Source organism: Xenopus laevis, chromosome 2L, assembly GCF_017654675.1.
Source record: "Xenopus laevis strain J_2021 chromosome 2L, Xenopus_laevis_v10.1, whole genome shotgun sequence".
In the NCBI taxonomy this organism is placed as follows: Eukaryota; Metazoa; Chordata; class Amphibia; order Anura; family Pipidae; genus Xenopus; species Xenopus laevis.
This window is the reverse complement of record NC_054373.1, coordinates 47,842,069-47,906,271: the sequence shown is the minus strand read 5'-3', so window position 1 is coordinate 47,906,271 and position 64,203 is coordinate 47,842,069. Positions and strand designations below refer to the sequence as shown.

The window sequence follows — 64,203 nt, the reverse complement described above, 5'->3', positions numbered from 1 at the left end:
TTTGACCCCCTTAAAAATAGTTTCTGGTGATAAAATACACCTTTTTCCTTCATGTTTCCTTGTTGATCTTGTTCATTTAATGTGTAAAGCTTTGCATTATTTTGGAACCCTTTTACATAATATTCAAAGCTATCTTTAGCCATAAATGTAACAAACTATACTACAAATTGCTGCGGGCAGGCTCTTTATACATCTGAAAGGGGGAATATTTCAAATACCTCCTAACTAATGAGAAACGTGATGAATTAGAACAGCAGATTGGAAATCCTGTTTCTCTGATCTCGCCAGACGGCTGCATATTTGCACCTGGGCCCATACACCTGTAACTTGCTGGAATTACTTTTTTTTTTATAAGATAGTTGAAAGCTAGTTTTGTGCTTCTGCCTTTTCAGGATTCTCTGTGCTCTAACTTCAGACGTTTGTCTGTTATGAGTTCATGACTGCACTCCAAGAATGCTGGCTTTAATAGGAATTTAGTGCACTGAAAAAAATGAATTAATGAACTTTTGCTTCAGTGCCTCCAGTTTGCATTTCACTTTTGGAAATATGAAGCTTTGGGATGTCTATGTGCTTTTCTACCCCAAGGTAAAACAATTGCTTGTATAAAATCATTGAAAAATGCATACTGGATCTTTAGCCCATTAAGTACGAGTGTCTTCTCTGGTGAACTCTATGGTTGAATGGATTCAGTGTCCACAAACTCTCAGGAAAAAATATTAATTGCATAAAGGGTTAAGCGACTGGTTTTGTTCTAAATACACTTTCTTCATACTCTGGTATAAAGTCCAAAAGATCATGTTGCAATCCCTATTGCCTTACTTGACTATATAGCATACAGAGCATGGCCTAAATAGCTAATGACATTCCTCACAGTTATACTATATCTATCTATCTATCTATCTATCTATCTATCTATCTATCTATCTATCTATCTATCTATCTATATATATATATATACGTTACAGGGAACACATTTCCCTAAACTGTATGCCTGGTGACTTCTTTAGCATAGTCATGCCTTGGACTATGTAAGCCAAGAGCAAATCAACCAATGTATTTAAATCTGTTATCCAGAAACTTCAAAGTTACGGAAAGGCCATCTCCATGTCTCACATTTTTAAGCAAAGAATTCTAATTTTTTTTTTTGTGGCTAAACAATCCTATTGGGTTTATTTCATGATTATTAGCAGCCTTAGAGCTCTTACAGATGAGCGTTTTTAGCTACGCTCCCCTGCGTTCCGGTTTCATGCGTTCAGCCACAGAGAAGCGCAAGAGTAGATGCACTGAATTTTTTTCAATGGGGCCATACTCACACAGACGCATGTAAGTGCCGAATGCAGGTTTGGGATGCAGCATGTTGCATTTTTCCTGCGTTAGGCGCTTACATGCGTCTGTGTGAGTACAGCCCCATTGAAAAGAATTCAGTGCGTTTACTCCTGCGCTCCCCTGCGTCTCAACGCATGAAACCGGAATGCAGGGGGGCACAGCTAGAAATGCTCGTCTGTAATAGCCCTTAAGATTCCTTATGCAAAAAAACCCAGGTCCCAATCATTGTGCATAACAGATCCTGTACTGGTCTTGAGAAATATCGTAAGCCCTTCCAAAAAAAGTTTTGCATTTTTTTTTTTTTTTCATTGTTATCATAATGTTGATTATGTCATCTAGTAATGATTAACTACAGGCAAAGAGAAATCAATGCTGTGTCCCGCCTTATTACGTCTTGACTATGTTTTAACAACATTCTTGTAGATCTCAATCACAGATGCTGTCTGTCGAGGTCATGTAGAAGTCAATGGCAGAGGTCCCTTGAACCATTTGAAGATGTCTATAGCCTTCATGATATTCGAGTTTCTTTCGGAGGATTTCGCTTGAAAACTCGATCAATTCAAGAGATTCAAATTTTCCTCCGTGGAAAACTGGATTAATTTGAGTTTTTTGGATTGTTAACCCAGAACTTGCTGATTTGTGTTTTTTCCTTGAGTTCTTTCTTAAATTAGAAACCATTCCAGTTGAGTTCATTCGAGGTCTAAAAAAGCTCACGTAACTCTAAAATTCGACCTTTAATAAATAACCCCCTAAATATCACACACTTGAAAAGTCATGTGAATATAGATCACTCATGATTCCTCCAATTTTTGTCATTAACACTAACAAATTTAATAATTCCTTACATTATTCCACCTTTAGCTGATCCACCCCAATGTTTAACTGCAACATTTAATTTAAAGAATTACATTCTTATAATGATACAGTTACAAATGCTGTAGTTTATATAGTGAACACACTGTAGCAGCCCAGAGGTTCAGCATCCCTATAATAGTAAGCATATTGGCACACACATGCTTTCACCCCCATACCAAAATAATTTTAATCCCCTTGTTGCCTGCTGGAGAATAGATTTCCCACAAAACCTATTCAAAGCACTGCATGTACTGTACCACTAATGACCCAGGCAAAGTTATGTACAGGAGCTCCCCATCTTGTATCAATGAAGCTGCACATTAGCAGTGTGCTCTGAACTGCTGTCGATAAAATAAGCTCAGTTTAATGACAGTAACACAAAACATGAGCAGTGAATCAATGAATCAATGTGGCACAGATCTTCACTGCTAAAGGGCCGTGGCAAACTTGTTGGTACATGACTTGAAAATAGAATGTGTAGCACTTCTGGTGTAGCTTTAGTTCTCATTTTATGTCCTTGATGTTGATAATCAATTCTGTAAGCAATTATATTAACTTATATGTGTAATAAAGACCAACAGCATACATCAAAGGATATGTTCTCTTATTCACACAATAAAAAGGGTGGTTCACCTTTACGTTAACTTTTAGTATGTTATAGAATTGGATTTTCAATTGGTCTTCATTATCTATTTTGTAAAGTTTTTGAATTATTTGCCTTTTTCTTTCCAGCTTTCAAAAGGGGGTAACTGACCCCCCTATAAAAAATATGCTCTGTAAGGCTACAAATGTATTTTTATTGCTAATTATTACTCCTATTTATATTCAGGTCCTCTCTTATTCATATTCCAGTTTGTTATTCAAATCAGTGCATGGTTGCTAGAGTAATTTGGACCCTACCAAATAGAATGCTGAAATTACAAACTGGAGAGCTGCTAAATAAAGAGCTTAATAGCTCAAAAACCACCACAAATAATAAAAAAAGGAAACCCAATTGCAAGTTGTCTCAGAAAATCACTCTCTACGTCATACTAAAAGTTAACTCAAAGGCAAACAACCAATTTAATACATCTTAAAAAGGCACAGCATACCCGATAGGGGTTTGTTTCACCAGTGGTGATTATAAGCCAGGCCTGACAGCAGACCACAAATGGAAGGCAGCCACTGGCTGAGCAGAGAAACAAATGGAACATTCATATACCATTCTAATATTCAACTGTTATTTCAGTAACTGATCAAAAGGTGCAACATTCTAATCCCAGATTTGTACACCAGGGGGTTATTGAAGAACAAACATAAGCATTCTATATGAAACAACAGTTGTCCTTTATACATATAGAGCTACAGATTAGTCTTTCTATCAAATTCTCTTGAATGCTCTATATTTTGATTTACAAAAATAAATATTTATTTAAAAATTCTGGTTTTTAACATCTTTTATGTTATAATGGACATTTCCTCCCGGTCTCTGCTCTCTGACAACAAACTGACTATATCTCGAAGGTATTTCATTAACTCCGTTTTTACATCCTCAGGGTCATCTTCCAGATTGGAATATATAAGGGTTAATTTAGCAAGGGCAGGAGCTGTAAAACAAGAATTTCCTAAATTATGTTCATGTATAGTAACAAAGTTATAGCAAACAACATTTGTGTAATAAAATATCAACACATTTATCAGTTTAACAAGCTCTTAGTGATTACACAGAAAGGGGCAGATTTACTAAAGGGCAAAATGATTAAAGCTGGTGAAACTTCACCAGCGTTACGTCTTTCAGGCACTTCGCGGATTTAGATGCAAATTTTACTGAATGTTGCCTCTTTTGCCAGACTTGCCTTCGCCAGCTCAGACTAGGCAATGGAGTGCATAGGACTTCTTAAATTTTTAGTGTCTTTTCCTTTTTTCAGAGTGATAGTCTGCAAAAATATTTTTGGGTAACTGGGTTCAACCATACAGTTTCTAACATATGGAACATAAACTATACAGTGGGCTCATGTGTAGGGCATTATAACAACTCTATTTTATTTATTAAGGTTCCCTGTACTTGTGTAATGTTATTTGATGCAACATATATGTCCATTCAACTTTATAATTTACTGCCGTATGCAAATTAGCCAATGCTATTGCATCTTCGGTTTGATTACCGAAGTAACGCTAGTGAAACTTCGCCAATGTACGGCGCCCTGGACGCAACTTTGCATTTTAGTAAATTAACGTTGTCCTAGCGAATTTTCACCAGTTAGTTAATTTGAAGAGCCAGATCTCCAGATCACAGATACATTTTTTTTGTCATTTGAAGTACTAGTTTTTTATAATACTAAGAAAAGATGTTGTTCTGCAGTCACATAATGAAAGAACTGACAGAGTAACTCCATAAAGAAAGATCTCAGTAAGAACTGGAGGTATTACATATAACACATTGAGAAATCAAGAAGCATAGACATTGGGGTATATTTATCAAAGAGTGAAATTAGAGATGGATCAGTCTGCTAGAGTGAAATTCCTCCACTCTCCATTTATTTCTATGGGATTTTGAAATGGGTGAATTTTCACTTTCACCCACTGATAAATACTCTAAAACTTTAAAAATGAATGGAGAGTGGAGGAATTTCACTCTAACAAGCTGTAGCCATCTCTAACTGCACTCTTTGATAAACATACCCCATTGTATCTGACAAATGTGCTTAATTTGGATTGTTGCTCTCTGCTACCATCTAGTGGCACTAAAGAAGAGAACTTATTTAATTTTATTATTCTAGGTCCTAGGACATACTTCATTAACAAATACATCTTAATTATGGTGAGGGTATTTTTTTCCAATTTGGAAAGGCACATTCCAACTACTATGCTTAAGTTTAAGTATTTTCTTCATGTTTTCTACATTATTAAAAAAATGCAATTTCTCACTCACATAAATGTAGACGTTCTCTTTCATCTCCTGACCCAGGCTTCAGGGACGGATTTACATAGCGGGCGCCCCTAGGCCCACTTCCAGTTCATCACCCGTGTCCCCCCCCCCTTTGTTCATGCAAATTTTCATAATCGGGACCTGAGCAATGTGGATTGGGCACGGAAAATTTACAAAATTATTGTATCTTCTGCGAATCCCCAGTGTTTTTGAACCAATGTGGGTGTGGTTGGGCAGCATGCCGCCCCCTAAAATCCTGCCGCCCTAGGCCCGGGCCTTGGTGGCCTCTCCACAAATCCGGGCCTGCCAGGCTTCTTATGTGCAATTAGAACACAGCGACTTTCCTGCAGTCGCTGCTGCTGGATAAAGTTCGAGTGCCACATTTCAATCTCTTTGAGATGACTAGGAATGTCAGCATTGAAAACAATGATCACTCCATGTGAGTATTTCATGATTGCTGGCCAACAACTCTCAAACCTGTTAATAAGGAATAAGAGATGGTTGATTAAAAATGTTCTGCAATTTAAATTGATTATTACATTATATCCATAAAGTCACTGCCTTCAGTTTTTGTCTTTAAAATATAAAAGCATATAATCGGTAAACAACACAGTAGACAGCAGACCTGCACCTGCCACGGAAACCAACCTGTATCGACCTGCACCCACTGCCTATAGTAGTCATGAATGTCAATGTAACTCAGAAGTGACATTACTTCAGGGACAAACAAAAAAACTTAAACAAACAAAAAAGCCAATTTTCGAAAGTATCTTAACCCGTCCCCATGAATGTTGCTTGCAGATTACTAGCACTACAGTTAACCCTACTCCAAATCAGGCCGATTTGCAGTTATTCATCCCACTATGTACAAAACCAATGATAGTTTATGACAGCAAGCACCTGTTACAGCAAATAACCTAGTAAATATTTCCAAAGGCAAGGTACTTCCTTTTAATCTGACAAGTACATTATCTATGTAATTATGTTTTAGACATTTAGGGGGTTATTGATCAAAATCTGAATTTCTCTCATTATTATCTTAAATATACTCTGACCATATCCGCATCCGGGGAAAAAACTCGAAAGAATCGTGAAAATCGTCTGAAAATTCAAACCATACAAATTTTTCAGATTTTCCGGCTGAAAAGTAAGTTTGTTCGAATTTTCGCCCGAAAACCATGAAGTCTTCAGATTTTTGCACGAAACCCAGCACAGATCAGGACATCTTCAGGACTTCTACCATTGACTTATATACAACCTCGGATGGCCTGAGATGCCAGATTTTCGGATTCAGAATTTTTCCATCCTTGGGGTATAATATTCATGAAAAATTCAAGATTTTTTTTTACATATAAAAATTCAGATTTTATAGTAAAACAAAAACAATTTTTTTGAGTTTTTGCCATTCAGACTACTACCACAGTTTATATATAGTCTATTGCCATGTACAAGGTAACATCCTTATTAATCTAACAAGTACATTTCCTACAAAATGTCTTAAACATTTAGACTAATGCATCATATCTCTTGCCTTTGCCGTTATTATAGTTGGATATTAGCATCCCCCTGTGGTGCCAAGAGCATTTAGGAGAGCAAATTGGCATTTTATAAAAATATGAACTTACCAGTACCTCAGGCTTTGCACCTCAACCACTGCTCTGGGCCTGCATAGGGGCCAACATTACAGTTTGGGAACAACTGCACCATAACACTCATTTTAAATGTAGTCACCCCTTTAAGTATAGAGCTTGTGTGTGCTGCAGGGCACTGTGTTTGAGACGGATGTGTTATAAAAACCACAACTAGCAACAAGAAATATTTGAATGGTGCCCATCTGTTTGCTTTAAATGTAATACACATTAAAGGGCAGATATACCCCCTGTTTCAACATGAGGTCAATGAATAGGGCCTGTGCTGAACATATAATTGCTTGTTGTTTTAATCAATTAAAAAAAACAAAGGATTTTTCGAGAGCTAAACAGGGCAAACATGGAAAATGAAGATAGAGGGCTATCTATCTACTCACAAGGACCAAACATGGTGTAGTTTTTTCCCTATTTGCCCTGTGTATCTCAATAAATATAAAAACTTAATTCTGTTCAAGCCCTATTCATTGTATGTTGAACCAGGCGGTATACAGTCTGTTTAAATATCCACAACATGTTCACTCATGTTTTTATAATATTAATAATGATATAAATTTCCCTTTTACTATTACTTTTTATTGATATGCATCCAAGTCTTGCTGAAATCATGATGGTGAGATTGTTGTCAACCTTTCTATCTGAGGTCCTATTAGTTTAACACTTACTTTGGATCTCCCCCACAATCCCAAAATTCCACTTCGCATGAAGAGCCTTTATTTCTATCTGGACATTCAAATTCTAGAATTCTAAAAAAAAATTAAAAGGGACAACAATATAATTCCAAATGAAAGAAGCTATAATACAGCTAGCTATTGATTCCCTATTATAAATATGTAAACTTAAGGACCTACAACCTAGATCAGAAATGAGAATTGGACCAGTGACAGAGAAACTGAACTGTTTACCTTACACCTTGAGTGGGGTGGTATTCGCCGCCTATTGTTTATGTTGCATCTGATACAAAATTGGCCAAAACTGTTTTACCACTCTGCAAATTAAAAACAATTGTATCAATTCCAAATACAACAAACCCCAATTAAATCATATATTTCAGATGTCTAGCTTATGCACTATTTTATGCAGTATCTACTGTAACTGAAATAGAAAGAGGTGTCAAAGCAGATGCCCAATTAATTGTTGTGTTATATTTCTGGGCTCTATAGTCACACAGTTAACGAGTTATATTCATGTTCTGATTCTACTCTGGGCTGCTCTTTGGTTGATCAGTTGTGATACAAAGATGGCAAGGTTTGAAGGCCAAATCACTCATACAGGTATCCCCCCCTCCCCTCTTGGGGACACAGATGCCCCTCAAATAAAAATGACTGGGAAATAATCAATATTTTCTGCTTGCTACAGACATCAAGGTGCCTATAATGTGCTAAAGTAAAGCCCATGAATTGCTTTTCCTCTGATATCACATAAGTAAAGCACTGATGCCCTACAATTCCTCTTCTCCCATTAGAATTAGTGTAGTGCTTGACTCACAATAAAGCCCCCCACAAAGACACAGATAAGTAAAGACACACCATGTCAACTGGCAGGTACATGTGAAAAACGATGCAAGTAATTAGGTGAGGGGAAATACCCAAATGGCAGAACACATTCCAGCTATTGTGGAACTACATGAGGACACCAGTGACCCAGTAATGTATTTAGAGGTGATTCTCTAGAACCCACTTTGTACAAAGGTTCACATGAAACAGATGACAATGCTGCAGTACTTCCGGTTCTGATCTGTACCTCTGTGGGCCCAATAACAAGCACTTTCACCTTAAACATGTTATTCACTTGCTGGTGTCACAGGGAATATGCGCAGTGTTATCTGTAACAAAATAAGGGAAAGTTAGTGCATAGGGACGAGGGGGCAACAAGTGAGGGCACCAATGGCAATTCCTGTATATTGAAGCAAAGCAGGCGATGCCCCTCGGATCTGACAACAGAGACCCCCCAACAGGCTGTGTTTTGGCTCGTGAGTCACAGCAGAAGGAATTCTGGGAAGGAACAGCTGGGTAAGAAAGGGAGGAGCCAGAGGGTGTGAGCGAGTTTATAACAGCAGAATTACCCGTGTAACATGAAAGCACTTCCTCCGGTGGGAGTGGTGGATAGGGGGGTCGGTACACCGGGAGGCAACACAACACCAGCGGAACACACACAACTCAAGGCCTAGCGTCTTGTTGTTTCCATGGCCACGGCTCTCCCATTGGCTGAACAAAATCCTATAGACATAATCTGCTGATTGGCTACAGCCGTTTCCTTAGAAACGTGAAGTAAAACTGCGCTTTGTGTCACTTCAACGTAGGATCACCGCTCGTTTTCATGTGCGCTGGCACCGCATACTACTGACTGCAGAGGGAGCGTGATTTCTGTCATGTGTTCACGTGATAGGAGTTTACAAATGTTGTTCAAGCGTATGTTACAGGCAGTGCTGGCTCTGGGCGCCCCAGGCAACCCGGGCAGCTACGTCGCGCAATTTCGCGTGGCCGTGCATAAATGAGGACGTGCGTGCTCTACCATGCGTATACAAGGACGCCCGTGCGCTGCCGTGTGTAAACAAGGTCGCGCTTGCGCCACCGTGCGCAAATGAGGACGCGCGTGGCCGCGTCAACACACTTTGAGGTCAGAGAGTGGCTCCCTCTTAATCTTTCTCAGTGTTGGACTAGGGGTAGTCTGCTTGTGAGTCACGTGCCTCTCCCAGCCCTAATTACACGTGTGTGTTACTTTGTTGTGGACGGGCCCCTTATGGATAGAAAAGGGATAAAAATGCTCAGTATCTACATAGAGGGGCTGGTGTCCATAGTATCTATCAGCGATCATTTATAAAGAAAAAGGCAGGGCGCCAATTGCAAAAAAGGTGCAAACTGATTGTAGTGTCCCCCCCCCAGAATACTGCAGAAATAACAGCTCTGCCCCCAGATGTAAGTCATTTGCCCCTGAATCCTAATCCCCCATTAGAATGCACAGAAGGGTCACGTGGGGGTGCCTATCATTTTGGCACCACCAAATAAATAGGGTGGGTAGAAAACTGCATGCTGCCAAAGGTCACTGCTAATGAATGGGATGTCTTGTAACTGAGCACAAATGTTTTAATCCTGTAATACAGTTTACACTGGCCATACTTAAAGTGGACTGCTGATATGATCTGGTTATTGCCAGGTAAATTATATTATTGGACAGTGTGTTAGGGGTCCAAATAAGCATTTAAAAAAATGGAATTCTATCAGAGTTCATGCCCAAAGAAAAAATAATCTGGTATACAACCACCAATCGAGAGTGTATGGGGTTACTCTCAACACCAAAACATGATGTGATGTGATTCGATCAATTGGGCCAACATAAATGTGCAACTAGAGCTCACTCTGCATTCAGTTTGATCAGGGCAGAGTTCAAGGTGGATGCTTGGCGGCCTCCTGTCTTCTGTTTAGTTTCCAAATGGTTAGAAGCATTGTTCTGTTTTGTCCCTGTGTCCAGTCCTTTTAACCTAGATGTATGATGTGGCGTTTTAGAGAAATCCTGGGCCTGCTCATCTGCAGATGCTTCTAAAATACTACAAAGCTTAATAGCAATAAAAAAGTCAAATCATCCTTGAGTGTCCATATAAAAAGTCCATAATCATCTCTTATATTTGTGTATCTCGATCAGAGAAAGTCCATATATATTTATACAACAATAGAACTTTTCTACAAAAAACACTTCAAAATACTATAACAGACATAAGCATGGTTTATAATTATTAATTACTCACTGACTAGGATAAGTAATTAATCTTGACCTATGACTAAGGGATAACTCCCGAAACGCGTAAGGTTTCTGCAGGAACACGAATAAAACCCTATTTTCAGAAGTGCCGTCTCTTTTGAGCTTTCGTTTTAAGTAATTAATCTCGCTTGCATAATGAAGAACTTCCTCCTTCTCCGCAGCTGTAAAAATAAAATAGATAGATTAAGGATAAAGTATCCATTTTATAGAAAACAATTTATTCCCAAATTACATTAAGGCCTTTTGGAGACAGTGTATCTAATCTCCAAATCCAGTAGGACTCCCTTTGAAGAAGCTTCTTGTCATTATCAGTACACCCCAATTTCAACTCTTCCAGCACCTGCCAACGTAACTGACATGCTATGTTTACAATCTACCTAATGTTGGCTGATAGATGTCACTTTCGTTTATGAATTGCGGATTGAACTCCGCCATCTATTTAAATGTGTTAAATTGAAAATCTATAAGAATATTAAAAGTGTTGTCTATCCTTTTCATTGGCTCTTGTCCTTACTTGTTGAAGACACCCTGGGCTGCCATAAGGGGGGAAAGATAGGACTCTGGTCATTATTTCCTGTAGGGAGGCCTGGGATTGGTTTGCTCTGGGATTGGCTGGGCAGCAGGGAGGGTCCTGGAAAAGGCTTTAAAAATACAGCTAAAAGCCCCCATTTGTCACCCTCCTCTGGAGGAAGCAGCAAGGGGGCCAGCGGAGGTTGGCAAATAGAGGCTTTTAGCTGTAAGGGGGGTTAGTTTTCCTTTAAGGTTGTACCTCTCATATTAAACTTACCCCAATAATAAGAGTTTCATTGAATAAACAGCAGGACATTATTTCCACTTCATAGAGTAAAGACAGGTGTAATGACAGCCCTATACATACAGCTTATTTGCACCGGCAGCAGTATCTTCATAATCTTGTCACTTTCAGATATCTGGATCTGTACATGTCCTTGCACTGTACAGGTATGGGATCCCTTATCCAAAAAGCACCAAATTACAGGAAGATTATCTCCATATAGTCTATTTGAATCAAATAATGCTAATCTGATTTCTTTTTCCATGTCATAATAAAGCAGTACCTTGTACTAAGCTACATGAATATTGGGGGGGCAAGGCAATCCTATTGGATTTATTTAATGATTTTTAGTAGACATAAGTTATTGAGATCCAAATTACAGAAAGATCCCTTACGCTGAAAACCCTAAATCCCAAGCATTCCACCGAATAGGTGGGACAACAGGTTGGAGCACAAATATAAAGCAATAAATCTTACACTAATGTCAATATCACATATTTGGACATTGATACTTTTTCACTATATTAACGGTTTACCTTTGGAATCTCCTACCTACAAATGCAGGAGCATGTGATATATCTGGGATTCAATGTGATACCAATTATTATTATTAGTGATGGGCGAATTTGCGCTGTTTCGCTTCGCCGGAAAATGTGCGAATCTCCCACGAAATTTGAAAAACTGCGTAAATTTTGTAAAACCGCGCCGGTGTCTCATTTTTTACACTGGCGTCCGTCTTTTGGACGCTGGCGCACATTGGCCGAGAGAATTTTCACGGCCGTTTCACGAATTTATTCGCCGGCGGCGAATCGCGCAAATTCGCATAGAATTTCTGCCTGGCGAATAAATTCGACCATCACTAATTATGATTCCTATAGGGATGTATCAGTATCACTATAAAAGCCTTCCTGGCACAAATGTAACTTTTTATAACTAAACCTATGCCTAGCTGCTGCAGCTCTGACACCTGGGGGAACTCTGAGATGAACAGCATATTCAACCAATCAGGGGCCTTGTCCCGCCCCTGTCTGCTCCAGCTCAAGGTGATTGGCCACAGCTTGTCAGATGTTTAGCATCTTTGCTAGAGATCACAGCCTGTTACCTGCTCTCTCTGTAAGTACATTTATTTTCCAGCTAAATATTACAACCTTTTTATGTTTATCATTAATAGATAGGGAGGAATTGCATATCTTATAGCATTTTTATTTAGCATTTATATAGCATTATTTATTTAGCAGCAGCAACAGAACACATTTATGCACAGTGTCTGATGAGCAAGGTTGGCAGTTAATGGCAGTTGGACAGCAGCTCAATGGATGGAAATAGTAAAACATATCAACACAAATGTGCAGGGATGCATCAGTATCACTTGTAAATGATTTGTCTGTGCGTTGGTCACTGTGAAATAGTAGTTGCCAGAATTTGTAGTCATTTGGGGATGTCCAGCCAACAACCAAAGTCAGTTGGGGGGTGCTGTGAGTTGCAGTTCAGTAACAGCTGCAGGGCTATAGATGCTGCTGATAATGTGTACTTTCTCATTCACCTGCACTAAGTCAACCAATTCCCTTTCTGGTCCCCAAGCTTAATAGACATTGGACTGGTCTGTCAAAGTATAAGAGGAGTTCCTAGTGGGCTCCAGCCATGAACAACTCCCATCAGTTATTTCTTATTTCCCCATATAATTCTAGCATTTAGCAGTATCTATAGATAATGTTTGTGAATTTGAGCCCTCCTAGGATGTCCAACCAACACTGGCTAAACACACAGTAGCTTGTGATAGATTTAGAATTTAGAGAAATTAAAGGGGTCTCTCTGGTCCTGTCATATCCATGTTCTGCAGCTTTTATGTTGTCTTCACATTAGCTGTAAATTTACCAATATCTTTTATTTTACAGGAGAAACGGTCATGGGTTGTACTGTGTGTAAAGGCGAGGTAAGTCTGTGCTCATGTTTCCTTTTGTCTACAGGGTCTACAGTAAAGATGCTGGCAATGTAGGGTGTGCGAGTTAAGGGCAAAGCGAATGGTTGGCCAGGACTTAATCAAACCCCTTCAACCATGGGGCTCTACTTACATATCAGATAATTACACACACATTGTACTGATACCACATAGCAACACATTTGGCTGTTCTTCTCTCTTTCAGTTATCACTCACAAAATACATTTTCTCATAACCTGGATTTTGCTGTATAACAGTAGAATATTAATCACAATCAATATATGAGAAACAATTATATTAATAGGTGGTGGCGGGGGTTATTAATTCCTATAACTTTGTTCATTTCTACAGAGATCGATTGATCAAATTCATGAAAATGAATATAATTATGTGGAGATAGTGGAGATCACTGATATTTGTGACTCACCGGTGGAGCATATTGTCACCCTAGAGCTGCCTGACCACCCGGCACAGCCACCTTCATTTGGTAAGTGTGATCATTACTAATAAAAAGCACTTATTATTTTGTCCTTATCATAACTTATATTAGTTGTCCAATTATGTAACCCTTAGTATTAGTATTATGACATCTATTGTGTTTTTATTGTTGTAGAATCTCCACTGCCAGCTGGGAATGAAGAGGACCCTGGCTCTTCCCATAACACCGGAGCAGCCATTCCTCTTCCTGAGCCTCAGAGCTCTGATCCAGCAGAGACTGCGACCAGGGATGCTGCCAGCCCCACCAATTTCAATTGGCTTTCTTTCGTAAGTACATTGTATAGGTGTGAATTATATATATATATATATATATATATATATATATATATATATATATATATATATATATATATATATATATATATACACACACTTATTTTCTAACGGTATGCTTAATGTTCTTCTCTTCATTTTTCATCATGCTTATGCTAATTTCTTAATATGTCTTTTAGGATGCCATGGTGGAGGTCCCTGGAATGATTAATTTTTCAGAGGCCCTGGTGAGCATTTGCGTTAAAGCAAATGAATACAAACCACCAGCGATGCCGATTTTTTCAGGTAAGTAGGACCATCTTACCGTTTATGAAGTATAGTTCAAATAATGTTCTTAAGATAATTAACTGTGTATCATCATGTTAAGACTATTCTGTTTCATTATTGCAGATTTAGAAGCTCCTAGAATTGATGCTGGCATGTCCAATAACAGCGGACACATAGACCCCATTCAGGAGCAAGGATCTGAGCCAGAGGAGGCCACAAAGGATGATGGGAATTCCACCTCTTCCAGTTATCCTTTAGTAGTAAGTAAATTCTACAGATGTGATTCTTCAACAGACATTGAAGCTTGTCTGTAAGTTATTAAAAGCTAATGAATATAATTTGGCAAGAACTTACTTTACTTTAAGTATTCATTATAAATAATGCAAATATCAAATTGTCATTTTCCCTCTGCATACCGCTCACTGTTCTTTTTTGCTTTTAGCTTGACATCCCTCAGTTTGGCTCAGATTCATGTGATGAAACACAGGGCATAGAAGGACCATCTAACAGGTATCTGATTTGGAACATATTCTCATGTATTGACTCAGAATTATATGATATATATAAATATAATTTTAGTATTTGCCTAATTTACACCTTATGTAAAGTTTATTCTTCATATTTCCCTTCTTATTAGAGGGTATTTAGAATAACTGTCCAATACCCTCTGCTGATTGTATGCTACAGAAAAGTCTCCAAGTAGTCTAGTTCCTAAGTTTAATCTTGTCTGTAAACATGAACAAAACACATTTACATTTTTTCTTTCTATTATTTTTCAGCCTTGTTGAGCCCAGATCCCCCACCACACTCGAAAATTTCAACCTGGGACAAGTGTTGGGAGAAGGTGGATTTGGAAGGGTGAGTGACATATTCCATAATTAGGTTTTAGTTACTACTAATGTATCCAGAGTAATTCAACTTGCCTTCCTCTTCCAGGTGTTCCTGGCCCAGAACAAAAACACCAAACAACTATGTGCCATCAAGGCCTTGGCGAAGGCACAGATTTTGGAAAAGGGCAACTTGAACAGGTCAGTAAAAGGGGAGTTGCTTTGCCCATTTCTGTGAGGTCATATTTTTTTTAACTTCATATAGTATGTAGGACAATTTTCTCTTTTTACATTTTGAATCTGTCTCACATTCTTTTGATTTGCATTTGGTTATAATTTGCTGTATTGCGCTGTGTCTGACCATAAGGATAAGTGTAATGTTCCCTTGTATGGGTCTGACATGGTGATAATGTGATGATTTACCCCATAGTGTCTTCAAAGAGAAGGAGATTCTTCAGAGGCTAAGTCATGCCGCACACCCGTTCCTGATAACATTGCACGGAACATTCCAAACGGATTCTCACCTCTTCTACGCGATGGAATATCTACCTGGAGGTGACATGTGTGATTTCCTCAATCATGTAGAACTACAAGAACCTGATGTGATGTGAGTAAAATGGGATTGGGGGGTGGGGTGATTCTCAAGGGTGTACTTTCAGGGTAGGATCACAGCAGAATATATCACTACAACCGGATTTTATTTTTTCTCTTTTCAGGTTTTACACCGCATGTGTAGTGCTTGGCCTGGAGGCATTACACCAGATCGGCATTGTACATAGGTAAGTATTAATATCAATAAAACTGTCTTTAGTTACAGAAGGTGCTGATAACACTACTAATGTATTTATATATATACTTCTTAACCATTTATTTGTTTTTAATGCAGAGATCTAAAGCTGGAGAATTTGCTGTTGGACCAGGACGGATATCTAAAAATCGTTGATTTCGGCCTCAGCAAAGACAGTAAGTGTTGTTTCTAATTCTGGAGCATACAGGCTTTCCTGATTGTCTCATGTTTTCTACCTCGGAGTATAGCATTTTTATTTAACCTTATTCTCCAGTTGGAGATTTTCTGGGATTATTGTTTAGGCTGGGATATATGGGAACTGGTTGCCATGGGTAAAGGTGAGTGGGACCCAGTCTCTGTGTATGCACACTGACCAAGGTAAACAGAAATTCTCTCTGTAGGCCTTTCTAGTACAATCTAATCATATTGTTATCAGGATCAAACACTACTATTATAGTATAATATAATAGTGTTTGTTTTTTAAATATAATGTTACCTGCAACTGGTATAAACAGATGTGAGTGGGTGTGTAGTTTGGAAGCAGCAGTTGAGGAAAGTCTTTCATTACATTACATTATATTCGGGCTCCAGATCTGGTTTTCTTACAGTGTTTCTCGTGTTTCAGAATTTGGATACAATGACCGTACGAACAGCATGTGCGGCACAAGAACCTACATGGCCCCAGAGATCTACATGAAAATAGGATACGGCATGGCCGCTGACTGGTGGGCCTTAGGAGTCACTGTATACATTATGCTCATGTATGAGGTAAAGACAGTTTCAACCTACATTTTGGTATTATTGCCATTGTCATAATGTGACGAAATATAGTGTAATATAAGTATAATATATAATCTCCATATTTGCAAGCATAACTTCCCAGACCCTGAGATTAGCATTTGGCTTCCCTTTATCATATTTAAGAAATACCGTATAGCCATTGCTGCTGAACTGAGTGATAGTATCTGTATGACCAAAAAAATAGTTTCACTAAAGAAATGATTTTCTTTTTCAGTTACCATTCAAAGACGAAGATCAGATTGAGCTAATGAAGAGCATCCGTTATGATGAAATCGAGTTGCCAGAGGACCTTTCAGAGGATGTCTCTAATTTAACATATCAAGTAAGTTGGCCCCAGAACATCAGTATCATGTGTCTTTAGTGACTTGTTATATTAAGGTCATACACATAATAATATTATTATTTTCACAATATGACACAAGTGTATTACACAAGCAGTGAGTAATTTAGTAAGGGGGGTGTTAACTTAATATCTGTTTTTTTTTTGCAGCTCTTAGAAAAAGATCCAGATTATCGGCTTGGATCTGGCGAGGCTGGTGCTGAAATGATCAAAGAGCACCCCTTCTTCAGAGTAAGTTTCTATTCTCGTAATTTTGATTTACAGGCAGAAATGCACAAATGAATATTGATAAATACTTACTGTTATATTTAAATTCATCTTTACTTTTTTGTAAATTCCTAACGCATTACAGTTTCTTGTTCCAGCCATTCTAGTTTTTGGAATGTTTAGTCATTGTGAAATATCACTTGTTTTTCAGGATATGGACTGGGAACAACTTTTACACCGAAAAATAAGGCCTCCATTTGTGCTAAACCACCAAGGCCATCTGGAGAGCTTGAACGACCCTGAATGCCAAGCTCCAGCACTGACACCACTTGCTGAAAAGATTCCATCAGAGCTGCAAGAGGCATTCAGAGGATTCGATTATACACCTGAATAAACATCAAAACATCAAATAATGGTCGGTATGGACGGGGTAGGTGGAGGGCCAGTCCATATTCTCTTAAGAAGTGCCAGCCATATAAACCAAACTCCAGCACTGACACCACTTGCTGTAAGGATTCCATCAGAGCTGCAAGAGCCATTCAGAAGATATGACACCTGAATAAACATCAAATAAGGCCCAAACTCCACGGCGCAATGTCTTCTGATCCGCCGCGCTGAGATGAAATGCAGGTGACCAGTCTGAGGTTCTGAATATAATGTAAGTTATAGAAAAATCGCATCTCCAAACTACACACAACACGACTGTCGCATGAAGATGCGGCGTTTGCATCCGACAGTTTGTCATTTCGGATGCATGTAGTTTGCAGGTGTGATGTTTCTATAAATTACATTATATTCGGTTCCTCCGACTGGTCGCCCGCGTTTCCTCTCAACACGTCGGATTGGAAGACATCGCACCATGGAGTTCAGGGCCTAATGGTCGGTATGGACGGGGTAGGTGGAGGGCCAGTCCATATCCATATGGACAAAAGACCTTGGGGGCATGTTTACTAACATTAGAGATAAATATTTGTAGAGATTTCTGGACATGTTGCCCATGGCAACCAATCAGCAATTAGATTGAAACAGCCACATATAAGTTAGAAAACAAAAGCAAAGACCTGATTAGACGCTATGGGCAACATCTACAGAAATCTCTCCAGATATTTATCTCCATTGTTAGTAAACATACCCCCAGGTCATATAAAGTGAACATCAGGTGTCCGATCTCAAGTTCTGACAGAAATGGCTCATGTTGGAATCCTTACACGATTTTTCCAAAAGCATGATCTTTATAACAAAGACACTGGATACAATTCTCAATACAACAGTAAAGCCTCAGTTTGAGCCAAACAACCAAGGCCATATGGAGAGCTACAAGAACCTTAAGGATCCCATCAGAGCTGCATGAGCCATTCAGAGGATTTGATTATACACCCGAATGAGATCAGAATCGGATAAGTATCTTTCCATATGATTTATATCCTTATAAGAAGGAATGTCAGGTATGTCATGTCAACAAGTTTCTGACTGAGAAGACTTTTGTAGGGTTATCCTTCTCACATCTTCACATCTGGTTCAGTTAAGGGTTTTCCTAATTCAGGTGCTCCTGGGAATTTTCTAGATACAGCTGTTGTTTCTAAAATGTCTGTCTCTTCTATTTCTCTTTCCATCATCTCATCTCAGAGTGCTGTCCATATATATTACATTAATTACATGAATTACTCCTAAACTTGAAATGTCTGTGACAGGCACATATTCCAAAGGGATTGCTTGCCAATTATCCACTATACATCCACACTGGTGTTAGACCTACCCTGATTAAGTTTATATAACCCACATATTGTTTAGAGTACCGGTAAGTTATTGGAATGGGGTCCTGGCTGTAAGTCTGCCTGAAGTAAATGTCCTTTACACATTGCTGAAGTTCACGTTATAAGCATTTATCTGGATTCTTGTGTAGTAAGACCTGGTAGCACATGTGTAGTTGAGGGCCAGGCCCAACCTCAAAGAACAAACGTAGACTGCCTGGGGTTTGTAGTTATGTGAAAAACAGGCAAGTAAGATCTGGCACCAAAGTAAGAAACCAACAGTATATTTTCACATCAACAGTCTGCGCTACCTTGTATTGCTTTTATTTGCTTCCTGGCTAGGTAGCGGTTGCCCACGTTGGGAGATCTAAAGAAGAAGATATTGAAGATGGTTTATATCTATATCCAGCCCAAAAGAAAAGTGAAAAGTAAGTTTAATTCATCCATTGCCAGGTGCAATGTTTCACTGATAATGGCAGACAATGGTATCCCTTTAACTGAGAGTGCAGAACACTTAACGACGCAAAACATTAATTTATTTGTAAATTCAATATAAAATTGTGTAAATATGTGTTAAAAACTACTAAGTGAAAGTTATAACAGGGGGATTTGTAATGTGTTTGTGATACTAAATATGGGCCTTTCCTTTAATAATAGATGGGATCTTTGCACACCATGTGTACCCCTGTGTCAGTAACTGATTCATTTGCTGTATTGAATTTAAAGTTTATCATAAAGTCACCTACAAAGTGGAATAACTCGTCATGCTGCTTATTCATTTATAATCAGCTCATAAGTTTAGTTGAGATATAATTCCTTCTGTGATTCTGTTTTTCAGAGATGGCATGGAGCGGCGACTGTCAGGAAATCTTAACGATGAATACTGTGGATCGTGTTTCATACATAACTTGCTTTTCATGCCATTTATATATATAATAATACAAATAAAAAAATATTTTTTCTCAAGGATATGCTCTGTATATTTATTAAGAATTTTGGGTGGATACATTAGCACCAGTTATTGGCCAATGGAAGCTCACAGTGGTTTAAAAAGTTCTCAGGATCCCTGTTGTCCTCTCCTTTGGGCGGTTCTCCTCCAGGTGTACCTTATCAGAAAATCTCAAATAGAATGGATCAGCGCTCCAAGGAGCTCAGGAGTAGATAGCAAGAAAGAAATTGATTTCTGTAGTACACTAAACTTTGGGTCCTACAATTCATCCATTTGTGATGGCATACTAGGGATGGTTAGAAATGTTTTTCACCGCCACCCAACAAAGTTAGATTGTGTTTTTGCAGTGTGTTATTTCCTGGGTGCACTTGGTTGATATCACAAACCTAACCTTAACCTGGGTTGATTATTAATGATATTTTATTTCTAAAGTGCATCTCCCAATAACAGGGAAACACAGAGGTATCATTATAGTTGCACACAGTGACACAGAGTGGAGAGGCCCAGATGCTACACTGCATCTTAGAGTCCAAGGAAAAGTGCAAGAAAAGAGGTTTGAGGTGTAGGCAACGTGATTTTCAGCAATTTGTATGTATATTTGCCAAGAAAAAATATAACATAGGACATAGAGAAAATGTGTGACATTCACTAGTTGCTCAGGGTTGAGGTTGAGCTCTCATTTCCAATGTTAGCCTATGGCCAGTGCTGTATGGCACTGTGATTCTTGGTGGTGCAGCCTGTTGTCGTGGATTTCTCCTTGTCTGACCCCCCAGAAGTCAAACCTGCTTATTAAACTATTGTATCCAGATTCTAATCACCGATATTGGCATCAAATATGGCCATATTGGATGATCTATTTTCCTATTATTTTTGTGTGATTGGTTATTTGCAGGTCAGAAGATTGGCACGGACGATCACTCATCTGACATAGGCTATAATCTGCACATCTATGGCCATCTTAAGTGTTGTATCCAGGAGTCCCAGTGACTACCAATGATTACTATTAAGCATCAAAAGACTGAAAGGGTGGGAATGGAAAGAAAAAGTGATTAAATTAGCAAACGGTGAGGATTAAATTAGGACTGGGGTTAGTATAGTGAGAATGGGAAAAGGGGAATAAGAGAAGGAGAGATAAAATATCAGAGGGATATGGAAAACAGAATAAGGAAAGAAAATGGGGAAGGAGGAGAGTAGAGGTGAAATTGGGGAGAGGAAGTATGGATAAGAAGATAAAAGAATATATAGAATAGAAAGATATAGAAAGATTTAATAAAAAGGAAGAGGTGAGAGGAGTAGGTTGCTTAGGTGTCCTGAGTGTTTTCTCTAGGTGGAAAAGCACGAGTGTTTATGTACAATTATATAATATAAAGAACACATATAAAGTTAAAATATAGATACACCAAGAGGGATGAAGCTAGTGCATAAGAAAAAGGTAGGTAAGTTGATGTCTGTACCAACTGCATTTCACTACCGACCTATACCTTGGTTGTCCCTATCTTGTTACTGTATATTATGTTCTTGGGATGTAGGTAACCACTGCTTCCCACTGTACTTGCTGTTTAGGGTGTTTCTAGTTACCTGTAGCAATTGAGCTTGGCCTAATCAATTTGCTACAGTGGGATTTGAATGGAGGACTGTTAGTCTTGTAAGACAAAAAAGCCTCCCAGGGTAAAGCAAATGTACAGTCCACAGATAACTCCTCTGTAGAACGACTTGCTTCTGTTCCTTAAAATATAACAAAGGCTGCAGCTAAGAAAGGGGGAGTGTCTCCATAAACATACAGACAGGTTTATGGGCTTCTGATTAAGTTGACCCCACTGTGTGTGAATGTGATAGGGACCTTAGCTTGTAAACTCCACTGAGGCTTCAACTGATGTGAATGATGTATAATCTCTGTTAATCACTGCGTAAATATATCTGTGCTATATAAAATAATAACCTCAGCAGTGCTACCCTTTTACAGCAAGAAACTCCATTGGAAGAATTCCCATCAGCACCATAATGAGAACCATGTACCTGGGTTATGTGTATATGTAGGGAAGTTGGGAGGTGCATCGACAAGCCAACCTGTGGCCCTCCAGCTCCAGCAGAATTGCCACTTTGTGCATCTTTTTACTATTAGGCACTACTGTGACTGTTAGTTCATAAGAAGCTGGAGGTTCCACATGTTTTCAATAAAGAGACAATCCTTAAATATACGTATGCAAGTTACACATAATAACCAAGGTGCTGTGGAAAAGAAGATGGGGGGGGCTACTGGGGAGCACCATCAGAGGCACAGATCTTCACTGCTAAAGGGCCGTGGCCAACTTGAGTTGGTACAAGAGCTGAAAATAGAATGTTTAACACTTCTGGTGTAGCTTTAGTTCTACTTGATGTCGATAATCAATTCTGTAAGCAATTATATTAACTTATATGTGTAATAAAGACCAACAGCAGAGGATATGTTCTCTTATTCACACATACACATGTAAAATAAAATACAACACTTATAAATGGTAACAGCTTTGTAAGGTTCGTATTTTGCAATTAAAGGGGCGGTTCACCTTTACATTAACTTTTAGTATTTTATAGAATTGGCTTTTCAATTGGTCTTTATTATTTATTTTGTAAAGTTTTTGAATTATTTGCCTTTTTCTTTCTAGCTTTCAAAAGGGGGGTAACTGCCCCCCTCTAAAAACAAATGCTCTGTAAGGCGACATTGCTAATTATTACTGCTCTTTCTATTCAGGTCTTCTCCTATTCATATTCCAGTTTCTCATTCAAATCAATGCATGGTTGCTAGAGTAATTTGGACCCTAGCAACCAGACTGCTGAAATTACAAACTGGAGAGCTGCTAAATAAAAAGCTTAATAGCTCAAAAACCACCACAAATATAAAAAGGAAAACCAACTGCAAGTTGTCTCAGAATATCATTCTCTACGTCATACTAAAAGTTAACTCAAAGGTGAACAAACTCTTTAATACGTCTATAAAAGGCACCTCATACCCGATAGGGGTTTGTTTGTGGTGATTATAAGCCAGGCCTGACAGCAGACCACAAATGGAAGGCAGCCACTGGCTGAGCAGAGAAACAAATGGAATGTTCATATACCATTCTAATATTCAACTGTTATTTCAGTAACTGATCAAAGGTGGAACATTCTAATCCCAGATTTGTACACCAGGGGGTTATTGAAGAAGAAGGAACATAAGCATTCTATATGAAACAACAGTTGTCCTTTATACATATAGATCTACAGATAAGTCTTTCTATTGAACCCCAGTAATTTTCCTCAACAAAAATTACGAGATGCCACACAAAATGCTGTCCTTGGTTCCTCCTCTTGAATGCTCTATATTTTGATCATAACAACTTACAAAAATAAATATTTATTTAAAAATGCAGGTTTTTAACATCTTTTATGTTATAATGGACATTTCCTCCCAGTCTCTGCTCTCCGACAACAAACTGACTATATCTCGAAGGTATTTCAGGGTCATCTTCCAGATTGGAATATATAAGGGTTAATTAAGCAAGGTAGATAGCAAAGAAGCACGCACTCCATGGACCAACAGATATAATAAAAGATCTTTATTGGAACAGCTAAAACAATGATCCTTACGCGTTTCGTATCCAAAGATACTTAGTCATAGGCAAGACTAGTGTCTCTTTTAACATCTTTTATGTTATAATGGACATTTCCTCCCAGTCTCTGCTCTCCGACAACAAACTGACTATATCTCGAAGGTAATTCATTAACTCCGTTCTTACATCCTCAGGGTCATCTTCCAGATTGGAATATATAAGGGTTAATTAAGCAAGGGCAGGAGCTGTAAAACAAGAATTTCCTAAATTACGGGCATGTATAGTAACATAAAGTTATTACAAACAACATTTGTGTAATAAAATATCTACACATTTATCTGTATAACAAGCTCTTAGTGATTACACAGAAAGAATCCCAATGCAATGAAAAGCCAGATCTCCAGATCACAGATACATTTTTTTTTTAAATTGAAGTACTAGCTTTTTATAATACTGAGAAAAGATGTTGCTCTGCAGTCACATAATGAAGGAACTGACAGAGTAAATCCATAAAGAAAGATCTCTGTAAGAACTGGAGGTATTACATATAACACATTGAGAAATCAAGAAGCATAGAGTTAAGTTAGAGATGGATGCAGTCTGCTAGAGTGAAATTCCGCAACTCTCCATTTATTTCTATGGGATTTTGAAAGGAGTATTTATCAAAGGGTGAATTTTCACTGTCACTCATTGATAAATAATCTTAAAAATCCCATAGAAATGAATGGAGAGTGGAGGAATTTCACTCTAACTGTAGCCATCTCTAACTTCACTGTTTGATAAATATATCCCATTGTATCTGACAAATGTGCTTAATTTGGATTGTTGTTCTCTGCTACCATCTAGTGGCACTAAAGAGGAGAAAACATTTTATCAATCTACATCATACTTCATTAACAAATACATCTTCATTATGGTGAGGGTATTTTTTTCCAATTTGGAAAGGCACATTCCAACTACTATGCTTTAGCTTAAGTATTTTCTACATGTTTTCTACATTATTAAAAAAACTGCAATTTCTCACTCACATAAATTTAGACATTCTCTTTCATCCCCTGACCCAGGCTTCTTATGCGCAATTAGAACACAGCGACTTTCCTGCAATCGCTGCTGCTGGATAAAGTTCGAGTGCCACATTTCAATCTCTTTGAGATGACTAGGAATGTCAGCATTGAAAACAATGATCCCTCCATGTGAGTCTTTCATGATTGCTGCCCAACAACTCTCAAACCTGTTAATAAGGAATAAGAGATGGTTGATTTATAATTTCTGCAAATTAAATTGATTATTACATTATATACATGAAGTCACTGCTTTCAGTCTTTGCCTTTACAATATAAAAGTATATAATCGGTAAACAACACAGTAGACAGCAGACCTGCACCTGGCACAGAAACCAACCTGTATCGACCTGCACCCACTGCCTATAGTAGTCATGAATGTCAATGTGAGTCACAGCAGGACTTATGGGAAGGAACAGCTGGGTAAGAAAGGGAGGAGCCAGAGGGTGTGAGCGAGAATTACCCGTGTAACATGAAAGCACTTCCTCCGGTGGGAGTGGTGGATAGGGGGGTCGGTACACCGGGAGGCAACACAACACCAGCGGAACACACACAACTCAAGGCCCAGCTTCCACGGCCACGGCTCTCCCATTGACTGAAACCTTGGACATAAACTGCTGATTGGCTACAGCCGTTTTCTTAGAAACAAGCACATAAAATGCGCGCGCTGCCGTGCAAATGGATGCGCATGCGATATTGTGCGCAAACGAGGACGCGCGCTACTGTGCGTAATTGAGGACGCATGTGCGCTATCGTGGACGCGCGTGCGTAATTGAGGACGCACGTGCGCTATCGTGCGCAAACAAGGACGCTCGTGCGCTACCGTGCGTAAGCGAGGACGCGCGTGCGCCATCGTGCGTAAACAAAGACGCGCGTGCGTAGGGCCATGTCAACACGAATTGAGATCATAGGGGTAGGCTGCTTATGAGGTATGTGCGTGGCCCCTCCAAGCTTTTCCCCTTAGTTACTTGCCTCCTCCTTCCCCCTAGTTCCGGCTCTGGTTACAGGTGTGTGTTACTTTGTTGTGGACGGGCCCCTTTTGGATAAAAAAGAATAGAAATGCTCAGTATCAGCATCGAGGGGCTGGGTCCATAGTATCTATGGTGCAAAAATGGCTGCAGCAACCCCCCCCCCCCCCCAGAATACTGCAGAAATAACAGCTCTGCCCCCAGATGTAAATCATTTGCCCCTGAATCCTAATCCCCCCATTAGAATGCACAGAAAGGTCATCTGATTAACACTCAATGGGGCCAGGGGGCGAGTGATCTGCAGACAGGTCTGATACTCGCCGGCCTTGCGGGTTTAGGCTGATTACATTGCTCCTCAACCTCAGACCTCTGTCTTCCTGTTTTATAGACTCGTGCCTGTCCCACCCTTTTTGTGACATCATCAGTGGGGCAGGCGGCACTGCTCTATAAATGGAGGGGGAAGGCAGGCGGGTACTTCGATCCCTAACGCCTGGTGAATTTGTGCTCTGGCGAATGGCCGTAACTACGCAAATTCATTAAGATGCGGATTTCACTGAACGTTACCTCTTGCGCCAGATTTGCCTTTGTCACCTCAGACCAGGCGCAGTGCAATAGATTAGATAGGGCTTGCTCAAAAACATTTTTCTAAGTCCCAAAAAACGCTGGCGACTTTTAATTTTTCAGGGTGATAGGCTGCAAAAGAGCGTACATTTTTCCTGGGGAACCCGGCTTCCCCCCTACATTTCCTAACATATAGCACATAAACTATACACTGGGCTCATGTGTAGGGCATTATAACAACTTTATTTTATTTTATTAAGGTTTCCCGGGCTTGTGTAGTTTAATGTATTCACTGCAACATATACGTCCATTTAACTTCCCCTCCGTATGCAAGTTAGGCAACGCTAGCGCAACTTTGCTTCACTTGCCGCAGTAACGCTAGCGCTACTTCGCCAGTGTTCGGCGCCCTGGAGGCAACTTAGAATTTTACTGAATTAGCGTCCTGGTGAATTTACACCTGGCGAAGTGTTGCGCTGTGAGCGAAGCCGTCGCTGGTGAATTTTCGGAGGTTAGTGAATTTGCCCCAAAGGGTTGCCACCTTTGCTGATGGCTAAACCCGAACACGGGGTGCGGGGCAGATAACATTGGGGGTGGGACAGTGATGTAGGAACAGGCATGATGACATCAGAGGTGGGCACAATGATGTTGGTGGAATTATGACACCAGGGCAAGGTTATTGCATCACTTAGATGCAACTGACTGTATTTCTATCCAGTATTCTCAATGTTTTAAAGTGTTTATGCCCAGTTCAAAACCACTCAGATGGCAACCCTAACTATATTCTGCTTGATTAAGCCCAATCCTTTAATTACAGGAGTGAGATCTATTATACAGAAATCAGTTATCCAGAAAGCTCTGAAATACAGCAATACTAATTTAGAAAAAAAACACTTATTTTTGATTGATTTGCTTTTTTTGTATTTGTAATAAGAAATTAACTGTCATGTTGAGGTGAGTATCTTAATATTTAAATGCTTTTCATGTATTGGCTAGAATATTTTTATTTGGGCTTTATAAGGCTGAAACCCGAACAGAAAGTTCAGACCCAAATAACAAAAACCGAACTGTTCGGGTCAAAACCGAACAGGTGGCAACCCTACCCGCACATCACTATCAGGGATGTATTTATATCTGAGGGCCTGTGCTTAGGGCAGCAACTTTTTGGGCGGTGGCCCTTCGGTGCCTATATATCTGAAGACATTTTTCAAAGAAAAATACCCCCTTAGCTGCCCAGGGAAACTGCTTAAATGCAAGTTTGAGGGGTACAAGACCCAGTGCAGTGTAATCCAGATGTGATGTTTTGCAGGAGGGACATCAGGGACTTCATGCCGTACTTTGCAGGGCGCTGTAAGGTCTGGCACTCACTTAACTCACTCTCTGGTCACAGTACTTAAATAAAGCCTTGAATGGGGCCATGGGCAAGGAAATGATTTTGTTAACTTCACTTTGTAACCCACTTTACAAGAAACAAATAGATAAATAATATGCCCTACAGTAGACACAGTGGCCCCACCATTTCATGACATATTGTTGCCCAAAGCATTTCACAGCACACTGTGGCACCTGAATTTCATGATAACAACATCCCTGCAGAAATGGCCAGTGAGCATGCCAATAACCTCAGACATGCCAGTAAGATCACTGCAGAAATGGTTAGATAGAAAGCATGGTTAAAAAAGACATTCGTTCCCCATCCGTTTGTCTGTTGGGGGTCTTAGAAGACCTGGTCCCGGCCAAATACCCCAGAACTGCCTTTCGTATCCTCCTTTTCTACGCAAAGAAAACCGTTGCAATGCACTGGATGGGTAACCTACCACCTTCTCTTAGAGCGTTGGTGCAGCTGGTTAATAATGCCTTACCCCTTTACAAACTTACCTATGAATCCAGGGGCTCGCCTACGAAATTTGACAACATATGGGGCTCATGGGCTGATATAGATCCGAACCTCCCTGACTGAACGGTAGTTGTGCAGGCCGTCTGGGTCATAATAGTGGTGGTTCCACTCATCCTGTATTCCCGGTGAGGTCCCTCGGGTGTTCGATTATCCCAGAAGTCCGTTATTGTCTCATAGCGATGTTTATTTTATGGTGCTTGTAGTTGACTTGTACGTTCAGCTGATTTTATGTACCTATGTATAATCTATATGAACCGGTCTGCTTGACTGTCTGTTATTTGTGTATGTTTTGTGTTTAAACGAAATAAAACTTACCTTTTAAAAAAAGAAAGACATTCGTTACTATAGCCCAGTTCTAATACTCGCTAAAAAGCTAATGTTCCATTGCAGTTCATCATTATGTAGTTTAAAAAAACTTGTAAATATTCTAAACTTGCTAAAAATGTTCCCATACAACCATATTGCAGCCAGAGATGTTCAGATAACTAGAGGTTTGTGAAGAGAACCATTTGCTGTGCTCAGCTGTAACCAGGGGGAATTATTGGTGCCACACTGCCTGTCACAAACACACACTGACAGCCTGGCAGGAGCATTGGCCATGGTTATGCCACAGGCATTGCAGTATGTAGGAATAATGTGAAAATATTTCTTGACCACTTGGTGCTGCTACAGTACCAGCACCCATATCACCTCTTTCCAGTTGTGTTGGAAGTTTTGTGTGTATGTACTGCAATGTACTACATTTAATAGTTTCTCTGTTGTTCTTCTAGTACTGCATATATTTGTGGCACTATATACATTTACAAATAGAGCACACTAAATCCAGGCTTCTAGAACACAGCCTGCACTTAATAACTGGCCCAAATTTGGGCATGTAGGTGAGTCAATATTGTTTATAAAAAAGCTGATCAGAGCTATATAAAATCGTTGTGTATAAACCTATCCACACACTTGTAACTTGTAGAATGCTGAAGAATTTGATCACACAAGTGGAGGGTCAGATTGCAATGGTATCATTAGCTGTAGTCTTAACTGCTATGAACGTACAATTTGGTTAGAATTAAGAGAAATATATGAAACCAGATAATCCACCACAGATTTCCTGATGATATAGCTCTTGGCCATTTGTGTTTCAATCCGTTTTATTTAACATACTTACTAAGCAAAAATATAGCATGCAAACAGTGGCATAACTTGTATGAGCAGATCTGCATCCATGGAAGGCAGAAGAAGATGGGGTTCCTAACTTGTGTTCCACTGAGTCCACTTAGTTTCCTCATGTTTGTTCCTTTTCCATCCAGCTGCATCCTCTTCCCACACAGCCAGCACTGAGTAGGGGATAACAAGAAGTGAAGGGGTCCTACAAAAAGTATTTTGGGCGGTTGGACACATTTTAGAGACAGCAGCCTTCCAGCTGGCATCAAAATGACACTTGTGAATGATTCTTTATGTGAAAGTACGTGCCACCTGCTGATGTTGACGTGCAGATTGACACTATGATGCATCAATTTTTCATATTGACTCTGATGTGTACTCGGGCTTAGGCCTGGACTGGCAGTCTGTGGGTTCTGGCAAATGCCATAGGGACTGCTGTAAGATGCCATAGATAGTCACTGTGGGTTCTAGCAAATGCCAGAGGAGCTGCTGTAAGATGCCATAGACACTCACTATTTAGTGGGCTGGTGGGAGGCTGCTTGGGCCTTTGTGTATTTTAAATGCCAGGGGATTATTTTGAATCCCAGTCCAGACCTGACTGTGGTTTTAGGTTAATTTCTGACCAGGGCATTATCTGGAATTAATTTGTTCTGCCCATGTTTGAGTGAGTGTTTTTGGGCACACTCTAAAACACACAGGTAGCTTAACTGATTCCTGATGAAACATAACATGCATAACAGGAACAAATCATTACAAACAAATAAGATCTCGGTATAAAACACGGAGTTGCAGTTTCCAGAGGTTACAGTGTTAAACATTAGTCCAGCTACCTTACAGTGCTTGAGCCCTAGGTCTGATACCAGTCAGGGCATTATCTGCAATGTATGTTCTACCTGGGCAATATTCCAAATGTATGTAAGCCCATGTGCCTTAACAATCTGCCATTATATTGTCCTCTTGACAATAGGTTGTTGGTTGGTTCTGCAGTTCGATTCATGTTTTAGCCAATGATAATCTTACTGCAACATTGTGACGCATCCTGGGTGGGCACCTTAAAACAACTGTCACAACTGCACCATCCTACTGAGCCAGACCTTGCATATTTGGACCATACCAGCTTCTTCACTCTGATCAGATGATCCTGTTTGGGCATTACAAAAGAGACATATTATCTCTCTCATATTTCTCTCTCAGCACTTCACAACAATGGAACAAATTTAGGGAGGGGTTGCATATTACACTGTGAGCTTAAAAAAGTAGGGAAATGGTTCCTGCGAGCATATACAGACTATCATGGTTTCCTTTCAATCTGTGGAATCAGGAATTAATGCACCTTTTCTACTGAAGCTGAATAGCCTATTAGCCTGCACCTTTGGTTGGGGATAACATGTTTACCCAAAAGGTGCCCTTTAAAAGGAGAAGGAAACCCTTTTGCAAAATACACTGTACCCCCCACCCCAGATAGACCCTCCTCCCCCCAAGTTAACTACCCCCCCCCCCGGGTAAATGCCCCATACTCCATACTTACCCCTCGGGGCAGATTCTTCCAGCGAAGATCCACACATCGATCTTCCGTGTCCTCTGTAAGCTGACTGGAAGATTGGTATTTCTGAGCGTGCGCAGTTGGAGCAGTTTCACGGTTTGCGACAACTGTGCATACATAGAATTACATGGAAATTGCCGATCTCCCAGTCAGCTTACAGAGGACGCGGAAGATGGATGCGTGGAACTCCGCTGGAAGAATCTGTGCCGAGGGGTAAGTATGGGGCATTTCCCGGGGGGTAGTTAGCCTGGAGGGAGGGGGGTCTTCCTGGGGTGGGTACAGGGTTTTTTGGAAAAGGGTTTCCTTCTCCTTTAAGGGGGTTTGTGAGGGTGTTTTTTAGTCAAAACTCGAGATTTATTATACCACAAACCTGGAAATAGCTCAAATCCAAATATACACCATCTAAAACCTGTCAAGGTCATGTAGAAGTCAATGGCAGAGGTCCCTTGAACCATGTGATGTTTGTAGCCTTCATAATGTTCGAGTTTTTTTCAACTCGATCAATTTAAGTTTTCGAGTTTTTCACCCCAACTACACTGATTCAAGTTTTTTCCATTTGAGTTTTTCATGAATGAGAAACCATCCGAGTTGTGAGTTTGTGAGGTCTAAAAAAAGCTCACACACCTCTTAAACTCGACACTGCTTCTAAGTGATACTATTTCTTGTTGGTTGAATGAACAGGGAACAGTGCAAATCTAACCATGCCCATTCACTAAAAAATTTTCCGATTTGGGCTTGCTTAAAGTAAAAAACTTCCAATTATTGAAAATCTTTTTAAGCATTTTTATTGTATATGTTTGTGTCATGCTGCCCGGCTTTTATGTTTTTTTTTTTTTACTAATGTTGGATTGTAATCAGTGCCCTCAAAAGGCAATTATATTATATTTTTCTTTTTAAATCTTTACATTCCAATAAATTGCAAATCTGCAATCCTGACATTGGTGAGACAGTGTGTCTTTTTCAGGTAACACAGAGTAACTGATTCAGGAAGGGAATGAACGGCATTATACATTTTTCTACAACTACTACTTATGTGATAGTTTGGAAGAGTCTGGAAGTGCATGTTGGGTTATTATAGGGTCAATGACCTTCACATTTACTGACATTTTTATATGTTATGCTCTGCGGATTCGTAATCAGTTTTCCTATTTAAAGAACACTGATTCCAGTTAGATTTTCTCAGTAAAAGCCATAATTTTCCATTTAGCTGCCATTTTCATTCCAGTACCACCAAATCCCAGAATGATGTTTCTCTTTCAACATCACTGATAACGGGCTTAATGGGCTGGAGTTTATTACCCATGAAACTTTCTGTATTTGCAGATTTTCCCATAGACTGTATAGAAATTTCTTGAGATAGAGCTCATTGATAACATTTTCACAGGTAATATAATCCAGCCGATGCCTGATTCAGCAAATGAGATAACAAAACTGTAAAACTACAGCACATGGCTTTGTGGATGGGATCATAATTTCCTTATGCTTGGAACAGAGTCAACACAACAGCTAAGCAAAGAGTGGGAATTAAGAGATGGTACAGCACAATGTGTGGGGCAAGCTAAACAGAATCAGATGTGGGAGGCACAGAAAGAGAGAGAACAGCTAGAGGGTCCACAGTGTGAGCAAAATGTGAGTCAGGTGATAACTATGCCAATGTAATAAAACAACTCAAACATTCAGAGCCATAAATCATGAGTCTGTGGTTCAAGCCCCACATTTGACAGGAAGATGGCGACTAAACGGTCAAGATCTAAACACATAAAAAGACAGAACAATAACAATATAAGTAGATAACATTAACCATTTGCAATGTTAAATGGGATTATAAACACTGCATTCTTTCTCTGAGAATACTCATGGGACAAGCAGTAAAAAAAGCCCTTCGTCTGCACAATGTTTGTATTGTAATTGTTTCCATAAGTAAGTATGAAGACAAGTTTTTTTAGCGTTTTGTGACCCACAACACTGAACCCAGACTTGCAGTGGCTAAAATGAGATGTGTTTATACAATATGATTTCCCCTTATACAAAACATGAATATAAATCACAAATGTTCTACACCTCTGTTTATTATTCACTTTAAGCCAGTTGAATTTTGACCCAAATATTAAATTAAATTTAAAACAAGCCATTTGTATTTGAACTAAAACTGAGTGGAACATTACATTTTTGCTTACTGTATCTCCACATGCTGGCTACCTCAAACCAGATTTCATTATTCAGCACAAATGTCTACTCTGTAGGATGGATTTACTCAGCTGGAAAGGACAGGTCAGCATTGTCTACATTATTAGGGCTCTTACAGAGAGGCGTTTCACCCTGCGTTTAATTTTCCTGCATTCCACCACATGGGAGCGCAGAATGAAGTGCAGCCTGTTCTTCCTTATCGCCCTGTATTGACACAGGTGCATCCAAGCACCAAACACTGGTGAAACGCAACATTTTGTGTTCCACTTGCATTCAGTGCTGAGATGCTACTGTGTCAATATGGGCCCATAAGAAAGAGGAGTGAAACACCTATGTGTAAAAGCCCTTAAAGTGCTGTATCTTCAGGATCAAAGTAGGTGTATTTCCATTTATCTACAGGAGTCAACTGCATTTACTTAACTTGTTTTTGGAATGCCTGTGGCTTATTTAACAATGAAGGTGCACCGGGACACTGGGAAAAAGCCTGGTCGGCCTCAGCTTTGTAGGCCCTGCTGTTCCTGACCTGCTCCCATTGAATTGTGGTCCACTCCCAGCCTGCTGATTGCGGCCGCAAGTAGAAAGTTAAAGGTACGTGATCCATGTAGCAAGGGGGGAGATGGGGGTTTCATGGGTTTGGTGTAATTGGGTATAGAGCTTGTGTCTGGGGGCCCCTGAGGTGCCATTCCTGGTGGGCCCTGGACACCCCAGTCCGACACTGGACATGGGGCTTAGATGAGGCAAAGAAACCCAATTCATTCAACATTTAATAAATGCCACAAAAGATTCCAGGGGTCATTTACAGTGCAGGAAATAGTGCGCAAAGTGCAGAATAAAAGCTGCAATTGGCCATTTTTTTTGTGTCCTGCATTGCTTCCTTTTTGGAGTGCTGGCAACAACCGAGGCAAGCACTGCAATTGACATACAGGCCCTATAGCATGCCAGTGCTATTGGCGCAATATGCACTTTGTGAAATATGTAACTATTTTTTATTAAAAATGGAGGGGATACCCCTGAATGTCAATGTATTCACCATATTGCCAGAGGCCTGGTGATGGCTGATGCAGGCTTAAAGACCAGAAGAACTGCAGCATATTATTTTTGTGAGACCAGCAAAGATTGGCTATGTAGCATTTACGTCATTTATGTTTATGTTAATGCCATCTAGTTTATCACTTTGATAAACTGAAGGAAACCTCCATTCAATACTTAGGAATATACCTTACTGCTGATCCTGAGAAAACTTTGGCATCATGCAACGAAACCTGCAAATGGAGCTCAATAACTGAAAATCAACAAACATATTGTGGTTGAACCGCATAAACGCATTAAAAATGCTCATAGTACCTAAAATAATGTACAGCCTAAGAGTTCTTGCAATATTTCTACCTAGATCTGTCTTTTCTAATATTAACTTGCAAATTAGCACAAAAATACTTGGCAGAGATCTTCCAACTAGTCTTAGACCTAAAGCTGGCCACAGATGTTGAGATTTTTAAAAGATCAGATCCTCATTGTGAGACCACGATTTTCTCGGAACGATCGTACGATCGCACATATTGACCATCAACTAAAAAGACCAATTTGCCAGGAAACAAAGGGGAGCTGCCTGCTTGGCCCTGTAAACATAGATAGATTGCACTGGGACCGACAAAGATTTTTTGACCTGGCCGATCAATTTCCTGTCGGCCGAAAAATCGTAAGATGTACAATCGTTCAAATCCCACTAACCGCACGATAATTTTGAAGGATTGGTCGGACTTCCCTAAAATCGGTCGTTCGGCAAGAAGAATCGTCGCGTCTATGGGGAGCTTTAGTGATACTACCATTCCAAACGTATATTGCATTCCTGGGACTACTCTTAAAAGAAGAAGACCAAGGCATAATCCTATATTCACTGTTCACTATCTCAGATATTTTGTCCCACTACTGGAAAAACATGGAACTCCCACAACTGCCACAAATTCTTCCCAAATTATCCCAAAACATACAATACAAAAAACTTTCAATAAATTAGCAGTCCAACTACAGACAAGAACGTAACAGAAAAAGATTGACTCTATGGGACATTTCAATGCAGAAAACCACATAGAAAAAGATTGGCAACACCAAAAGTATTAAGCATGCAGTACTAAGGCATGTACCTAATGCTTACCATAACTATAGTTACCATGTATGTGAGTATCTAAACTACTCTATGATTCTCTTGACTTTCTTTTCTGTATTTCTTCTACTTACATACCTCTAAATGTAAAAAGTCAATAAAAACAATATTGCTGAAGTTACTGAATATCGCAGATAAATGTGTATACTTCATCAAATAATATAAAATAGGTCTTAGGTGGCTTTATCTACAAATCCCTCCATAGGCAGCAATAATTTTCTTTAGATAAACTGCCCAGCTGAATCCAAATTTGCATATGCAAATTAGGGGTGGCGTGAAAAATCATGTGACTATTTGTCTCAATACAAGGAAGTAAAAAATGTTTCCCCCTTCCCATCCCTAATTTGCATATGCAAATTAGGATTCGGTTCGGTATTTGGCCGAATCTTTCACAAAGTATTCGGGGGTTTGGCCGAATCCAAAAGGGATTTGGTGCATCCCTAATGATAACCTTTTCACAGGTATTGGAATTAAATTAAGTCCAGACTGATTTTACATGCTATAACAGTTAAGCAATACATTTTTTGAGTTTTATTATACCCAACCCTATAAATAGCTCGAATCCGAAAATATACCATTTAAAACCTGTCCGGGTCATGTAGGAGTCAATGGCAGAGGTACCTTGAACCATTTGAAGATGTTAACAGCCTTCATGATGTTCAAGGTTTTTTTTGGAGATTAATGTCATTCAAGTTTTTCCTGCAGAAAACTTGATCAATTTGAGTTTAGCTTTGTTAACCCTGAACTCGCTGATTCAAGTTTTTTTTTTAAATTAGAAACCATTCGAGTTGTGAATTCATTCAAGGCATACAAACTAAAATGCAACCTTTGATAAATAACCCTCTAAGAATGACACAGAACACGAGACATTCATAGAGCAAATAAGTAAAAAGAACAATAGAATAAAGAAGATCTGTACAAAGTAGCAAATTGCTATAAACAACAACAGAGTAAAGTACTGTTAAAAGCAGAGAATAAGTACTGCAACAGTTATAAGAGAGGACAAAAGACAGCAACAATGTCTCAAGGCAATGAAGCTACTACACCATACATCAATGTTCTTGTAAATGTGTTTGTTACTTACAGAACATGTTTAATTCTGGATTTGTGCCATTATTACATTCCCAATGTCCTGCACAGTGCAAAGTCTTGTTTCATAATATTCCAGGACATACATAATCCTTTTTGATGAGTTCATAAATCTGAGCAGAGGTCTCCAAGAGTGCCAAGCTACAATGCCACATTGTCTTGAAACAAAATATTACGCATTTCAGACTTTCTACACAATCTTTGTATTTAAACTGACACCTCACACTCCCCCGAAACCACCAGAGGAGAGTGCAGATGCTGACACACACACACACACACACAGTATAAGTTAGATAGATTAAAGGGTTTTACAACATAAAAATATTCCCAGGGCTCCAAACTCCTTTTCATGTTCATTTGAAAATTGTTATCTTATGTAGCGTCTATTCATATTTGAACATAAACCCCTTATAGGACAATCACATTTTATAACACTGAAGCCAATGTTTATGTTTCTTTCTTTTCTAGTGGATGCCATTGTTGTGTCTTTAGATTTGAAAGCAGTTGAAAAAGTTAAAGCATAACACTGTTTATTTTTTATCGTCTGAGTTGGCTTAGAGGGATGGCGTTTCTTTCTGTCCAGCAAAGTGTGTGACTGGGTGGGCTTTACCCTCAGTGGCCTATGTGGTTCCTTTCCTCTGAGAATTCTGACTTTGCACAAATTCATTTCCACTCTTTAAGAGAGGCTGAGTCATTCTTTGTGATTTAATAACCCTTTAATTAACCCTTTTTACATTGAAGTTTAAGGAGCATACTCCCACCACTCAGATGTAGAATGAGGGGCCAAAGTGTGGTACTAACGCCTCATTTTTTATTTGTAAAATCTATTCAAAGGGATTCACACAGTCTGAAATTTTTCTCAAAGTTTTATTTTTTTCTCTGCATGGTTTCCATGTGTCTAGGGCCCCAGGGGCCACTCATTTTCTGCTTTCTGATTATTGCTTAGGGGTAGGGGAACAAAGGTTCCATTTCTATAAGTCTTTACCAGAAATACTGCAGATTGTTAGCAGTTTGGATTTCACATTTATAGTTTATTTTATTAAAATAAATATATGCCCATGAGTTGTTTTGGCCCCTTTACTGTTCATTATGGTTCATGAGAATATTTTTGTTTATTGTTCTGAGGGTATAGGGACTAATAATTTGGCATCTGCAAATAAAAAAATAATCTCACCAAAAACAAATTAATTTCACATAATTACATTTTACTCTTGAGTTGATGGAATTCCGATAAGATCCTTCCTTGCTTCCTTCGATTTTTCCTTTCCTGCCTATAGCGTCTACCCTGATCGTTTCTGACCATTCCTAAAGGAGCAGTATACCCCCTTGTTTAATATGAGTGCAATGAATAGGGCTTGGGGTGAACATACTTTTGGTTAGAAAATTCTATCTCCCAAATGTAATATTTGGCGTTATCGCAGCACGCATTCGCACTTTTGAGAGTATATTTGCGCTAAGCGGAATGCAACATTTTTCACAAAGATATATTACATAAGCACAAAACAGTAGTAAACGCATAAATAAGATGAGTCGCAATGAAAGATGTTTCCACTGGAAAAAAACTAATAACCATATACCTTTACCACATATAACTTGACCACATTTTTAAATTACATGAAGAATAGCGAAAAAACGTACGCAACGCGAACGGTGGAATTGCTCCACGAATATCTTTCTGCAAAAGTTGTACATACACCTTCTTCTCACAACACTGATAGCAAAGTCACGTGAACACAATTAAATTGCGATTAGATTGCGAATAACAGTTGCACTGAACAGCGACTACAGACACGACTCGTTAAAAAACCAAGCACAATATAAGCAATTTGCGATAAGAAGTTTTATTACATTGATAGCGCAATAGAGCGCAATAACAAAAGTTTGCAAAGTGGAGGGAAATGGCAGAAACAGTCGCAAATGTAGCAGAACAGTCGCAAAGCGAATTATTACATACCAACTCTCGCGCGCAAACTACTCGCAATTCGCTTTGCGAACAGTTTATGCGATTGCGCATGATATTACATTCCCCCGTATGAGTCTTATTTCTTGAGCTAAACAGGACAAACAGGGAAAATTAAGCTACTCCATGCTTAGTTCTTGCAAGGCAGATAATTCGATTGCCAGTGCACAGATACACCTCTGAAAGATAATGCCCATGCAAACCTATACATCATGTGGTGCCCCAACCCCTATAGTGTATGCTCCCACTGAAGAAACACCCCTCTGATCTCATGCCTTGGTTTATGCTTTCTGCACAATTATTTTGTTGCTTGCCAAATGCATAATAATTTACTTTTTATAACTGAACTCTGATCATAGGAGACTATTAGCATTTACATCCGATTTATAATATCCTCAATGTCACATAAGGACTACCTCAGAGGTTAAGCAGGTTCTAAAAATTTGGAAGCAATTTCTGAAATATTTTAATGGGAATTCCTTTTGGCAGGAGGATTTTATAGAAAATTATAACATACTATATTTGTAGGCTATGGAGTGTGGGAAAATAACTTCAGAAATACAAAAAGGAAAAATTGTGAGAGCACTCCATGGCTAAATAAAAATGTACTAAAATACATTGGAAGTGCTACTGATCTGGCCAAATTAACTACAGACATAGAAAAAAAGAAGAAAAATTGATCAATGCACATTCCCTGGTCCCCTGTCATATCAGTAATCTATGCAGATGCATGTATTTACAAAGACAGGGGGTTTTTTAGTTACAAAATTATGATCATAAGATTGATAAGCCACCATACCACGTCAAGGTAAAACCCATATGGCAGTCCCTAACTATTTACCTCTGGTCATAATTTCAAATGCTAAAGCCTCCCGGCATAAGAGCATTACCTGAAAAATAAGGTCTCCCGACCTGGGCATTGGTTTTCATCATAGGGCTTAGTCCTCCCCCGCCATTAGCTTTCAAAGGGGAGAGATAACCTAGACCCCAGCATTGGTTCCATGAGATTAATCCTCCCCCGCTTGCGGCTTTTAAGAGAGAGAAACTGCCCAGACCAACACCCATTTCCAAAGGCATTGTTCCACCATTTAAAGAGACAGGTATGGGGGTGCTACAACCACATGGAAGCCTGGCCTGCAGCATAGCTGCTGAACTTCCAAACAGAATAAATCTGCTACAATACAAAATACAAAAAGGAAAAATTGTGAGAGCACTCCATGGCTAAATAAAAATGTACTAAAATACATTGGAAGTGCTACTGATCTGGCCAAATTAACTACAGACATAGAAAAAAAAAAGAAAAATTGATCAATGCACATTCCCTGGTCCCCTGTCATATCAGTAATTTTTCTTCTTTTTTTCTATGTCTGTAACTTCAGAAATAGTAGACCCTTAAATACTTGTAATTTGGTACTTCTGATACTCCTATCGTTGTTTTAATTGTAAATATGTCACTTCATATATCTAGTCAAAGGATACTTTTAAGAAAGGATAACATGGGTTTAGTTCGGGTAAGTAAATATAATATTAAGTTTAAAACAAAATATATGCCAAGTCGTGAAGACAGCAAATTCATAGTCTCTAGAATACTCTACTCAGTTTGTCCATAGTACTTATAGGATTGAGTCTAGTGAATCTGAAAAACAGCTCTTCTGAGCCATGAAATCTCATTTACAAACATAGGTGGTAAATAGCGCAGGTGCAGTTGTCCATAGCAAACAATTGCCAATGAGTTTTGATGGTCTACTGATTGGGCTACTGCTAGATAGGAAAAGGAAAGATTTGATTGATGGCTAAAGAAAACTGCACTGGTACAATTGAGCACCTGTCTTAGTAAATCAGCCCATGGTCCGCCTACATAACTGCTTGGAAAGCTTAGGAGTCCCAGAGTGAGTTGTCAAAATCTTATAAGAGAGGGCAACTTATTTTGTTCTTCATGTTGGAACTCTTAGAAGTCCAGCATACTGTGCCTTTAAAAAAAATGATGACAATGTAATTTTTTTCTTAAATAAAGAAGGTTTTACAAAATCACACAACGTAACTTTACACACCTGGACTACCTGAGAGACACTCTGATATCTGTACTAGCTGGAGCCACTTCGTCTCGTCTCACTGTGTATTTGTATACTGCAGAGATGAAAATAAAGTTTACTTCGACTTTATTTTTAAAGGGTTTATCAAAAGTCACTAAAAAGCTAGAGGCACACATGCTGGACTTGTGTTAGGAACAGTGACTTTTCAGTGTCTTGACACTTGCATGTTTCATGTCATGAGCTGACAAACACCATGGGGCAAATTCACTAAAGGGAGAATTTTCACCTGTGAAGGTTTTGCCACACTTCGCCAGGCACACATTCGCTACCACTGCACTATTTTTCTTTGATAATGTGTTGCATTTATTTGCTATTAGGCTGTGAATGATCTGTGTCTAACACAAGCTGCAAAATCTATAGTATCAAGTTGCCCAATATTTTGTAATATTCGATACATGAACTTATGGTACATTTTGTAACCTTTAGAAATGATCTACCTTGTATGTAACAGGAGTGAACTGTCTATGAATAATGTGTCAGCTTTCAAGCCCAACAAATGACAACATTTTTGGGGCGATGTTTTGCCTGGAGGATGGAACATTTTATTTTTTGGTTAGAAAATTTTAAAATAAAAATTGTTCTTCATTTATGGGACCTGGGGGTTTCCAGATAAGGGGTCCTTCCAGAATGTGGAGCATTATAAAAAACAAGCAAAACATTTAAGTATTAAAAAAACAAATGCAATGGCACAACATAAATACATCAAAATACAAGGAAAAAATCAAAAGAAAAAATTAAGACTTTTTTTTAAAGAACACATTTTGGGAAAAAATATTGAACAATAGATCCCATACCTACCATGACATTGATAAACTTTTCATTTTATTAGTATCACTGACTAAATATGTAAAAAGCAGTAACGACAATGATGGTGTTCTGATCTTGTGCATTTGACTGTGTTTTTGTACTTTTTAAAATACAGCTTCTTAAAGGGATACTGTCATGGGAAAAAATGTTTTTTTTCAAAACGCATAAGTTAATAGTGCTGCTCCAGCAGACTTCTGCACTGAAATCCAATTCTCAAAGGAGCAAACAGATTTTTTTTTATAATCTGACATGGGGCTAGACATATTGTCAGTGTCCCAGCTGCCCCCAGTGCATGTATTTAAAGGGATCCTGTCATCAGGTTAACGCATCAGTTAATAGTGCTACTCCAGCAGAATTCTGCACTGAAATCCATTTCTCAAAAGAGCAAACAGATATTTTTATATTCAATTTTGAAAGCTAGACATTTTGTCAATTTCCCAGCTGCCCCTGGTCATGTGACTTGTGCCTGCACTTTAGGAGAGAAATGCTTTCTGGCAGGCTGCTGTTTTTCCTTCTCAATGTAACTGAATGTGTCTCAGTGAGACATGGGTTTTTACTATTGAGTGTTGTTCTTAGATCTACCAGGCAGCTGTTATCTTGTGTTAGGGAGCTGCTATCTGGTTACCTTCCCATTGTTCTTTTGTTTGGCTGCTGGGGGGGGAAGGGAGGGGGGTGATATCACTCCAACTTGCAGTACAGCAGTAAAGAGTGATTGAAATTTATCAGAGCACAAGTCATATGACTGGGGGCAGCTGGGAAACTGACAATATGTCTAGCCCCATGTCAGATTTCAAAATTGAATATAAAAAAATCTGTTTGCTCTTTTGAAAAATGGATTTCAGTGCAGAATTCTGCTGGAACAGTACTATTAACTGATGCGTTTTAAAAAAAAAACACGTTTTCCCATGGCAGCATCACTTTAAGTAGGTATCATGACTGGGGGACAGAATGCATGGGAGACATTGAGAATCCTTTATTGGCTATATGACAATATTGTGAGTCCATTGGGATAGTCACATTGTTGTTCTCCAGCTTTTGTTGTACTACAAGCCATAGCGTCACCTTTTTGTGTTAATGGAAACTTGTAACTGAATATGTGGAGCAGCTTAGCTCACATGTTCTCTCTGGCTTCCTCCTTATTATGTTTCTCTCCCTTTCTCTCCTGGCTATATGTGTATATATCATATTTTGTTTCAAATTGTGTGAGACATCTAAATCATGTTATGACTTCTGCAAATATTAAAATGTTTATTTTCAAGGAAATGCATGGAGATCTCCAAGAGACTGTTTATGTCATGGGCAATAAAGATATTGGGGAAAGTGGCTCAATCCTGTACAAATGTAAGGGTATATATTTTCAGACAAAAAACATTTAAGAAGCTTTTGAGGCTAAAAAATGGTTACTGTTTTTCTTTCATATGAATAATCCATTATTTAAATATTTATACAGCTGTTTGATTTGTCATTCATTTTCAATTACAGTACACAGTCAATAAGTAAGCCTCATTTATTCAACACACACAATCCACTGTGCACTAGCCAGTTCTGTATGGTCATTTTTTCCATTTACATATGCTCATTTATTCTCATTCACTTATTTCCAGCCAACCCAACCACAAGTACCATACCAAGCCCATTCACTAACTCCCAACTAATAATAAACATACTCCTTTTCTGTAACATATGCTCATTTATCCCATCCACTAATTTCCAGCCAACCAAATGCCAAGTACCCTATAAAACTCATTTACTAACTCCCAACTAATAATATATTGTCGCCATCTTTGTTCAGTCACAATCATCCATAAATACGTCACCAGCTTCAGTCCCTCAATGAATTTACCAGTGCCTCGTCATTAATATTCAGTTTTCGACTACATTTATTATTAACCTTCTGCATACATTTGACCATTCCTATATATTTACTCTAGCCAACAACATACATTCTTATCCACCAGCGTTTCCCAAAATATAGGGCTGCGCTACTAGAAGGCTGAAAGCAGTGACAGTCTGAAGACCAATTAGTGTGCAATGGGAGGGTGATTGCTTGTTTATTGTGTTAATTGTAATAAAGAATGAACCATGCTTTCATATATCTTTAATATTGTTAAGAGCTTAAAGTGGGGCCCAACTAAAAAAAGTTGTGTCCTCAGACTAGACTTTAGGACACTATATTTGTTTAATTAAATGCTTTGATATACTTGGGTGTGAAAAGCACATCATTATCTTTGAAATACTCATGAAATACAAAATCAGTTAACCAAGGTGATATATTCCTGTAACTAGCATTTTCTTATCAAATGTGCTTTTTTCTTGGGATCCTTCTATAAATAATATCAGAACATACAATAATTTTTACAGGCTAAAGAAAGATGCACAAGTCTACTACTTCCATTACACTCATGTCACACAAGGGCATAAGTAGATGCTTATTTTGGCTGTCTGGAAATATAATTTCATTAGTTTTCCCTTGTATGGCCTCAGAATGAACTGATTAGCAGCTACAAATCTCTAGGGGCCCAATATAAGAATGATCAATGTTTCGGGACCCAAAACCACTTAAGAGTTCCTAAACTCTCCCTTCGAAAATCTTGGCTTCCTGGTGAGCAGATATTTTTCCCCCAACCAAGAAAGAAAAAGCTGGGCAGGTTTTAGGTGTCGAGCTTTTAATTTTTTTTGGAAAACCTGCTCAGGGGGGAAAAAAAACGCTTGACGTGAAGCTGAGGTATTTGAAGGGAGAAACCAAGATTTTAAGAACTCTTGAATGCTTGAGCATTCTGAAATCGGTCCCTTGTAGTGATGGGCGAATTTGGGGCATATAGCTTCACCAAAAAATTTGTAAATTTCGCTGGAAATTTGCGAAACGGCAAAAGATTCGCGAAACCGCACTAGTGTCTTGTTTTTGACGGTGGCATCCATTTTCGACGCCGGCGTCCATTTTTTGGTGTCCAACAAAAATGGTTTTGCGAATTTATTCACCGCAAATTCGCTCCTGTCGAATAAATTTGCCCATCACTAGTCCCTTGGTGTTACATTGGCCTACAATTTTAGTCAAGTATTCATGTGTTTATTTGTGTATTCCATTTTTATATCTCCTTATAGCAATAGTTAAGGAGAACAGAACTATACAGGTATAATGCTAGATTAAATATAATTGTTCAGCCTCAATAACAAAACTGCAAATGTTCCCTTATTAGTTCACTAAATAGGCATTGCTTATTTCAGTTATAAGCCTATGAGTAAACTGGTGCTTTGTTAGAATTTACACATTTTTTAAGGACCACAAAAAGTATTTCTATTAGTGACATTATTAGAAGTCGTTTTGCCTCATAAAATCTTTTTAGGATCTCTATCTGGAAAAACCTTCTGGAAATAGATCTATTTTACACATTTATATAGAAACTGAGCACAAATACAAATACTGAGCACAATTGAACCGCCTGTTCTTCTGGGTCTGCTGTCTATTTCTTGCTTACTTGCTTGCTGTTTCTAACTGAAAATGCTTAATAGTTTTAAAACATGTCAGACATATAGGGGCAGATTTACTAAAGGGCGAAGTGGCGAACACTAGCGACTTTTTCGCCAAAAATCCCATCCGCAGGGACATTGGCAATTCACTAAAAGGCGCAGCCGTCAATTCCCTAGCTAAAGACACTGTTGCTAGCATTCGTTCACCAGATGACTTTTCTCTCTGGCGAATGGTCGTTACTCCACAAATTCAGTAAAGTGCAGATTTTACAGAACCTTATCTCTTTTGCCAGATTTGACTTCGCCACCTCAGACCAGGCAAAGTACTTAAAAGAAGCTAGATCTTCCTCAATCTTCTGCCGTATGCAAATTGACCTAAGTGCAAGATCACTATTGAATTTTCACTAGGCATAAATGAACGCTAGCGCATCTTTGCAATAAAATACTCACACTGCCGAAGTAACGCTAGCGAAAAGTCACCAGCGTTCGGTGCCCAGGACGCAACTTTGCATATTAGTGAATTAGCGTAGTGGTAGCAAATTTGCGCCTGGCGAAGTGGTGCGATGTGTGCGAAACGGTCACTGGTGACAATTCGCCCTTTAGTGAATCTAGCATTTTTAGATTTGTGTGTTTCAAGCTACCCATGCCTACTCTCATGCAAATAAACTGCCACTGAAAGTTACAAAGGAACTTGTTCCATCAGATTCTTCTTTCCCAAGAGTTAGTTTTCATGTTCTGCTTTATTGCTATTTTACCTGCAACATTGTTATTTTCATTTTATGTAGGCATGTATATTAATTCAACACACAGGTACTAAGGCACTAGTTTTGTATTATTATTGTTTCATATATATTTGTGTTTGCCTCACTTGTGATTAACACCAGCTGCTGATGTGTACTGTTTACTAAAAGCTGTTTGCTAACAGCTTTTATTTCATTCTTTATTTGTCAAGATTCAAATCTGTGTAGATGTTTTTCAACTACATCTAAAATCACATGTTAAAAAAGCGCAAATGTCTACTTATCTATTAATAGATCTCAATAAAAAAAGCACAAACCAATGAAAACGCAGAACAAATCCGAATAAGAAAATGAAAACTTCCAAATCATTGTTTACTTTTACAAGCAAAAAAACCCCTCAAAGTAACTAATATTTTACAGTTTGATATTACAGGAGGTAAAGAGGACCAACCTCAATAGAGCTTAAGGACACCCTAGTAACCAGATAGCGGTTTACATACTATATTGGAGAGCTGCAAAAGTTGAGTAATTAAAGCACAAACAAGGCAAATAATAAGGTATTGTGCTGTCTGCATCATACTGAATTAAGAGAGATTATGGACAGTACTAGTATTGAACTGACTGCTCTCCTTGATATACTCAACACTGCATTTGCCATTGCAGCCTTAAAAAAACGTTAAAAAACATTTTTTTACTAGATGCTTGAAAATTAATCCATACAATCCTAGCATAAATTGTGTCAGTAATATATTCAAGCTACCATACTGTGGTATCCTAGCACAGAGAGAGTGTGTTGGATCCTGTTCTGGCAGCAGCTTTATTGTTTCCATCAGAATTGAACTAATACCTCTCCAAGTTTTGTACATATTAAACTGTCAATAATCACCAGTCATCACCCATTTCCACTTATGCGTTCTTTGCTAGCAAACTGAAAGAAATATAATAATTAGATCTTCATCGTTATCACAGTATACATTTGTCACAGTTTCAGTTATTCTTATCTGGCAAAGAAAAAAATCCCCCATAATTTTAAAAGTCATCCCTATTAAATAGTATAGCAGGAAGTGATTTTCTCAGAAGATAGAATTACGCTGCTAAATAACTCCTAAGGCCTCAGTGTAACTTGATCGCAAGAAGGGCTGGCATTGATCAACAGGTCAACAAAACATTATTTCTCAGTGAGATGATAACGGGGAGAGCCCTGAAAGAATGAATTGTGTTGAATTCTATGATCCTTAAGTCCTTAAGTTTGCTATTTATCTTTCCAGTGAACACTGATTTAAACAGAATTTCCACCAGATGGTGCTGGTAATATATATAGTGTTATCATGTTACATCCCCCCCTTTTCAATGAGTGAAACAAACTTTTACCAAATTTAAAGGGCTTTGATGCAGAGAATGACTTGAGCAGCTAGTTCCTGTGTGCTCAGACAAGCTCTGGAGTTCTCTGGGCTCTTGTACCACAAGAACCTCTAGATTGTCACTGGATTTGTCAACGCAAAGTTTATTCACCTCTTTAGACTTCTTGAGTTTTTTGTCTCTGCTTATCAAGATGAAATACCCTCATGTTTTGGTTTGGTCCTTTAGTTTCTTTGGATTTACCTGTGGCACTGGGTTCATGTACCAGTTCCCAGCAACCAACCTGCAACACAACTATCCTGATCAGAACTCAGCATCTTCTAGCAGCTTCTCCAGTAGGAGGTAAGTAAAAATCACTTTACATTTGGTCAGATTTTAAGATGAAAAAGGCAACATGCCTTTGAGATAAAATGATTTCAGATTTCATCTGTACTTTATACAGGACGTGTAAGCATGCTTCTGTATTCCAGCTGCAGCAAAACTACAAATCCTCAGAACTCCCCAACAAAAGGGAATACTCAAAGCTGTAGTTTATCATTATTAGAGAACTAAAACTCACATAGCTCTCTGCTACAGATCTAGAAATAAGGCAATGTTAATGTATTTGTGTTTAGGAGTGGTAGGGATTCATTTTGTATTCATTTTTTTATTTAAAATAAAAGTATAATTAATCATTTTTAAAGTTATTTATTTTCCAGTTATTATCTTTTTACACTGCAGTAGGTGCCATGAAAGTATTTTAGTAAAGCTAAAACAGAGTTTCATTGAACCTACTGCACCTACTATAAACTGTCATATAACTAATTTTAATTGAAATTATACATTTATGCTAATTATATATATTATATATCTATCTATCTATATATCAATCTATCAAAAAAAGATTGAGAAATGTATTATGTGTACAGTGTTCTCCTGGTACCATGCTGTACACAGAACCCATAACCTCATTGGTTTAAGGGATGCTTTGAAGAATGTTAGTACAGGTATGGGACCTATTATCCAGAATGCTCGGGACCTGGGGCTTTCCGGATAATGGGTCTTTCCGTAATTTGGATCTTCATACATTAGGTCTACTAGATAATCATGTAAACATGAAAACCACCCGATAGGCTGGTTTTGCTTCCATTAATGATTAATTATATCTTAGTTGGGATCAAGTACAAGCTTCTGTTTTATTATTACAGAGAAAAGGGAAATCATTTTTAAAAATTTGGATTATTTCATTATAATGGAGTCTATGGGAGACGGCCTTTCCGTAATTCAGAACTTTCTGGATAACGGGTTTCCAGATAACAGATCCCATACCTGTATAGGAAATTGTAAGCTACACAAATAAGCTGTGCCATTCACATAATTGTATATAGCTAGTACAAAAGTACCGATAACTTCTCATAATGTTTGAATTTAGAATAAATGTGAGCCATAGATGACGGTGAACTCATATGAACTTGCTATGCTCATTGGCTAGCAGATATCTCTTGAAAGACCACAATCAGATGCTGATTCATATGCTAGCACGCCACCAGCGTTGGTAAACTAGAAAATGATTTGCTCATCAGCTTTTAGAATCCCCCTGCAGGGGGCAGCCTTACCCCGAAATGAAGGAGACAGCCCAATGATAATATCACATTTTAATTTCTCATGTTTATATTTATGTCATGTATATGTGTCATAAGCTAACACTTAACATCCATACCTATGGCTATAATAGTCTACTTGAAAAATGAATACAATTTATCTATGTGCATTTTAGGTAACTACCTCAAACTTTCAGTTAAGAAATACCAAAGCTGCTATAGTCTGCATTTTATTAATCCTCCTTTCCTAGGAAGTTTTCAGCCATATAAGAACAACAAACAAGCCACATGCTCTTGTTAAAACCACAATAATCATAAGGATTTCAATAAACTCAATAAAATATTTTATTACTGTTCATTGACTTGTTTTCAGTAGATGCAAAAATGTTCTTGTTTATCTTTTTGTAATATTTTAACACATTTAGGATTACTTTTCAATGCCCATTGATATGGCTATTGTATACCATTCAAATGCATCGGGAAATCATCTGTGCTGCTGATTAATAAACGTTGTGTGAAAGCCAATATTCATTATATAGATTTCTATGAAAGTATTGCAATTCAGATATAACATGGTTTCTCCCATTGTTCACTCTAACTTCTTTTGTCTGAATTTTTAAAAACCTGTCTGTGCAGTGAGGTGGGTGGCTCAGAATTAGTACAAAGTTATGCATTTTAGCAAAAAGTATTTGTGTGCACCACAATCTGTTGTTTGCACTGACCTCAAGATTTGTTCTTTGAACACAAACATATCATTTAGAGGGAACATTGGTTTCCCCCAGTGTTGCTTATGGGGCATGGCCTCCTGATGGAGCTGTTTGATGATATCTACATGAGATGTCTTTCATACAGTTGATTAAGATGACAGCAAACAAAAAAAAACTGCTAAACCATTCAATTAATTTAAAAGGAAAAGGCATTTTAAAGCTTATTTCACCATGTATTGATGTATGTAATCTTCACTGTATGAAAAGCTGCACGCCAAAAGTGCAGGTGTGGGATTCATTTTCCAGACACCCATTATCCAGAAAGCTCAGAATTACAGAAAGGTTGTCTCCCTTAGACCCCATTTTAACCAAATAATCCACTTTTTTTAAATTAATTAATTTTTCTCTATAATAATAAAACAGTACTTTGTACTTGATCCAAAGTAAGAAATACTTAATCCTTATTGGAAGCAAAACCAGCCTATTGGGTTTATTTAATGTTTAAATGATTTCCTAGTATACTGATGGTATGAAGATCCAAATTATGAAAAGATTTGTTATTCGGAAAACCCAGGTCCTAAGCATTCTGGATAACGGGTCCCATACCTGTATACAGCTTGGGTACCAGAGCCTTGTAGCAAGCAAACAATATTAAGAATTGATGGCACACATGGAATTTGTTAAAAATTCAGTGATAGGGATTTATTGTCTTAGGATGTCTCTCACTCTAGACTGGAGGAAGGCGATCTGTCCCTGTAAAGCTTATAGTCTATGTGGATGGGTAAGTTACAGGCACAAAGAGGAGGATAATTAGAGCTACCAGTCAGAGGGGTTGACCTATCTGCCATAAGCCAAGTACATGCCCCCATTCACAGTGAAAGAAAAAAAAGTAAAATGGTGCAACTGAAGGGGAGCTGCAACTGCACCTGCTTGTATAAGCAACACAGTGACTGCACACTGACTAGACTAGGTACTGAAAAAATTGTTTGATTGGGTTCAAGTCTATTTGATTTGCAGCCAATCACAAGGAAGAACACTTTAATCGAATCCAAATGATGACATCATAACAAAGTAGCGCATGCTCAAGCTCAGACAGCAGAGTATTGGTGCCTTTAAGTGTCAATATCCACAACGAATAATCTTAGTCAACATGGAATAAAAAATTGTACTGTAGAAAATGCACAGTGAATAAAATAAAGTGTACCTTATGGTACATTGGCAGACCTGTTTGGCTCCTGAACCATAGCTACAACATAATGTGATCCATGTGGAATAAGCATCAATACAATGATTACAGAAACAGTACCTTGTACTTTATCCTAACTAAAACAGGGCTGTCCAACTGGTAGCCTGTGGGCCGCATGCGGCCCGTGACCTCCCCCCTTTTTGTGGCCCCCCACCTACCTGCTGTGTCTGCTTACCATGTGTAAACTTTAAATGGTATCACTACAGAGATTAACTGGCCCCTGCATCGTTTAAACCTCAAATTCAGACTAATCCCTTGTATTGTTCACACCTGTGATCCCCCTGTATTGTTCACACTTGTGACACTTTTATTGTTTATATCCTAAAGCCCTGTACTGTTCACTCCTGAGACCCAGACTGAAACTGCCCACATTGTTCACCTGTTCACACTCATACAAACTGCTGAAGGGGCACCAGCACTGTGTCACTGTATGTAGTACATCTTACAGTGGCCCTGATGAGTTTCCCTGTCTCCTGCTCTGTTCTGCCTTCCCTATGCTCCCTGTGTGTGCCATACTCTACCTATGTGTGCCATACTCTGCCTGTGTGTGCCCTGCCTTTGTGTGCCCTGCTCTGCTGGTGTGTGACATACTCTGCTTGTGTGTGCCATTCTCTGCCTGTGTGTGCCCTGCTCTGCCGGTGTTTGCCCTGCTCTGCCTATGTGTGCCCTTCTCTGCCTGTGTGTGCCCTGCTCTGCCTGTGTGTGCCCTGCTCTGCTTGTGGAACATAAGCCTGGTATTTGTTCTGGGGGTTTGTAAGCATTTGAAAATAAATTATTGTTAGGGGCCCTAAGGTGTTTAATCATGTGCTGGGGGTGCTGTGTTATCCATGGGGAAAAGGAGGTATATGGATTTAAGGGTATGTCTTAATATGACAACTTTTTTCACATATGAGTGATAGTGATATCCGTGCAGTGAGCACCAACCATTTGTTTTTTTTGGTGTGCTACCACAATTAATGTGGACATGTTCTTGTAGTAACATGGGTGTAGTTTAAAGTGGTTGTGGTTTAAAAACAGGAAGTGGTCAACACTGGCTTCCATTATTGGCCCTCCACCATGTAGGCTTGAAAAATTTCGGGCGTCAATAACTTACTTATGGAAATCCAAATTTCAGAGAGACCCCTTATCCAGAAAAAGGTCTAGAGCATTCTGGATAACAGGTCCTGTACCTGTATATATATACATTATAGTAGTCAGTGCTCAATGTTCCCTCCAATTCCTTCTTGGCTATGTGCGCAAAAAAAAAACTTTTGTGTGCAAATTTTAAACTTTTATGCGCAGTTTTTAAAAACTGTGTGCTCAGGTCAAAATTAAATATTTTTTTTTTGTGTTTTCACACAAAAATTCTTTGTGTATCTCACATTCAGAGGGAACATTGTCAGTGCTATTTGGCAGTTTTTTTACTCATTTACTTTTGAAACTTATGGGAGACTAATCACTGCTGACTAACTGTACGTGTAAAGCCTGACAGATCATTGAAGAAGGGTTAATACATCCAAGCCTCTAATGCTTATTTAATGAAAGGAGCTTAAGGGTTATTGTTGTACTGCTGTTGAACTGGTTTAATGTTTAACCTCAATGCAAAACATTACATGTCTGCCTTACTAGACATTGGGAAGATGTATACATTTTGTGCCACATCTTTGACATGTAATAAATTGTAATAAGTCTCAGTGCATAAGACATATAATAATTATTATGCTTTATTTATATAGCTTCAACATTCTCTACAACAATTATACATTATTTACATCAGTCCTTTTCCAAGTAGCTTACAGTGTTCCTCTGACACACACACATTATAGTTATTTTATCAGAAACTTTCCTGTATGTTTTGGAATGTGGGAGGAAACCAGAGTATCCAGAAGAAACCCACACAAGCACAAAGAAAACATAAACTCCTTGCAGATTATACCTGGCAGGAATTGAACCTAGAACCCCAGTGCTGCTGAGCAGCAGTGGTAATGACTGGATGATCCATGATTTTTTTCTTTGATATCTATAGACACTCTCCTATTCTGCTCAACTTTTAGGGGCCAATTCACCAAGCTCGAGTGAAGGATTCGAAGTAAAAAAACTTCGAATTTCGAAGTGTTTTTTGGGCTACTTCGACCATCGAATGGGCTACTTCGACCTTCGACTACAACTTCGAATCGAAGGATTCGAACTGAAAATCGTTTGAATATTCGACCATTCGATAGTCGAAGTACTGTCTCTTTAAGAAAAAACTTCGACCCCCTAGTTCGCCATCTAAAACCTACAGAACTCAATGTTAGCTTGCCTAAGTTTTTTTGGTCGAAGGATAATCCTTCGATCGTTGGATTAAAATCCTTTGATCATTCGATCGCAGTTTTTGCGCTAAAATCCTTCGACTTCGATATTCGAAGTCGAAGGATTTTAATTCCCAGTCGAATATCGAGGGTTAATTAACCCTCGATATTCGACCCTTGGTGAATTTGCCCCTTAGACTATTTGTCTAAATCCCATTTCAATGATAATTCAAGTTCTGATGAATTCTATAAAAAAATGAAGCATTCACTTATTATGGCAAACATATCATCCCTAAAAAAATAAGGTGGCGAAGAAATCTAGAGGCAAGGAAATTTCAAACGGATTAACTGGGTCAAAGTGAGGGGAGAGTGAAACATTTTTATAAAAGGGTAACTTAAGCCAAAATGGAAAAAAAATTAAATTAGAGGTTTATAAAAAGGACCCTAAATAACAATTGTTGTAAAGATTCTTGCTATTAAGAATGTGCGAGCTTTAATGGTTAACATCTCACAGACTGTTTGTGGCAGTTATTTACTGGGAATACAGAGGATTAATGCTATCTTGTAAATTTAATATGACTTGTTTGATAAATCAAGTCCAAAGCTGCTAAGGTAGAACTATAAAAAGGCCTTAAATGCTCCCAGACAGAAGACTAATTAATAGACTGCCAAGAGCTGACAGCAAATGGAAAAATCATTACATGAAATAGACTATGGTTAAATGATAAGTAGCAGAGCACAGAAAAAAGTTCTTTTTTGGAAGGTTAGATGTCGTATTTGATGTCTTTGATACTATTTTGGATAGGCTAGATTTGAATAATTGCAAATAATGAAACGTGAAAGAAAGTAGAACAGAGAATCTGGTAGAAGAAACCTAATAAAACCACAAAACATACAGCCAAGCAATTAAAGGGGCGGTTCACCTTTGAGTTAACTTATAGGGACAAATTCAGTAAAGCGTGAAGTGGCTAACGCTAGCACAAATTCGCCAGAGTGACGTCATTTCGCTTCTTTGCCGATTTACTAACGGGTGCTGGCATAAATTCGCTAGCGAAGTGGACTTACTCTAGCGCTACTTCGCTACTAATACGTGATATGTGCAGCGCAGCATCACATTGGGGAATGGCATCACAGGTAATTGTGAGTTTAGGAAGGGAAGGGGGCAACAGCCACATCTGCACAGACGAGCATTGTATAGCATTAGTGCAGCTAGGTCCAGAGACGACCCAGTATGGCACAGCCTGCGGCCCGACGGTTGGGGACCCCTCGTCTATGAGCTACTGTATACTAAGAGGCTGATGAATTTTATATATGAGGATCTTCTCTGTAGGTTTCGTTGGCTGTTAAAAACCAACTACAAGGTCTCCAAGCACAATATGGGGCAAATTCACGAAAACGCAAAGCGGCTAACGCAAATTCGCCAGTGTGACATCATTTCGGTACATTGCCGGTTTACGGGTGCTGGCGTAAATTTGCTAGCGAAGTGGACCTACTCTAGTGCTACTTCGCACCCTTACGCCAGGCGAAGTTGCGCTATGGCGAAGGGACGTAACTACGCTAATTCACTAACTTGTGCATTTTACTGAACGTTACCTCTTGCGGCAGACTTGCCTTCGCCACCTCAGACCAGCGAAGTGCAATAGAGTAGATAGGGATTTCTTCAAAAAAAGTCCCAAAAAAAGTTCTAAGTCCCAAAAAACGCTGGCGTCTTTTCCTTTTTTATGGGTGATAGGCTGAAAAAGATCGTAAATTTTTTTGGAGGCACCCTCCTTCCCCCCTACATTTCCTAACATATGGCACCTAAACTATACAGTGGGCACATGTATAGGGCAAAATAACAACTCTATTTTTTTTTATGAAGCTTTCCCAAGCTTGTGTAGTGTAATGTATTTGCTGCTAGATATACGTTCATTCAACTTTAACTTGGCGTCCTATGCAAATTAGTTATCGCTAGCGTAACTTCGCTTTGCTTGACGAATTAACGCTTGCGCAAATTTGCTACTGTTCGCCTCCCTGAGCGCAACTTCGGATTTTATTGAATTAGCGGCGCCCTACAAAACTTCACCTGGTGAAGTGCGGCGAAGTCTGCGCTAGCGCAACTCCGCAGGTTAATGAATTTGCCCCCATGAGTCCTAATTAGAAGAACCATGCACTGAAAAAGTTTAGAGAAACCTCTCCATTGCCTTCATCAAGGAGGAATGTAATGTCTTCATACTACTAAACGAGCAGTGAAGTAGGAGACGTGGACTGGGTGTAATATTTTAACCAAGATTATAAGAATGGGAAGTATTCCTAACAAAACATGGTAGTAACCAGAAACCAGCTTTGCATTTATGAGCCCCAATAACATTTCTGTCACTACACACTGACATTCCAATAGCAGCGGTTCTAGTTTGTCAGTACCTGTAGGATTCCATGTGCAAAGTTCTTGGAAAGCAATGCCTGAAAGAAAATGTCTTTATTTCTCAACCCAATCCAACAATGTTATGCTACTCTTCTATATTGTTTAAATTATATATATATATATATATATATATATATATATATATATATATATATATATATATATATATATATATATATATATATATATAGTCAACTACAAGAGGTCCTCTGCACTCAACCCATTATCAATATATTTAAGACTTAAATATATTGATAATGGGTTGAGTGCAGAGGACCTCTTGTAGTTGACTATATGTATTTTGTGGTCACACCCTCATTGCACCCCCGCCTAATGGTTTTAAAAAATAGTGGTGAGCACAACTTTCCCTTGTTTGAAGGGAAATGAATGAATGACTTGCAATTTAATTGGTCATTGAAAAAGTACACTTAGTTAACTTTGTTATTTGACTTAATTAAAATGTAGCCTTCAACTTGCTTTTGACATGTGTCAGGCAATTCGGTGTCACCATTTTTGTGCTACTTAAAAATGCGCTGCTAGAAAACTGTCAAAACAGGTGATGCATTTACCACTGCCTCCCCCGCATTTTTGTCCAATAATACAGGTATAGAACCTGTTATTCAGAAAGCTCAAGCGCTGGGGTTTCCAGAAAATGGATCTTTCCATAATTTGGATCTTCATACCTTAAGTCTACTAGAAAATCATGTAAACATTAAATAAACCCAGTAGGCTGGTTCCACTTCCATAAGGATTCATTATATCTTAATTTGGATCAAGTAGCACAGTAATTGTGACACATCTATTACTCTATGACCCTCAGCATGATAAAATGTAAAACAACCAGAAGTACAGTATATACACATATTCAAATTCCTAAGGATATGAACACATTTAGATATAAATTAAAACTAATCCTTTAGTTCAAATACTATCAAATACTATCAAAGGTTTAATAGCTAGCAGTTAAAATTAACAGGCTTTGGTTTTTTTTTATTAACCTGAAATTCTATCCTGTCTCTAAGATGGAATTAACTTGAAAGTATAGAGACATTTTATGTGTAGGTCTAGTGATTTTATTTTCCATCCCATTTACATCATTGAGTAAGGTGTTTTATTAGAAAGATGTGGTTAAAATTAAAGCACTTGATATTTAGATAACCAAGTCACACATCATTAGATAGAAATGCATGGAGGAAATACACAGGATTTAGAATTAGAGAAACAGAGATGGGTGGCAAGGAGGCTGATACAGGGAAAGATGTGTGAAATGAGCAGAGAAAGGCAGTATATGAGATGACTATTGTACTTTAAAAATATTTAGGATAGAAGAAAGTTTTATTGACTAAAATGGAGCATGTCAACTCAAAATTGACAGTAAGGGGCCGATTCACTAACTGCGAGTGAAGGATTCAAAGTAAAAAAAATTCGAATTTCGAAGTGTTTTTTGGGCTACTTTGACCATCGAATGGGCTACTACGACCTTCGACTACGACTACGACTTTGAATCGAACTATTCGAAATAAAAATCGTTCGACCATTCGATAGTCGAAGTACTGTCTCTTTAAGAAAAAAGTTCGACCCCCTAGTTCGCCATCTAAAAGCTACCGAACTCAATGTTAGCTAACTTTTTTTGATCGAAGGATATTTCTTCGATCGTTGGATTAAAATCCTTTGAATCGTTCGATTCGAAGGATTTTATCGTTCGATCGAAGGAATAATCCTTCAATCATTCGATCGCACTATTTGCGCTAAAATCCTTCGACTTCGATATTCGAAGTCGAAGGATTTTAATTCCCAGTCGAATATCGAGGGTTAATTAACCCTCGATATTCGACCCTTTGTGAATCGGCCCCTAAGTATATAAAAAAACAGCAACACTCTTGTATTTGTAGCTTTGGCCTTTTTATATTTTATATTCAACAAAAACAAGATTCAAAGCACCACAACTTGCCTGCCAGTGTCTCTGATGAAGTAAGTGGAAGCCATGTTGAAGTATTGCTTATTAAACATGCAGGACCTTTTTCAACACTCAGATCAATAGGTCAGCAAACTTCAGTTTCAAAAGGAACATACGTAGTACCATAACACTCTTTGGCAGTATGGCTGCTTTCTGGGAAATAACCTTTACCCTTGCACTTAGCAGTTGGGTTTTTCTTTAGGTGATAGTTTGGGAGAACGGACCCCACAAAAACGACTTGGTCTGTGCAACACAACAACCTTTTCTCAATTGCACTGCTGCACCTCCTTGATCTAGGATCAAGGCCTGATCTGGATAAATCCTAAGCTGGCAATACACATACCAGTAAAGTTGGATAAAAATATTCTTGTTTGAAGTTTAGTACATGTTTGCTAGGCTAGGATGTTCAGTCCTATATATCATGGATATTGGTTGACTCTTTGATTGGATACGTTGGAAAATGTCATCTTTGCAAGTACAATATGTGCAGTGTATGGTACATTGGTAGATAAGGACATTTTGGGCACGTCCCAGTTAGCTGGATGAACAAACTATTTTTGTTGTACATTATACTGCAGTGATCCCAAACCAGTGGCTCGTTAGCAACATGTTGCTCACCAACCCCTTGGATGTTGTGCCTAGGGTTGCCACCTGGCTGGTAAAATACAGAGCCTCATTTAGACTGCCAGTGCACATAGGTATACCAAATATCCAATCACAGCCCTTATTTGGCACCCACCAGGAACTTATTCATGCTTGAGTTTCTCCCCAACTCTTTTTACAATTAAATGTGGCTCGTGGTTAAAAAAGGTACCTCTATCTTAGGCATACAGTATAACAGGGGTCCCCAACCTTTTTTACCCATGAGCCACATTTAATTGTATAAAGAGTTGGGTAGAAGTTTTTTGGGGAGTTTGTTCAACCCACTGAATTAAAGCTGAAAGTCTGCAGTTCAAGTGCATCTGAGTTGTTTCATTTAAAATTCATTGTGGTACAAAACCAAAATTAAAAAAAAAGTTGTCTCTGTCCAAAGATTAATGGCCCTAACTGTATCTCTGTATGTGTAGCAATAACAAGGGGTGCAGTCGTCTTCATAATATTCTAGCGCTACAGACCTGGCACATTTTTTAAACCTGTGCTTAAAATTAACATTTGAAATACAGATCTATAAACGTTCTAGTTTCTCAACAAAGCAGTACAGACATTTTAACATTTACCCTTTAAGGTGTTCCATCTCAATTCTACATGGCAATCATTGCTTCTGTTAACATACCTTCTAATATCCCTTTAACTAGACGATGAATAAAGGCAAATATTAATATTAAACTCTGGCAGCTGCCCTAACCTACACATTTGTAAATGTAAGGAAATATGGGCTTTGCTATTTATGTAATGCTCCAAATGATGCATTTGTTAAACAAAAAAGCATAAAGCATTTTCATGTCAGAATGACAGCTTTGGTTATAGAACAGTGACCTTATTATTTGGGCTTTGGAAGCTAATTCTTAGCAAATGGCAGCATCTGACAGCAGTAGGAAACAGCACTGTTGACAGCGCCGGTTTTCTTTTCTTAAATAACATTATCATGATTCCTTTCAAGATTTAAGCAGCGTACCGATTCTGTAAAGTATATGTTATGAGCGCAAAACAATCTATGATCTGTGAAAGAAGTATTACAGCTGGCTGCAAGTTCAGTTTGTGCAGACTTTGCATATCGAGTGTACAATTCAATATAGCATGAAAGTCAAATGGTTGTGCCTGTAATGTATAAAAGCAGTAGAAAAAGGACTGTTGTGCATCCTATAGATTTAGAGAACCATGTTGTCAATACAGTGTTATTGCTTAAAGCTCTGTATGTTTAGCTACTGAGATCCCAGAAATAAGAGAATTGCAATATACTTTTGTATTCTGATCTGCAGTCTACCCACTCATTGCACGGCACTCACAAGAAGATGGCCCACTACACATGTAAGCCTATACCACAAGCTACATCACTATTACCTATTGAATTGTTCAGCATAAACCCTAAAGGCCATGTGTCTTTAAAAGTCATATGTAGTTGAATCCTAGTGAATTAAAAGTATATTTGCTTAATATTTGGTAAAATGACTGCTATGGTATTTTAGAAATAGTTACTCTTGGAGTTCAGCCACCGCATCCATACACAGACCTCCAAAGCCAGTTTCAATCGCTTCTCTACTACCCTAAGTCTGCACACTGTAGAATAGGTTGAGGTCCCATTGACCCATTGAGGTCTGATATTATGCCCGGACCCTTATCTTTTCAGAGCCTTGTCTTACTCCTGGCTCATTGCTCCATAGACCATACACCATCCTCCATAAGGGAAGTCCTTTTTAATGAAAACCATAAAAGCCCCATCCTACATACCGCTAGGGGGAAACCACGTGACATCCTTGTACCAATGGCAACCTCCCCTATACCCATATGGCATACCCATGCACATGGATGGGGGCTACACCTCTTCCCATCCAGCCCTTTATCTAAAGCCTTTAATTTACAAAGGGGAAAATTAAATCCTTACTCTCCTATGACAACATATTAGATTAAGCAATAATTGATAGGTTATGACCAAGGATGTCCAACCTGAAGAAATATTTGTCTGGATAACAACTGCCATTATCTGTTGAACAATTGTTTAATAAAAGCTATCAGTTGATGGGTTGCTTCTTGGACAACCCTGGTGTTACTGTTTTTGCTAAAAATAAGAAACTGTAGGGATACAACATAATTCCTTTAATTTCCCTCTGCATACAAAGGCTGTTCTCTGAGGCCTCACAAAGAATGTGGATAAAGGCAACCACTACTACATGCTTAGCTGCAGTTTGCATGTTTGTTGCCTGTGTGTGTGTGTGTGTGTGTAGGGGGGGGGAGTTGATCTAGAACAAAGGCTAGAGACTAGCAGACTGCAGTTGCAGAATTTTGTATGTATGCATATTATTTATATAGCAATGCTTGTATGTACAGTATATACACATTAATAAAGGGGAAACTAACATTGCAATACATAAAGTTGGTGCTAAAGTGTTAAAAGACAGGAGGCAGGAGGCCACCCCTCTGTAGGGTTTACAATCTAAGGGCCTTCAAACATTCCCTCCGCGTAATACCACCAACAATAATAATAGTGTATTAATAGGAAACACTGTGCAGGGACCTTCTTCTAAGCATAGGCTAATCAAATATGCTGTTTATTGTATCAGAAATATCACACATCACTCAGGATTGCACTTTAAATGAAAGCATAAAAAAGCACATCACCACTAATCTCGTGAAATAGTCAGCTAAATAGATCACTTCTCTTTTCTGTACTCATCTCTTTCCTGGTACCTTAGTGTGCATACCACAGTGGCACCTCAGGTCTAGCAGTAGTATGTAGCAGTTGTCAATCAAGCAGTCCCCTCACCCACATTCTGAGAATGGTAGTTTTCCTAGAGCATCACCTACATGTTTCATAAACCCCCTGCTCATTTAATAAGGGCTAACTGATGTCCTAGTTATAATGGTGTGCATTATTACTTGGCATCTACTGTCCAAGTATTATTATTTTTAATGCTGAGTGATTAGTGATATCTTTGATCGGTATGATACCAATGATACCAAACTTTGTGACTTTAATTACATTAACCAATATGTGTTAAAAGTACTACATTTGCACCAGGATATCAAAAAACATTTTAAATGGCTCCTGACACCTTTGAACCGATGTTATCCCTGTCCAACCAAACACCTGATATATAGTTTTAAAATAAACAAATGTACTACAAATTATATATGGAAGTGTTCTGCCATTGGCAGTAACCCATGGCAACCAATCAAATTGCTGCATTCATTGTTCTACTTGCAGCTAGCTTTAAAAAGCTAATCACTGATTGGTTGCTATAGGTAACTGCCCATGGGCAAATTTGCCCAGTGTTGATAAATGAGCCCCATTGTATAGTAATACATAAATATATTATATTTATGGCAGCTTTGCTGAAAGCAGTGTGCTAAATGCATCAGTTAAATTCTTAGCGCATACATTTTAGAATGTGTTCTTTTTTAATTTAACATATTGTGTTTTGATAATTTAACACCTGAAAGACTCTCTGCCATTGAAAATAACTTTCCAAAAATAATTTCCTCAAGATTAAATGGTCACATAATAAAAGCACACGCACTCATAATTATTTCTGAAAAGTGAAACAAACCCGAGCTGGTTATTAGTTCTTCTGAAACAGCTTCAAAACATCAGTCTATAGAATAACAAATCAGGCCCCTTTGGGGCTAAGGTGATTAGGAGAAATTTCCTGACCATTGTCACTGAGATCTAGTAAAAACAGGAAAAGAGAAGAAAAAAAACAAAACAAAATTAGTTGAAATCATTAGCAAGTCATTAAACAGAGGTTGTAGTTCTCAGGTGCCTGGTACTGGTCAGATGCTGGAGTGGGATCAGTTTCGGTATGAGTCATCTTAATTGAACCCTCTAGTTTAGAACTGTAGACCCTGAGCATCAGCCAGATGATCTCAGCAGAAAATCAGCCATGGTCACAAAGGCTCCTTTCCCCTTACGGATCACTATAGAGCAAGAGTCTTGCCACTGGTAGACAAAGGAGTGGATTTACAGTAACACTTCTTTTATACACTGAATTTTAATGTACATTTTCCTTAAATTATAAACAATAGATAAACATAATACATAGGGGCAGATTCACTAAAGGGCGAAGTGACTAACGCTGGCGCAAATTTGCCAGCGTGATGTCATTTCGTAACTTCGCCAATTCACTAACGGGCGCTGGCATAAATTCGCTAGTGAAGTAGACCTACTCTAGCGCTACTTCGCACCCTTACGCCAGACGAAGTTGCGCTATGGCGAATGGGACGTAACTACGCTAATTCACTAACTTGCACATTTTACTGAACGCTACCTCTTGCGCCAGACTTGCCTTCGCCACCGCAGACCAGGCGAAGTGCAATAGAGTAGATAGGGATTGCTTCAAAAAAAGTTTACATTTTTTCTAAGTCCCAAAAAAGGGTGATAGGCTCAAAAAGATCGTAATTTTTTTGGGGGTACCCTCCTTCCCCTACATTTCCTAACATATGGCACCTAAACTATACAGTGGGCACATGTGTAGGGCAAAATAACAACTCTATTGTATTTTATGAAGGTTTCCCAGGCTTGTGTAGTGTAATGTATTTGCTGCTACATATACGTCCATTCAACTTTAACTTCGTATGCAAATTAGGCATCGCTAGCGTAACTTCGCTTTGCTTGACGAATTAACGCTTGCAAAAATTTGCTACTGTTCGCCTCCCTGAGCGCAACTTCGGATTTTAGTGAATTAGCGGCGCCCTGTCGAAAATTCGCCTGGCGAAGTGCAGCGAAGGTGTCGCTAGCGCATTTTCGCTGTTTAGTGATTTTGCCCCATGGTATTACCTTAAATAAAATAATAAGTATAGATAGAGGTAAAATTTTCAATCAACCTCTGGGGAGTTTGTTAATTTTATTTTGAGAAGGATACTACCACTATAAATTCATCTCGATTGCACATCAAGAGTCCAGCACATCTGGCACCCATGAGGCTACGTAGAGACATTGGTGGAGAAATGTGTACCGCTCTCTACATGGGCTGCTAAACTTAATTCTCCTTTGTTTTTTTTCAGTGCTGTTCCCTAGCAGTCTATAAGAAAAAAACACCATTATTGCATCTTTCCTTGTCTGGAAAGCACCCAAATGTAATATGAATGACTTCCATAGTGATATAAATGGAATCTGGATTTTTGTGATATACGGTAGAGTTGTACAATCTATGGCTCATTTTCTTCCAGTGCTCGGATTTGATGGGTTTATGAACTCCCAGTTTGACCATAAAGTAGCAGCCCATACATTCCCATTACTGAGCAATTTGGTTGTACTTTTGTTTATCTTTTAAAAGATAAGACATTCTTACATTTATACATTTTTTTATGGCTAATGATGTTCCTAGAGCATATGAAGCCAAATGAAATTTAAAGAACACTTTGCAAAAGCACATAGTGAGCTGGGCTACTCGGTGCAAAGGCACAACTGGAGTCCAGGGAAATATCTGTGGGTTATATCGCCGATAGAATTTAGTGGTATATTTCATAATATCCACATTTTTCTAATGTGGCTTGTAATATACTGTAGTGTCAGAACCTTCAGCAACAAATAAAGGAGCTGAGAAATTTTAGGAGGGTGAATCAATTGAAAGGACTGACAGACCATCTCAGTGGTTCAATTTTTCATTTGCTTTATACTCTTTAAATATTCTGCGCATATTAGAAAGAAGAATATTGTATAGCTATGTATATGCTTAGAAGTTGCATTCTCCTTTGTGTTGTATTTTTCATAGACCTTTAAATCTGTTTCTCTTCTCATGTTTAAATAAGAAGGATCTAGCTGCCCTCAGTAGTTTAAGAGGTGTTTAGGGCAGTAGCAGAACAAGGCAACAACAGGAATATTTTTGAACTTTTGTCACGAAATGTGCTGATGAAATTTAATGATGTCAAGGGAATAGTGTGGGTTTAAATGTCTGAAAGGTAGCATGTTGGTGCCAAGTCAAGCACTAGTCGAAGGAGGTGGCAAGAGACATGTTACAAAATAACGTTTTATTTTCAGAATTGTAGAGGTTAATATTTGAACTGTATTCTAATGGCAGTGCCTTCCCAGAGCCCTTGATCCTTGTTGACAGGTGAGAAGTTTGGGCAGTTTAATGTGTCCCACCCGTAAGGTCACCACTGGCTTCTGATCCAAAACAAATTGCAGGGGGGCTTGAAAGGTTAATGGTTTAAAGGGAGGGGAACATGATCCTATGTGAAAGGCTGAAAAGTATTTTTGTTTATTTAATCTTTAATTTATAATTGGAAAATTGTGGTTCAAGCGAATTCTTATTTTGAACGTTCTGACAAAAGGAATTCTTTTAAACTATAAAGAAAATTAGAAAGGGCCTTTGCCTATAACTGTATCTAGTTATCATGTACATAGCTGGATTCAGTTGTGCCATGATTAAATAATGTGGATGGTTTCCTCCAAGTACAGAAGGCATATAACTTGATTATTTCATTTCCTTTTTTTCGATCTGATAAATACTTCCATATATATGCTTTAACACACCATTGGAATTGAATTGTAAACTCAATAATCTGTAAAATAACTTTTCAGTAACATTGACTCGGTCTGACACAAAATATAATACATTTGTGGCTTTTGGTTCTACTTGAGTGAAAGGCAGTATTTCTCTTTAACAATGGAAAGAAGACCACTTCTGGATTATAGCCAGTTTCCCCAAGAATAGCAGGGGGTTTCAATTGCTAAAGGAATAGGTAACAATGTCTGTACTTACATATAGTAGGGCCCAACACAGATGCTTTATTACACCAGTGCAGTAGACCATAGCAGCCAATCAGCCATTAGCTTTCATGGTGTAACTTGCTGTAGAGTGATCAAAGCCAGTTGCTCATATGTTTCACTGGTGCTATAAAT

The 64,203-nt window shown here is 38.6% G+C and overlaps 2 protein-coding genes and 2 pseudogenes across 4 annotated transcripts in view; 2 read left to right on the top strand and 2 right to left on the bottom strand.

The window, feature by feature from the left end:
- Positions 1–3,566: 3,566 nt before the first annotated feature.
- On the bottom strand, positions 3,567–9,273 carry LOC108708037 (annotated as a pseudogene).
- Positions 9,274–12,148: 2,875 nt separating this feature from the next.
- LOC108708035 (serine/threonine-protein kinase N2) lies at positions 12,149–19,943 on the top strand. Of its 2 annotated transcripts, XR_005965316.1 has the most exons (14): positions 12,149–13,991; positions 14,177–14,282; positions 14,388–14,524; positions 14,707–14,774; positions 15,044–15,122; positions 15,201–15,292; positions 15,522–15,698; positions 15,808–15,870; positions 15,978–16,054; positions 16,504–16,646; positions 16,894–17,001; positions 17,170–17,250; positions 17,438–19,405; positions 19,816–19,943. XR_005965316.1 is itself a non-coding variant. In XM_041581835.1 (13 exons), exons 2-13 carry the CDS (start codon positions 14,183–14,185, stop codon positions 17,618–17,620), a joined length of 1,308 nt encoding a protein of 435 aa, XP_041437769.1. In that variant the 5' UTR covers positions 12,149–13,991; positions 14,177–14,182; the 3' UTR covers positions 17,621–19,943. The 2 variants fall into 2 exon arrangements, 1 of the variants encoding a protein (XP_041437769.1); XM_041581835.1 differs by having other exon boundaries at positions 17,438–19,943.
- Positions 19,944–23,486: 3,543 nt separating this feature from the next.
- Positions 23,487–25,331, bottom strand: LOC108708034 (annotated as a pseudogene).
- A 21,039-nt stretch (positions 25,332–46,370) lies between these two features.
- The window catches only part of LOC108708033 (collagen alpha-1(XXVI) chain-like), a 288,973-nt gene continuing 271,140 nt past the window's right edge, over positions 46,371–64,203 (top strand). Inside the window, exon 1 of one of the 2 annotated variants that reach the window (XM_041581832.1) lies at positions 46,371–46,883. In XM_041581832.1, the coding sequence (XP_041437766.1) occupies positions 46,735–46,883 (149 nt within the window). In that variant the 5' untranslated portion in view covers positions 46,371–46,734. The remainder of the gene's footprint in view (positions 46,884–64,203) is intronic. The other variant, XM_041581831.1, reaches the window with a different exon arrangement.

Bases quoted from the DNA above. Each gene is read 5' to 3' on its own strand.
- LOC108708035 (XM_041581835.1), top strand. From the start codon at position 14,183: ATGGTGGAGGTCCCTGGAATGATTAATTTTTCAGAGGCCCTGGTGAGC. The intron at 14,283-14,387 runs GTAAGTAGGACC...TCATTATTGCAG, and splicing joins AGCGATGCCGATTTTTTCAG to ATTTAGAAGCTCCTAGAATT. The intron at 15,123-15,200 runs GTGAGTGACATA...TTCCTCTTCCAG, and splicing joins GAGAAGGTGGATTTGGAAGG to GTGTTCCTGGCCCAGAACAA.